This window comes from Lolium rigidum, chromosome 7 (assembly GCF_022539505.1).
Source record: "Lolium rigidum isolate FL_2022 chromosome 7, APGP_CSIRO_Lrig_0.1, whole genome shotgun sequence".
NCBI classification, from domain to species: domain Eukaryota; kingdom Viridiplantae; phylum Streptophyta; class Magnoliopsida; order Poales; family Poaceae; genus Lolium; species Lolium rigidum.
In genome coordinates, this window is record NC_061514.1 from 263,751,741 (window position 1) to 263,823,829 (window position 72,089).

A 72,089-nucleotide genomic window follows, 5' to 3' on the forward strand; every position below is an offset into this window, starting at 1 on the left:
ATGCCTGGACCTAAGGGACCAATCACAATCAAAGGAAGCTTCGCCCTAGCCGATAAATGTGACAAGGATTTCATCGACTGTCAGAAACTTTCGGGATGCAAGCTGAGTATTTGGCATCAAGGCTCATGACTGACTATGACGTGCTGCCAGACGTTGGAAGGCCAAATAAAGAATCAACTTTCAACACTGAGAAAAATTCTAAGGAGGTGCGAGATTCACCCGACGGATCCAAAAAGACGACATCCATCGCAAATGACATGGACCTCGCATAGGAAAGCGCGCTCGTCGAGTTCCTCCGTGAGAACTGAAAAATCTTCGCATGGTGTCCAGCTGACATGCCAGGAGTACCCAGGGAACTTGCCGAGCACCACCTAAACTTGGATCCACTAGCGAGACCAATCAAACAACCTTTGCGATGTTTTTCGGAACCAAACCGCAAAGCTATGCTCGTCGAAATTGATCGACCGAGAGAAGCTGGTTTTATCAAAGAACCGCATACGAGAGGCCACATGGGTAGCAAATCCAGTGTTGGTGCCGAAGAAAAACACTAAAGTCCTTCGCATGTGCGTCGATTTTACGTGTCTCAATCAACATTGTCCAAAGGATCACTTCCCCTCCCGAGGATCGACCAAATTATCGACTCCACGGCAGGATGTGAACGTCTTTCCTTCCTGGACGCATATTCTGGTTATAACCAGATTAGATTAAAAGAAGAAGATGAAGTAAAAACAGCGTTCATCACACCTTACAGAGTGTTTTGCTACAAAACAATGCCTTTTGGTTTGAAAAACGCGGGAGCAACATATCAGAGGATGATGCAGAAGTGTTTGGCAACACAGATTGGAAAAAATGTGCAAGTATACATCGATGATGTAGTCATAACGTCAAAAAAGGGACGACGCCGATCGAAGATCTCAAGGAAACTTTTGATAACCTCGACAGATTCTGCCTCAAGCTGAACCCGACGAAGTGCTCTTTCGGCGTCCCAGCAGGAGAACTTCTTGGGTTCCTAGTTTCAGCAAGAGGGATTGAAGCAAATCTCGACAAAATACAAGCCATCGTAACAATGAGGAAGCCAACCAAGTTAAAAGAAATACAGCAATTAACTGGGCGAGTCGCAGCTTTGAGCAGATTCGTCGCCAGGCTGTGAGAAAAAGCACTACCGTTCTACGCCTTGATAAAGCAAGGGTAGAAATTCCAGTGGAACGAAGAAGCCGATAGAGCTTTCGAGGATCTGAAACGCACAATCTCGACACCACCAGTCCTGGTGGCGCCGAAGGAAAAGGAACCTCTCATGTTGTACATCGCAGCCACACCCCAGGTGGTTAGCACGGTGCTAGTTGTCGAAAGAGAAGAAGAAGGAAAACTCCATGGAGTGCAAAGGCCGGTATATTTCATTAGTGAAGTTTTATCGCCTTCCAAACAGCGGTACCCGCGGTACCGTAAACTAGCATATGGAGTGATTACAACAGCAAGAAAGTTGCGCCACTATTTTTCGGCACACCCGATAATAGTAGTCAATGAAGCACATCTCTCAAATATACTGAACAATCCAGAAGCTACATGGCGTGTCTCCCTTTGGGGAATAGAACTTTCCCCTCGGGACATCACATATGAAAAAATAAAGGCAATCAAGTCGAAAGTTTTGCCAGAATTCATCGCAGAATGGATGGAGCTGCAAAACACGGGACCCCCAGATTTATCGAGAACTTGGACCATGAACTTCGACGGATCCAAGAGAGTAGAAGGAGCTGGCGCAGGAGTGATACTTATATCACCTGAAGGCGACAAGTTAAAATATGTCCTACGGATGACGTTCCCAAACGCATCCAACAATGAAGCGAGAATACGAAGCCCTCATACACGGGATGAAGATGGCGAAAGCTTGCGGTGCAACTCGACTAAAAATCTTTGGCGACTCACAATTGGTGGCTCAGCAAGTTATGAACCAATGTGATGCAGTCAATAATAGCATGATAGCATACAAGGAGGTGTACAATGAGCTTGAGAAGCTGTTTGATGGATGCGAGGTAAATCACATCAGTAGGTTGAGCAATGATGAAGCCGACATTCTCGCAAACATCGGGTCGCAGTGCCTTCCAATACCTCCAGGCGTATTTTGGGAAGAAATAGCGGAGAGATCCACAAAGCCGAAGAAGGCACAGAAAAGATCAAAGGAAGAAAAAACCTCGGCGCCCCTCAAAGAAGCCGTGGAGGACGAAGAGGACCGAGAGCTTGTAATGATGGTAGAAGTTCCTTGGATGCAAGCGTACATATCGTATATCCTCAGGAAAGAAATACCCGACGATCCAGTTGTGGCAAGGCGAATTATTCGACGATCCAAAGCTTTCATAGTGGTCAAAGGGGAGTTATACAAGCGAAGTATTTCAGGCGTCCTGCAAACGTGCGTCACACCCGCAGAAGGAAGGGTAATCCTAAAGGATGTGCACGAAGGAATATGTGGTCACCACGCGAGCAGTCGAGCTATCGCAGCCAAGGTTTTTCGAGCAGGATTTTACTGGTTGACAGCAATCGAGGATGCAAAAGAGATAGTACGAACCTGCGACGCATGCCAGAGATTCGCCGCAAAACCCCACTCTCCGGCGGCAGAGCTGATGCCAATACCATTGTCGTGGCCCTTTGCCCAATGGGGACTCGATATGGTGGGCAAGTTGCACAAAGCTTCGCCAGGAGGATATGAGTACCTATTGGTTGTTGTCGACAAATTCACCAAGTGGGTAGAAGCGAAGCCAATAAATTCACCAGATGCAGCATCAGCAATAGAGTTCGTGAAGGGCATCGTTTTTCGATTCGGAGTACCTCACAGCATCGTCACAGATAATGGCAGCAACTTTACGTCGAAGGAGTTCAAGGCGTACTGCGCAGAAGTAGGCATCAAATTGCACTTCGCGTCAGTTGCACATCCCCAAACTAATGGTCAAGTCGAGAAAGCCAATGGTATCATCTGCAATGGCATTAAAAAACGCCTGCTAAGACCGCTTGAAAAGGCTCGACACACCTGGCCATAAGAATTGCCAAGTGTTTTGTGGAGCATCCGGACAACACCAAATACGGCGACACAAGAAACCCCGTTCTTCCTCGTCCACGGAGCTGAAGCAGTACTACCAATTGAAATAGAGCACGATTCTCCAAGAGTAACAGAGTATGACGAAGAAACATCACGAAAAGTTCGGGAGGATGATATGGATGCACTCGATGAAGCTCGAGATGAAGTACTATCACGAGTTACCAAGTACCAGCAAGACCTGAAGAACTACCACAGTCGACGATTGCGGCCCAGATCTTTCCAGGTCGGCGATTTGGTCCTATGGCTCAACCAGCAAAGTACAGAAAAGCTCGAGTCACCATGGTTGGGACCTTACGTCGTCACGGAAGTCATTGACGGAGGAGCGTACAGGATCAAGGACAAGAAGACAGGGGTTCCCGAGAAAAACCCCTGGAACGTGGCGCAGCTCAGGCGGTTCTACGCTTAGAGTCGAAATATAGTCCTCCTCTCGTAAAAATACAATGTACTGAAACGCCCGCGAGTTTTCAGACGCACTCTTTTCCTTTTCGGGGCACCGAGTGGGGCCGGAAAGGTTTTTAATGAGGCGGGCTCGCGGTGCTGCAATATAATAAAGATAGTGGAGATATACTTCTCATTTTTCGACGCGCTCGGGGGCTCAATGCCTTCAAGTTACAAAATATATACAATATAGATAAACTAGACTTACCAAAATATTTCGCCTTGGTACAAGAATACCTCGCCAAATAGAACATCGGAAGCTAACAACTATAAATATAGTGCACTCGTCAAAATGTTATTGCTTTGGTCTGAAAACCTCGCAACAAAAATATAGAACGTCACCACCAAGACACTCGGGGGCTCGTGCCCATTGATAGCAAAATATATACACCTTCTCGCAATAAGAGAAAAATCTTCGGGATAACAAAACAGTATACGCTCCAGCCAAAGGCTCGGGGGCTCGACGATCAAAAATAGAAACAATACATACTTACAGAGTTGACAGCTTTACAAGATAGATCATGTTCACAAAGACGTATCAATGGTGAAACTACAGCAAAAAAAAAGGGGAAATAACCCTCAATGGATACCTAGCACATGGTCGATGGTTATTCGTTCATTGGAAGGACGAGTACTATGCTCGGCATAGCTACCCTTCAGGAAGAATTCAGCATCCATCCGAAGAAGTTCATCCATCATATCTTCGGCTACAGGAGTCACCAGATCATCAATCTTTCCCATGTTTCTCTTTTTCTTCGACATTTTAGCCAGGCACGTGGGAACAATTTGATCCAAGGGCAATTTTGGGTGGCAAATTTTTATCATCATCATAGCAAATCTTGCGCCAGCAGAAAGTTGAGCCCGCACAAAGCCATGGATTCGAGGAGCATCTCGAAACTTTTCCATTAATGCAGGAAGAAATTCTGGCATTTTGTTGCGAGGGAACATGGTTCCATAAACTAAAAACAAAGTCTTCGTACAGAAGTCAAGGAAATCACGGACCTGACCCGCGCGATCTTGGAATCTGACAATTTGGCCGGTACGCTCAGGAGTGACCCAAAAGTTAGAACCATGTTGTGCAGCCGGTCCGAGCAAAACATTGGTTCGAGTTTCAACACGTTGATCTTCGGCAGCGAGTATCCAAAAATGAGCACGGTACAGACAAACAAAGCTGTCAAGGAAGGAAGAATAGCGGCAATAATATCCAGCATGGTTATGAATAGGAAATATACCTGTCATGTCCAGGTCGGCGTCGATCATTAGCTGAAGCATATAATTTTCTCGAGAGGAAGCTTCGGTAGCCTCGAGCAATAGCAAGCATCCTTTGCGGCAATGGCTTCTCTTGCCTATTGAAGAGCAATGTTCTCTCTCTCGGATGCTCGTCGAGATTATTCCATCATCACAAGAGTTTGTTTTTTCATAGATTGGAGTTGTTGGCGCAATTCTTGCAAATCTTGCGACAAATGTTGTCCCAAAGAATCGTCGACAAAGTTATCATTGACTAGTGTTTTCTTCGAGAAGGAAGAAGCGGGAGAAGTATCGGCGAGAATGAGGATCGGCGGAGTAGTTATCAAATATCAACTGGAAAAGAAAATTCAAATATCAAAGGACTGCACAAGACAGAATTCCATTGCTCTTCAAGAAATTTACATGGATATTACAGAAGGAGTTCTTCAAAAGTACTAAGATAATTGTCGCCAAAACTCATATGGCGACAACACCTAAAGAAACAGGAAAAATAAAAAGAAGGGGCATTCAACTAGACCTCCGACTTTGATGAGCTAGGAGTCGAAGATGGCTTGATCCCAAGATAGGACAGGATTCTCTTCGTGTTGGGTTTTGCCGCCTTGATCAATGATCGCCACTTTGTCTGTTCTATCTGTTCTGTGTCGCCTACTTTTGCCCGGTCGATAGTTTGTTGGCTATCGGCGACCAAGGCAACAGGTGCTTTCAACGAGCAACCTTCATGTTCTCCTGGCGCATCTTCAGTCCAAGATCTTCTGGTGGATTAAAACACTTGGCAAGAGCAAGGAAAGTCGCGGGTTCCTCTTTCTTCGGGAAGAAATAGGGGAAGAGTCGCGACAACCCGGATTCAGCTTGATCAATGCCCTCGTGTGCTTCTGTTCCATGAAACTCAAGGAATGAAATGGCGTCAAGAAGAGGATCGTTGTCGGGATCTTCAAGTTCAAATTCTTGAGATGTTTTACCTGTCAAGATAAAAACTTATTGATCAACAAACGAGTGAAAGAAAGAAAGTCGAAAGGATGTGAAGTGGTTCGGATACTTATCGACAAAGCGACGGTTTTGCGACCTTACGCGCTTAATGATCGCTTCCTCGCGAGCAGATTGTCCGGCTATATGCTCGCTCAGCGAAGTCTCGGCATCGTGAAGTCTCTTCCTAAGATCTTCGACACCGGCAGCATCGGCCTTGGCCTTGTCAGCCTCTCGCTCTAGCTTGGATAGCATCCGATTCGGCCTTCTTACAAGCCTCTTCACTTTGCTCTAATTTTTGAGCAAGTATATTGGCACGTTCGTTGACCTCCGTCGGTTTTCTGCCAAGAAAGTTAATTTTAGTTAAAAACATCGACAACAAAGGAATAAGAAGGCAAGGGCAAAAAGAAGCAGCAAGGCATTATCTTCAGTCTTACTCGCATATTCGCGATACCCAATGAATTGGGCACCGATACGAATAAGCTCTTTGATCATAGGCTATCAAAGAAGGATAAAGAAAGAAAATGTCGGTATAGGAAAAATATGATGGCATAAGGAAGCAAACAGAGGAAATATAGACAGTGACAAGAAAATTAAGAACTCACATCATCCAAGAGAGGGTTAGCGGAGTTACTCAATTGGAGAGTAGGCTCCGGGATTGTTTCAACCCTTGCCCTTTTCGGTGAAGGGACAAGGGGGCTCGAAGGAGGAGTAGAAGCGCCGACGTTTTGTTGAGGAGGCGAGGATTCTTCTCCTTCAACCGGCGTCTCCGAAACAACTAGAGTATGTGACGTACTCGTTCGAGCAGCCACATCAAAAGCTGGTACTTCTTCTTCATCATCACAGCGATTAAATGCTGGCAGCATAAAAAGCAAGATAGAGAAAAATCTTCGAGTACAAAAATAAAAATAAAAAAGAGGTGACTTACGAACTGATGAGGGCCTCAAGGTAGGGATCATAAGATGCCTTCTGATGTGAAGGAACAGGTTCTTCGGCTTTGGAGGTGCCGGAGTCTTCGACATCATTCCTTTTCCTTTTGTTCTTTGGAGAAACAGCAGGAGGAGGAGATTGTGCTGACGCAGTACATTCAGAGGCAGCTTCCTTTTCAACAGATCCCGCAGATTTTCGAGAATCACGGGTTCATTCACAAAAGAGGGGGCATCTTGGTTGTCGTCGTTGACAACGGCCCTTTCCTCGACTTCTCCACCCTCAGGAAGGGGAGGAAGCGAGATAAGATTTGGATGGTTCTATATAAAAACAGGGGAAGATGTTAAAAAAAGGGAGTTATAAAAAAATAGCAAGGCAATAACAAGTCAATCGACAAAGTTTACCTTGGGAAGCGCATTGCTAGCGCTGTACGGTTTTACACGACAAGAAGAAGGGACAGAATCTTTTTTGCTGAGAGAAGAGATTTTTCGGACAAGCTTTTCTAAATCCTTGACCTCCAAATCCACCGACAACCGATCCGCGTCTTCGTCGCCGACATACTTCCGAGAGAGGGTTTTTGCGAGCTCGAAGAGGCTGCACCCCGGTCCTAAGAAAATACGTTGTAATTTGGATACCCGACAACTCTTTGCCGCGAGTATTTTGCAACTCATGGATGCGAGTCATCGGGGCCTCTGTCGAAGTTTTTCTTCCTCGGTAGCCTCTCGCATCCCGGGAACGACGGCGAAGGATTTTCTCGGCACCATCGAAAGGAGGGATGTTGTCTTCGGCACATCCATGGTTCTCCTCCCGAATATACAACCACTTCTTGCGCCACCCTTGAACTGAGTCGGGGAGTTTGACGTCGAAGTAATCGACCGTGGGGCGAACGTAAATAACAACGCCGCCTATATTATAGGCGATGTTGGGAGAGCCATTGCGGCGACAAAAGAAAATGTGCTTCCATAGCGCCCAGTTAGGCTGAACGCCAAGGAAGGCCTCGCAGAGGGTGATGAAAATGGAGATATGGAGGATAGAGTTGGGCGTGAGGTGGTGAAGTTCAAGACCATAAACAAAAAGCAATCCACGAAGGAAAGGATGAATAGGGGCGGAAAGACCGCGAATGAGATGGTCGACGAAGCTTACCCGATACCCCATTGGAGGAGTTGGGTAGCTTTCTTCACTAGGGAAGCACAGGGCCTTGGGTTTCTTGTTAATCCCCAGCTTCTTCAAGAGATTGATGTCCTGGGTGGAAATTTTGGACCTTTCCCACTCCGCGCTTCCCAGATCCGCGGCGGCCATTGATGATTCAGGCGTGTTGTGCCTGGTCAACCGACGCGGTGGCATCAACAATGGCGCAGGAATGCAGTTTGGAGAAGATAAGCTTAAGGAATTGAGGGGCGCAGGAGGAGGTTTTGCAGAGGAGAGCAGGAGAATGGCGCGAGCGGAAGTGCTCGAGGAAGAAGAAGGAGATCTTATATAGAGGTGCGGCGAAGCGGCGGACCGTAGGATGAAAAAAGTGTGCGGCAGATGATAACCACGTGGAAACAAGGGTAAAAAAGTATTTTAACATTGGAGAAGTTATGGTACGTGCGCCAGGAAAAGCGGAGAACGTGTGTCCCCCACTTATACGACGTGTCAAGATAATGGATAATTTGGGCCCGCAGGGCAGCGGGAGAAAACTTCTCGCGATTTCTGGACTTACAATCGTGGCTATCGTCAGCAATAATGTCACCTTGGCAGAAAGAAAAATTCGACTCAACAGATTGTATCAAAAGGCGACATGCAAAAATATTGAAGAGCCTTTGATCAAATACAAGTTTTTGGTCAAATGCTCGGGGGCTACTTTGGAAAAATGAAAATATCAAGAAAGACAAAATAGAAATGGCGTGAGCCTATGATCAAATACAAATATTTGTTCATAGCCTCGGGGGCTACTCCCATCGGGAGCGCTGTTCGCGCACCCGAGAAATTATAAAACTTCGGGAGAGAAAGAAAATATAGCGGCATAAAGCGTGGAGCCTACAACCAAGTACAAGTCCTTGGCTGTAGCCTCGGGGGCTACTCCCATCGGGAATGCTGTTCGCGTGCCCGATGAAATTATAAAAAAGAAAGACAGAATGAAAAGAAGAAAGATAGAAGAGCAAAAGAGTATATTTCGAGTTATAAATAACTCTGCATATACTCCCATCGGGAGAGCAATATAAGTCATCTTTGACTCAATAAAATGTGCCATTCCATCAGCCGAATAAGCACTCGACAATATATTCTCAGAACGCCGAAGTTGCGATCAATTTCTCGAATGCCGCAAAACTTTGCGAAGGTAAGACCCCAGATCCATTCCGTGAGGCGTGGCGCCGTCTCTGACGTCGGTTTGCTACTTTTATCCGTATCAACAGATACGAAGAAAAATCCTAACGGACGCGTTAGGTACCCGATAAATATGACTGGGACTCGACAGAATGGTAAGACCTTAAGCGGCACTCGTCGAAGTTTACACCGAGTATCCCGAAATCATGTCCAGGGACGTGATTTTGAAGTAGGTTTTTGCGGATTGCCACTAGAGCGGTTAACTAGTACCCGATCCGTCGGATGAACTAGCCCCAACTACCATTATCCCTGTACAATATAGAAATTTATATGAAGAAATATAGAAAAGTTTAAGTTGTCGAGTAAAAATAAACAGTGGAGATTTTCCCCGATTCTACGATTCAAGCAAAATCTCGGGGGCTACTGACATAGGCATCCCCAATGGGCCTGCCGAAGATAGTACCCGGGGTTTACTGAAGGCCCACTACTCGAAGAATAAGAAGATTCAGAAGCCCAAGATATTTTTAAGGAAAGCTAGAGTTGTAATAGGAAGTAATATTTGTAATCTTGCGGGAGAAGTTAGAAACCTACCCGGACTCTGTAACCTGTACAATACGAATCCCTCAGCACTACCTCCTATATAAGGGGGGGTCGAGGGACAAAGAGATCATCGAATCATTGTTTCTCAAACCCTAGTTTCATAATCGTCGAGTACTTTTCGGCTGAAACCTTCGAGATCTACTTGCCCTCTACTTCCAACTAAACCCTAGTCTACAACTCGTAGGCATTGATAAGTTAATACCTTGTCACATATCTACTTAAAACGACATCAAACCTTAAGTGTGTCACCCTACGGTTCGTGAACTATGTAGACATGGTTGATACTCCTCTCCGACCAATAACCAATAGCGGGATCTGGAGATCCACAATGGCTCCCACATATTCAACGGTAACTTAGTGATCGATTGAACCATTTACATACGATACCGATTCCCTTTGTCACGCGATACTCTACTTGCCCGTTTCGATCATCGGTATCTCCATACCTTGTTCAACCTCGTCACCGATAAGTACTCTTTACTCGTACTGTGGTATGTCATCTCTTGTGACCTAGTCACATGCTTGCAAGCTAATCAGACGACATTCCACCGAGAGGGCCTAGAGTATATCTATCCGTCATCGGGATGGACAAATCCCACTGTTGATCCATATGCCTCAACTCACACTTTCCGAATACTTAATCCCTTCTTTATAACCACCCATTTACGCAGTGGCGTTTGATGTAATCAAAGTACCCTTCCGGTATAAGTGATTTACATGATCTCATGGTCGAAGGACTAGGTAACTATGTATCGGAAGCTTATAGCAAGTTGAAGTTAATGACGTGATCTTATGCTACGCTTATTTGGGTGTGTGTCCATTATATCATTCATATAATGACATAACCTTGTTATTAATAACATCCAATGTTCATGATCACGAAACCATGATCATCTATTAATCAACAAGTTAGTTATACAAAAGGCTTACTAGGGACTCCTTGTTGTTTACATAACACACATGTATTAATGTTTCGGTTAATACAATTATAGCATGGTATGCAAACATTTATCATAAACACAAAGATATATTATAATAACCACTTTATTATTGCCTCTTGGGCATATCTCCAACACTCTTGTCCTAGGACAATTGGTGATCTATTATGAGGTATATATTTATTGATCATATTTACATTGGCTCTTGTGTTTAAGTGCCTAATTTATTTCCATTGATTTTTTGTGTTTTGACTCTCATGTGTCTTCCTTGCATCTTATGGATCTAATTTGTCTATTTGAACTTTCTCAGCATTTTTAGTAGTTATAGGTAGCGTGATGATCCTAGTTTGTGCGTTTTGTATTCATATGCAAAATCCTAGATAATGCGCTAATCTTGGGAAAGCTCTCCTATATTTGTTAGAATGCTTATCATCACTTGATCATTATCAAGAATTTGGTTTTGAGAGACAAAACTTTCATTTTTTGTACTTTGGGTTATCATAAAAAGTGTTGAGGGTTTGGTATATTTGTTGGAACCTTGCTCTCTTGGGAGTTGGTTATCTCATTCCTTTGTTTTTGGGTTTAATTAGCTTCTTATAATGAGATAAGTCTTTGGAGTCAATCTTGTGTTGATTTGATTCTTTGATATAATTTGGACAACCATTGTCTTGATTTAGTTGGTGATTTGTCCAAATTGTATCTTCCTTTGGTTCTTGAAAGTCTTGTGCATGCATATTTAATATTTTTATATCTTATGGCATGTGTTAGATTTTTTGATCTAATATATATGGTAAACGTCATCAAATCCTAATTTGGTTAAGATGTGCATGAAATTTAATTTCATATCTATGTGCACATAATTTTGTGGAGTTTTTCCTATATGTTGTAGTGTGTCTAACTACTTTGAACCCAACTAGTTTGGAGACCATATTGTATTTACCTTTGTTTTAGGTACAATGGAGATGCATTGGATGCTTGTCTCACTCTTAGGAAGAAGTGGCGACTCAACTGTAATTTGAGGCAATCTAGGATGATCAATGAACTCGTATCTACTACATCCACACCAATTCTATCTCGGTAACAAGTATCTTCTCATGCATACTCTTCTAGCATCCAATCTTGTGGTTGCATTTTGGCATGCATCTCTTGTTTTGCAAATATTATGCTTCTTGCAAAGATTTCAATGAAACCTCTTTATTGCAAATGTGAGTAAATTGAGATGAGCACATATGTTGGGAAGCATATAAACTCATGCTCATGATTCATCTATCCCGACTATGCCTATCTAGGAATTTTATTGCATATCAATTCCTCAAGCCTCTCACATGTGCAATATCGATGAAATTACAAATTGAGTTATTTCTTTTGGTATCCTCGTTTGTGATATTTGTTGCCTTTCTCAAAGCATCCCAACTATCTTCTATCCCTTGTTGATATTTGTGATGTATCTGATGTGTTTATGGTTGAATTTCATGAATGTACAATATGATAAAATCGAGCCTTTGGCCATGCCATTAAGCAAAAAAAAATATTGGTATATGGCATGACTCCGTCTTGGATACCATGTTATATTTTTTGTGTATTTTTTAGTGTGTACATGTTTCTTTGTGGATAAACATCTTCGTGATTTTGTCCACTTAGAGAAACTTATATACATAAGAGATGATACATCTCCATTTGATATATTATTTATTTGTTATGTGTTGATTGGTCATGCTAAGCAATACAATTCATTGAAGACTATGATGATGCTATTTTCTCATCCTTATAATAGTCTTATAATATGCATTATCATGCCTTTCACATATCCTCTTGGTTGAGACCTTTATTATGGTGCCTCTTACTTGTTGCTCAACCATTTGTTTATTGCAAGTGTTAAGCTTAAGTTTCTACCTATGATCTGTTGCAAATGTTTGTGTTTTAAATGATAATGAGGGAGTGAGGATTCCATGTTATGCATATTGTATTCAAATTCAACATTTTAATTTATGCATGTACCTTGGGGAGCTTCCTCATTTTATTTAAAGCACTATTTTGTGGTGATAATGAGATATTAATTCACTTGATATCTTTTGTTTTGAATGATATTATGGGAGTGATGATTTCATATTTGTGCACTTTATACTCCAATGCAAATTGTCTAGTTTTGAGGACAAACCTTAGGGAGCTTCCTCATATTATTTAGAGCAATCTTCTTGATCTTATCATAATGTCTATCTTTCTTTTGGTATCTTCTTTGTGGTTCATTTGGTTGCTTGCTACATTTGTTGAAGCTTCTTGACTTTGTTATCTTTTTGCAATCTTTGATTCTCTATATAGTGTGATTCCTTCCGAATATTCGTCATTGGATACATGCATTTGATTCCACTCAGATTATGAGAAATGCACATGGTATGGAGAAACTCTCACTATATTGGCCTTCTAAATTTTTCACCCATTTCGGCAATTTTTGCCAATGGGGAAGAAGTTTGGAGGGTTTAAGGGAATTTGGTTATGTCTTTGCTTTGTGATTAAGCATGTGCCTTTTTTTTGGATTACATCGTGTTGCTTTGCATAGTTGAATATGCCAGGGGAGCTCTCGGTCGCGCACGGGCACGACAAGAGCTAGGGTTTTATTTCTCCGCCTTCCGCTTCCGGGTGCATATGATCCTTCTAACAAAGAATTATATTTTGAAATATCAATATTTTTTCATAAAATATTATATATGTACATCTCCACAATATATGTGTATTCGTTAAGTTTCGCGAGTAACCAATATTTTGTGTCGTAAATGTAAAAAGGAGAAAACTTATCTTCTAAAAATCCATAATTTTAGCATTGATTTTATCTTTTTTATACATGCCACACGACAAGTTGATTTTCCATGAAACGATTTTGTGTGCGCATAGCACGTGAAGATGTACGCGAGAATTTTCTATTTCAATTTTTTAAATTTCAAAATATGTATAACATGAATTTCAAAAATAGAGGAAGCATATGCTCCCATGTGCCAAAACACCACTCTCTTTATTATCTTTATCTGGGCCTCTCAAACAAACATCGACAACAACGCTGACACGGTGTTATTTGAGGCGTCAGCAGTATCCCCAAGGTAAACGGACGTTTAAACCAAGAAATTCTAAATTGGGCATCATAACACTACCTAGAATATCTCGGCAATATGGAAAGCATGCAATCTACCAAGGCACAAATTCTTTGCATGGCTCCTACTTAATGGCAGACTGAACACGAAAGATATGACGAGGCACAAAAATTTATTCGTTGAATTCTCTGAATGCATCCTTTGTGATAACTTCCCAGGAGAAAATGTTATGTATCACTTCTTTGAATGCACTTTTAGCCAGAACTTCCGGTGGGCTCTCGGATTTGAATGGAATGTGGATATGAACATTCACCAGATGATAGATGAAGCTAAAGAGAGATTTTCCATGGATTTCTTCATGGAGATTCTAGTTGTTGGATGCCGGAGCATATGGGACCAGGAAAGTGAAGCTATTTGCAATGAAAATGTACCTAATAACTAGAGATGTATTGGTAGATTCAAATCGTTCTTTACCCTTACCATGCATAGAGCTAAGCCTAGCCCGAAAGAAGGGATGCAATCCTGGATTGATACTCTATGAGCATGTAATAAGTACTTTCCATTCACCTGTAAATACTCCATTCACTATTAATAGAAAATAAGCCTTTCCCTGCTGTATTTGTGTAAAAAAAAGAAACTCCAAATTTCATGTTGTACAAAAATATTGATAAATTTAAACCTATATATTTATAAAAATTAAACTAATCGAAGACACGGTAGTTCATGATGTCCTCGCCATCCCGTCGGCGTCATCATCGGAGGCGAGCGATTCGCCAAGGCTATCGTACTCCTCCTCCTTTGGCGCTGGAACTGGCGCAGGAGTGGGCACCAGTGCATCATCCACGAAGTCGACGATATTACTGTTGTTCGTCGCCGACCACCACTCTGCGAACACCGCGCTGTCCATGCGGTCATTTAAAACATGACGCGACGTTTGTGTCGCTGACAGGAAGGCCCCCATACTGGAAATCCTACGTGGCACGAGGCGTCCTATTTTTCTCCTGCGATACTTCATACCAAAGGTCTAAAACCCTATTTTTCTCTCAACAATTTTCCTGGAACAATTCCATAAAATTCCCATAACTATTTCGATCACTCTAGAACATTCCTAAGATATCAGAAAACCAACAATGTTTCTCCCTCATATTTAGTGTTTTATCAATTTTGATGTGTCTCCGAAACTATTTTGATACCACCAGAGTGATTCCAATACTTCACCAAAACTATTTCAATGTCGCCAGAACTATCCCGAATAATATATCTTAACCACAAACCACATATATAACATTTACATACAACTCTCATGCACTAAGTACTATTCAGATCAGTGAAAGTTAAGCGTGTGACCCAAACAGGTTTGATTAGACACAAACATGACTCCAAAACTATTTTGGATCAATAACTAATAGCGGGACCATGATCATCAAACAACACATGAGGTAGTCCTAGAGGCGGGACTAAGAACACTTGTTCGTTCATTCTTGTACACGTACATGCTTATGAGTTTTCCTTTAAATCTCATATTCAAGACACACATCAGTTATAGTATAATAGAATAAAAATACATTGTAAAACTTGAAGTTGTATAATAACACTTTATTATAGTCTCTAAGCAATAACTCCTTCATATATGAGAGTAGTATCGCTCCTGGGAGGCGGTGATGTCTACGGGTGCTTCTATTCTTGTAGACAGTGTTGGACCTCCAAGAGCAGAGGTTTGTAGAACAGCAGCAAGTTTCCCTTAAGTGGATCACCCAAGGTTTATCGAACTCAGGGAGGAAGAGGTTAAAGATATCCCTCTCAAGCAACCCTGCAATCACGATACAAGAAGTCTCTTGTGTCCCCAACACACCTAATACACTTGTCGGATGTATAGGTGCACTAGTTCGGCGAAGAGATAGTGAAATACAAGTAGTATGGATGTATATGAGTGGTAATAGCAATCTGAATAAAATATGGCAGCGAGTAAACATGCAACAGAACAGTAAATAAACGGAGTTTCGATGCTTAGAAACAAGGCCTAGGGATCATACTTTCACTAGTGGACACTCTCAACATTGATCACATAATAAAACCACTCTACACTCTCTTGTTGGATGATGAACACCACTAATTGTGTAGGGCTACAAGAGCACCTCAATGCCGGAGTTAACAAGCTCCACAACATTCGATGTTCATATTTATATAACCTTAGAGTGCATGATAGATCATTGCAATTACACCAAGTACTAACATAGCATGCACACTGTCACCATCACACTATGAAGGAGGAATAGATCGCATCAATACTGTCATAGCAATAATTAACTTCATAATCTACAAGAGATTACAATCATAACCTACGCCAAGTACTACATGATGCACACACTGTCACCGTTACATCATGAAGGGGGAATAGAGTACTTTAATAACATCACTAGAGTAACACATAGATGAATAGTGATACAAAACTCATATGAATCTCAATCATGTAAGGCAGCTTATGAGATCATTGTATTGAAGTACATAGGAGAGAGATTAACCACATAGCTACCGGTACAGCCCTTAGCCTCGATGGAGAACTACTCCCTCCTCATGGGAGACAGCAGCGGTGATGAAGATGGCGGTGGTGTCGATGGAGATGCCTTCCGGGGGCACTTCCCCGTCCCGCGGCGTGCCGGAACGGAGACTCCTGTCCCCGCGATCTTGGCTTCGCGATGGCGGCGGCTCCGGAAGGTTTCTCGTATCGTGGCTTATCTGTATCGAAGATTTAGGTCAGGGAGCTTTAAATAGGCGAAGAGGCAGAGTCGGAAGGGTTACGGGGGCGCCACACAATAGGGGGGCGCGCCCCCCCCTTGGGCCGCGCCGCCCTACTGTCTGGTGGCCCTGTGGCTCTCCTCTAGTCCCTCTCGGGTGTTCTGGAAGCTTCGTGGAATTATAAGATGCTGGGCGTTGATTTCGTCCAATTCCGAGAATATTTCCTTACTAGGATTTCTGAAACCAAAAACAGCGAGAAAACGAGAACCGACACTTCGGCATCTCGTCAATAGGTTAGTTCCGGAAAACGCATAATAATGACATATAATGTGTATAAAACATGTGAGTATCATCATAAAAGTAGCATGGAACATAAGAAATTATAGCTACGTTTGGGACGTATCAACAAGCATCCCCAAGCTTAGTTCCTACTCGCCCTCGAGTAGGTAAACGATAACAAGAATAATTTTTAAGTGACATGCTATCATAATCTTGATCAATACTATTGTAAAGCATATGAGATGAATGCAGCGATTCGAAGCAATGATGAAGATAATGAGTAAACAAATGAATCATATAGCAAAGACTTTTCATGAATAGTACTTTTGTCGAGGGTGTTCCTCGGCAATGCCCTCTGATAGGGGCTTAGGGTTGATGGAATCCTGCAAGCTGACACGAGACATCGGTTCACAGACAAGCGGGGAGAGCGATTTACCCAGGTTCGGGGCCCTCGACGAGGTAAAACCCTTACGTCCTGCTCGTCTCGTTCTTGATTATGATGATAATGGGTTACAATGGGGTGCCGAATAGTTCGGCTGTGATCTCGTCGAGATGGCTAAGTACTAGGGTAACCTAGTTCTAAACTTATGTTGGCTAAGATCGCTCAGATTGATTGTATCCCTCGACAGCCCCTCTCCTGGCCTTTATATAGGAGGCCAGGTCTCAAGAGGTCTAATCGAGTACGACTAGGTTTACAGTAGATCTATCTCCAGACTTTCCTTGTTCGGCTCCTTCCGTGTCTTGTACTTCAAGGAATCTTCTGCCGCACCGTCCTAGCGGCCCACCTCGCCATTGAGTGCCTTCATGGGCCTCCAATTAGGAAATATAGGATAGGGCAACATTGGTTAGCCGAAGGGTAATGCCCACGTCGCAGCTCCCGAGTGTCTAGCCGAAGATAGTTCGGGTAGAGACTAAAGCATGCCTCCACCCAATGCTCTTCTCCTCGATTGTTCTTGTTCTTCTTGAATCCGCATCATCTTCTTCCGTCGGGTGCGCGTCGGCCGCTCCCGATGGGAGTAGCCCCGAGTCTAGGTGCGGATGCTTGCAATCCGTGCGTAGACTCAAGTTGTACCACTCGAACATTTTTCTCTGCTGAAGTTTTTCCGCAAGTCTTCGTAGATCATTCGATATATTTTTCTCATGCAAGGGATAATGAGTAACGTGCCCAACTTTTGCTGGTTAATCGCCGATGGCAAAACAACGTTACCCTACACGGAATCAAGTCCCCGGGCATAATCTCGGAGTGCGAAAAAGTTCCGTCGGGTGCGCGTCCAGCCGCTCCCGATGGGAGTAGCCCCGAGTCCGGGCACGGGTGCCGGCAACCGGTGCGTGACTCGAGTCGAACAATTTTCTCTTCTTGCAAGGCCTTCTTTCCACTTTCTTTGAGTCCTCATTTTGTCGGGTGCGCGTCGGCGCTCCCGATGGGAGTAGCCCCGAGTCCGAGTGCGGATGCCGGCAATCCGTGCGTGGACTCAAAGTTGTTCATCCGATACCTTTTCATTCCTTCGAATGCTTTGAGCATGACGTCATCGATGACGCTTTACTAATATCTTGATTTTGACTGACAGGACATGACCTGTTGGGCCTACTCTTTCTTTGTCTGGCCCTTTTCGCACAGTCACCAAGGCGTCTCCTCGATTTCTGCAATCTTTAATTGAAAAGATCCACTGAATGAACCGGTGGCAACGACACGTGCCTACACAGCTCTCAATTTCTCCTTAAAATCTTCAAAGGGCGAGAAATCCCTAATCTTCTCCCACGTTTTCCGTAGCATCTTCTCATTCTTCCTCCCTTCGCTGCTGCTGCGCCGCCACCACTGCTTTTCCAATCTTCCCCAAATTGCACAATGGTGAAGAAGAAGAATCCTGCTGCCGCCGCCAGTTCCACTAGCGGAGGCGCCGCCGCCAAGTCCTCCTCTTCTCTTCCGAAGGGGAGCGCTCCGAACGCTCCTCCCCCAGCTCCGGCGCCGCCAGCGCCACCAAGTTCGGTGGCCAAGCCCGGAGATTGGATAGCATCCACCGTCACCAAGCGTGATGAGAAGAGATCCCGAAGCCTGGGATTAATCTCCTCTGACGAGGGGAATGTGATCTTTCCAGGTGCGATTTCTCGGCCTAATCCCCATGCTGGCTTTACCGTGATGTTCTCGTCATTCCTTTATCGAGGTATTTCGCTCCCCGCTCATGAATTCCTCCTCCATCTCTTGCAAACTTATGAGATCCAATTATGGCAACTCACTCCCAACTCAATCCTCCACGTTGCAGTGTTCATCACCCTTTGCGAGGCATTTCTGGGCATCAAACCTCATTTTGGGCTGTGGAAAAAGATCTTCTATATGAAGAGATACAACAGTAGTAATGGATCCTTTGTCACCGGAGGGGTAGGGTTCGTAGCTCGTTCGGATGTTAATTACTTCAATTTCCCAATGAGAGAATCTGTGCAAGGGTGGAGACTGAAATGGTTTTACGTCAAGGACTCCTTGTCACCCGAATCCCAGCTTCCTCGCTTTGACGACGTTCTTGAAGCCAAGCCTAAGAATTCCTGAAAGAACATTCTCTCACCCGAAGAAAGAGTAGCAGCCGATGAATTATTTGCCAGATTTCTTCGAATCAAAGAGGCCGATGGCCAAACCATGGTCGGCACAGAGGTGGCAGCAGTGTTTCTGAAACGTCGAGTCCAACCAGTCATGGCCAGAGTTCGTCCGATGTGGTTGTACTCAGGCCCAAAGGATGAGACCAGGATTAATGCTGCCGAACTATCGGAAAAGGAACTGCTCGATGAAGTCCGACGCCTTACTTTCTTTAGTCAAGAAGACTCGATCCCATTGACATCTTCTTACACTCCCCTTGATGCCGATCATCCGCCACCAGAGGTAACTTTCCTTTTTCAAATTCTTATCACGTTACTTTTACTTAGTCATCATAATTACCACTGTTCTTATTCGTTTTTCTTTTCGACAGATCCCCATAATCCCTAGAGATTTGCACGATTCGCCAAACGATACTTCTGAGGGGAGAGGTTCTTCAGTACCCGTTGACCTTCACACTGTCGAGCATACAGGCCCAGAGAGCAATCACGATGATCCAATAGATTCCGAAACTGTTCACACCGAACTTCCTCCTTCAGCCGATGACGCTTGCGACACAGAGGGATCAATGCGTGATGATAACGCTAATCATGATGCCTTTGTTAATGCAGCTGTGGAGGCGACCAGGGCTTCGCCTGCGAAGAGATCGGCCGGCGGTTTTGCCGACGAAGATGATCTCTTCGACATGTAAGCACCCTCTTCCATGATACCACAGTTTGTCCTCTTACTTCTTGCATTCTCCTTATAAATTCTGTCGATCATTTCTTTTTGCAGTGACGAAGGTATCATTGAGCCTCCGTCTAAAAAGGCCAAGTCTGGTGCTGCTCCGCCGGATGTTGCTGCTTCCGAGGCTTCGGCCCCTAAGTCAGCTCCCACTGCCCAGGCATCAACAGCTTCCTCCCTTTCTAAGGGAAAAAATGTTCCTTCAGCTGCCACCGCCGTGACTCCTCCATCTGTAAGTCCCTTTTTGATTTCGACTTAAATTTTCCTGGTGCGTTCTTTGCTTAATGATTCTTTGTTTACACATCTTTCTTCTCTAAGGACCTGCGAGGTGTCATATCTTCGTTGGAGGCCTTTGCCTCTCAATTTACCTCTCTGGAAGCGGACAATGTTCGACTGCAGGAGGAAGTTAAATCTTCCTCTTCGAAGTTGGACGGCGCCATCAAAAAGGCTGCCACGGCTCGCCAGGAGGTCGACTCCCGAAAGAGGAGCCGGGCAAACCGAAGGAGAGGCTAAGAGAGGAAGAAGCTCGGGCAGCTGAAAAGGATGAGCTCCTTCGTCAATCTTCTTTGGCTTTACTTGGTAAGTTGTTTCATATATCTCTGTCGATTATTATTCTTATGAATTCATTTCTTTAACAATGATCTTTTCCAATTCATTTTCTTGCAGAAGCCGCCAACATTCCTGCTGCTGCCTTGGACAAAGTTCCAAACAACTCTCCGGCAAATGGTGTGTCGATGGCTCTCGCCTCCCACCGGCTTACGCGGGAGCTTCTTGAGAAGGGAAAAGGTGCCTCGGCGCGGATGCACTTGATGATTTTCCCCAAGATCAAGCAGGACAAAACCCTGGGGCAGCTGATCGATGCCTTCGCGGTTGACACCAAGGAGGTTATCGAGGTATTCAAGCGTACTTCGCGCACCTATGGTGCCCTCCTTGCCTTCCAGCTTATGATGGGTTACGGCTTTAAGGGTGACATCGAAGAAATGACTAAGGAGCTGCCGAAAGAGCAAGACGGGCAATTTGTTGACTTAAGCGCCTTTAAATCGTCTGCCCTTACTTGCGCTCGCTAGCTCCTTGAGCTGGTTTCGTCAAGGAAGTCATCGGCTGGTCCTAGTTTATCGACTCAGACCCAAGCCCCTTGATTTTTGTAATAAATTTACCTTCGAGCTGATGTGAAACATTGTTCTGCTGCAGAACTTATGCTTGTAATAAACTCCGTGCTAGCAATGTTGCTAGCACACCTTTATTATGATATTTTTACTTGCACTTCTCCCGATGGGAGTTTCTTCGGGTGCTCATCTTGACCATATCCGTCATTCCTTTTAACGCTGTTTCCTGCAGGTTTTCCCAGTGCCCTCATTTGTCGACGACTCTTCGGGTACTCTTCCTGAAGGTGATCGGATCCAGCGTATGAAGGATCGGATCACTCAGATGGAAAAGGACCTGCGCAGCACTTATGCCTTAGCTGCTATTGTTAATAAGAAGAACGAGATTGCAGCCGAAGTGGAGCGGTACGCTCTTACTGAGCTGCATAAAGCTACCGAGAGTTTGAACTGTAAGTTTGCTGATCCCTGCGCCCTTTTGTCAACAACTCCTTGTCTGATCCTCTATTTATTCCTTTGTCAGTCATAGCTCTGAACCGTGCGGAAGAGAACAAACGAATTCACGAGCGTGTGCACGCTTTGACCCAGCTGTCCTCAGCCGAAGAGATTTTCTGGCGGGAACACTCGAAGGCTTCGGCTGTCGCGCTATTTCAGGATCGTGTTCAGCAAGTCCACCATTTCTTCGACAAGTGCTATAAAGCTATGAGGGTGGTTTGGAAGACGATGTTCCCTTTAAACGCAATTCCTCCTACGCTGCTGACTTTGATGTCTGAGTTCGGAAATGCCAAGAAGATTCGAGACTTGGTGCGGGCGCAAGTTTTCGCAGGGGCCAGGTTTGCCCTTGCCCTTGTGCTTGCACGTTATCCCTCGGCAAATCTGCCGGCCATTGCCAACGCAGCTTGGAGACTTTGATACTCCGTATCCGAAGGTGTTGCCGCCCGCCAATATAATTGTCGACAAGCTCGAGGAGTATTCGAAGGTTCCTGAAGAAAGAGAAAATCCGCAAGGGTAACTTCAAGGATTAGGATCATTTTGTAAATAGGTTATTTTGGCTACTTGATCCAAGTGTTAAGCCAAAACTTTTTGTTCGGTAGATACATGTGTATGTACTTTTACCGTGTTGTTGCCGTTGACAATTTTTGAAGGAACAAGTCTTAATTGTCCGTTTGAGTGTTTTTTCGTATTCGTTGGTCAGCAAACGTTTGAGTGATCAGCTCGTGTTGCAGTTCTTGCTAAGACCCGTTGTATGTGCAACTTTGCTTTCAACCGATGTATGTTTCGACAGTCATTCCCGAATTTTTCGGGTGCAATGATTCTGCCGATGAGCCCGTTGTTCTTTGATACCTCCATAAGTAAAATATCGAACGTGGGTTGTGTGTATTTCCAGAACTCTTGCTATTTTCGGCACTCGTAGAGGCATCTATAGCAGAGGGAAAGATTAACATCCTTGTTTGCTTTGTGTCTTTTAGCACTCGTAGAGGCTTTTCTCTTTGGAACACGATCTTCTGCCACGTACTAAGTTGCATAGTGATGCGGCTTTAGACGTTTTGGATTACTGCAATGCTGAACAAAGGATCGAAGCTTTAAGTTCTCATTAATAAGGTAAGCACGAGACTAGAGGGCGTAAAAAGGAAGGCCCTGTTTAAAATGAAAGGAAAACAATGAAATGCTAGTAAATTGCTTAAGCAAGGAAGGGGTTCTTCTCATCTTCTGGCTTTTTCACCACGTTAGAGGTTGGTGCAGCGCTGTTGATTTCGCCACGGGTCTGGGCAATTGTTGCCAGCGCCTTGCTGTCTCCTATGCCTTCTGTGCCATCAACTGCCGGACCTTGTGCTGCCGAAGCTTTTTCTGCCGAAGCTTCTGCTGTCGAAGCTTTAAGGGCAAGGTCAGCTGGCTTCTTCTTCGTTTCCCTGACATCTTTTTCTTCCTTGATTTCTCGTAACGTCAACTTGGGCAGGGGGTCGACGATTTCTTGCTGTGACCCAAACTTCGCAGCAATCCTCTGAAAGTCGCGATCACAATTGTCCGAGCGTGAGAAACTTCCATAGACTCGTGATGTTTGTTCCGTTGTTCTCGTGCATTTTCAGCTTGAGATATGCATAGTGCGGCACAGCCATGAACTTGGCATAAGCTGGTCTCCCGAGTATAGCGTGATACTGTGACTCCCAGTTCACTACTTCAAACTCGATCTTCTCCTTCCTGAAATTGTCGATTTTGCCAAAGACGACGTTCAGGTAAACTTTGCCAAGAGAGTAACCCGATGCAGTTGGAAGGATCCCATGGAAGCAAGTGTCTGTTTCTTCTAGCATCCTCATGGTTATCCCCATACTTTTGATTGTGTCGACGAATATCAGATTTAACCCGCTTCCACCATCCATGAAGACTTTGCTCATCTTGAATCCCCCGATTTGTGCCTCGACTACCAAGGCAGCGTGTCCTCGGTTTTGGTATGGTCATCGGGTGATCCGCTTCGACCGAACGTAATGTTCCGAGAGGACCACTCGACATACTCGAGGATGTTTGCCATGATGCTTTCTCGCCGGGTTGATCTCTCGGGTGAGCTTCTTCATCTCTCTTCGCGAGACGCCTGTCCTATGGATCATGCTCATCTGCCCCCGTGGAGGTGGAAACGCCTCGTTGGGTTGGTGAGGTTGAGCCTGCTGGACTTGATGCTGTGGTGGAGGTGGGGGTGGTGGTGGTAGCTACTGCTGACCTGACTGCTGGATGAGTTTGTGCATGTCAAGGAACTGCCGACAGTCCTTGAGCAGGTGACTCGACGTCGTTTTGCCGTCCTTAGAATCGACATACGAGTGCAGGTAACATGGGGCGTTGATCTGCTCAGCGTAGGGCAGTTCGGGAGTCCTCTGCTGTCGTGGTTTATAATTGCCGCAGTTCCCCGAGTTGTTCCGATTGCCGTCCTGCCGATCGTCTCTTCTATCGTCATATCAATCATCCTGCCGATCGCGAGTACCTGCGGCTACCGAGTTGTTGTCATCATAGTTGCGGTTCTTCCTTCTCTTGTGTCGATCCCTTCGGCCGCCTGAGTCGTGCTTCGGCTAGTCATCGTCTTCGTCGTCACTGCGCTGCCGTGGCCTTCGCATGTTGTCCTCACCATCATCCCAACTGTTGGCGATTTCCATTAACTTGGTTATGGTTTTTGGCTTTTTGCGTCCGAGTTCTTCTATGTAACTTTCACGCTGGACGCCATCGCTGAAAGCGTCGATTGCTCTGTCGACAGATACATCTTCGGCAGCGTTTAGGAGTTTGGTGAATCTCCCGATGTATGAACGCATCGACTCTTTCTGCTTTTGCTGGCAGTTTCGTAATTCTTCAATTCCGACGGGTCTCTTGTATGTTGCTTGGAAATTGGCAACGAAGGCGTCTACTAGGTCGTCCCATGATTTAATGGAACCCTTCGGCAGCCCCCTTAGCCAGGCGCGCGCTGAATCCTTTAGGTAAAGCTGCAAGTACTGCATTGCTGCTATCTGGTTCCCCTTATGCAGAATCACGGTCTGCAGGTAGTCGTCTATCCAAGATCTTGGTTCCTGCTGCCCATCGTATTTGGCAGCATCGGTAGGAGTGGGCTTGAAATTTTTGGGCGGTATCGTCTCGCGGATTTTGTAGCTTAAACAGTCGGCTCCCCTGAGTTTGCCGTCGTACTCCTGATCCTCATCCGAAGAATCACTATCGTTGTCCTTCCTAGCGGCGCGTCATCGCCTTGCTTTGTCGATCCTGCTGTGAGTGATTTCATCCCGAGCATCTCTCGCATGATGTTTTGAACCACTGGCCTGCACCGTGGTTTTTTCCTTTTGTGGCACTAAATTATTTCCCAATATCGCGAGACTTTCCAGGGCGCCTCGATGAGCTTGAGCCATGGATCCTTCAGGGCGCTGGTTGATGAGGTACGCGGCGAGGTTGGCTGTTGCTCCTGGAACGGTTTTCGGCCGTGGCATGCCTGTGGTGTCTATAGTTATAAAGGACTTGGTCAGGTTTGACGTGATTTCTCTAGCGTCATCTTCCGAAAGCCTGGATAGCCTCGAGCGGTGTTTGCCTGCCCCTTGGGTGTTTCGAGAGGCGCTCCCTTGCAAGCCCCTTCGTCGTTCGCTGGATCGATCTGCCGCAGATAGACGTCTCTCGAGGGTGGCTTGCTCTTTCGACAGGTGCTCCCGGTTTTTCTCTAGTATAGAGCGATACGCATTGAGTGTTCCAACCGAGGTTCCTGCGGGGAGCAGTGTGTTGTTGAGTACTGCTGCCCTGGCAGCTGCCCACTCCTCGTCCGTGATCGTGTAGTCGCTGTCGTGGTTGCTGGTGCTGTTTTCGAAACTCGCCCGCCTACTGGAACGAGGAGTATGGTCTCCGTCTCCTCTGTGCCTTGTGTTTCCCGTGTTATTGGCGACATAAACTTGATGGTGTGCCGTTCTTCGGGTGGATCCTTGGACGATGCTGTCGATATTGTCCTCTCCCGATGAATACTGGGCATTGCAGATGAACGGCGTGTCGCTCGATCCCAGCCCGTGCCTGGTGTCGCAGTTCATGCAATAGTATGAAGTTAACTCTGAAGATGTGGGATCGTCGGATCCTACCGACATGGAGGACACGGAACGGGGAGTCGAGGGCGCGGGTGAACTCGTCGAGCCTGTCAGGCCAGCCGAAAGGTCGAGTGATGATGACGCGCTTGGACTTGACGATCTGGAGGTGGGTGATTCCAGCAGGATTCCTTCCGCGTTGACGTTGTAGTGGACGCCGCCGAAGGTCATCTCCGTGTTTCCTTGTAGATCTGAGAAGTTTGAGCGGGAGGAATCGCTGTGCGGGGTGAACTCATAGGAGCCGAACCGAATTGGGCTTCCCAGGTTTGGCGATGATGGTGTCGATGAAGTTGCTGATGAAGTTGCCGGTGAAGTCGCCGGTGTCATGATTAGATCTGCCGATGACCGATCTTGTGCCGACAGGGTTCCCACAGACAGCGCCAATTGTCGAGGGTGTTCCTCGGCAATTCCCTCTGATAGGGGCTTAGGGTTGATGGAATCCTGCAAGCTGACACGAGACATCGGTTCACGCACAAGCGGGGAGAGCGATTTACCCAGGTTCGGGGCCCTCGACGAGGTAAAACCCTTACGTCCTGCCTGTCTGTTCATGATTATGATGATAATGGGTTACAATGGGGTGCCGAATAGTTCGGCTGTGATCTCGTCGAGATGGCTAAGTACTAGGGTAACCTAGTTCTAAACTTATGTTGGCTAAGATCGCTCAGATTGATTGTATCCCTCGACAGCCCCTCTCCTGGCCTTTATATAGGAGGCCAGGTCTCAAGAGGTCTAATCGAGTACGACTAGGTTTACAGTAGATCTATCTCCAGACTTTCCTTGTTCGGCTCCTTCCGTGTCTTGTACTTCAAGGAATCTTCCGCCGCACCGTCCTAGCGGCCCACCTCGCCACTGAGTGCCTTCATGGGCCTCCAATTAGGAAATATAGGATAGGGAACCATTGGTTAGCCGAAGGGTAATGCCCACGTCAACTTTCAAGACAAGCATCAATAAGACTTGCATAAGAGTTACTCATAAGCAATAAATTCTTAGTAGAAAGCTTTGAAGCAACACAAAGGAAGATATAGTTTCAGCAATTTCTTTCAACTTGTAACATGTATATCTCATGGATAGTTGTCAACACAAAGCAATATAACAAGTGCAATAGGTAGATATGTAAGAATCAATGCACACAGTTTACACAAGTGTTTGCTTCTAAGATAGAAAGAATAGGTAAACCGACTCAACAATAAAGTAAAAGAATGGCCCTTCGCAGAGGGAAGCAGGGATTAAATCATGTGCTAGAGCTTTTTAAGTTTTGAAATCATACAGAGAGTATAAAAGTAAAGTTTTGAGAGGTGTTTGTTGTTGTCAACGAATGATAGTGGGTACTCTAACTACCTTATCAACCAGACTTTCAAGAGCGGCTCCCATGAAGGACGTTATCTCTACCAGCAAGGTAGATCATCCCTCTTCTCTTTTGTTTACACATGTATTTTAGTTTCATTATTGATGGGTGACACTCCTCCCAACCTTTTGCTTACACAAGCCATGGCTAACCGAATCCTCGGGTGCCTTCCAACATTCACATACCATGGAGGAGTGTCTATTTGCAAAATTAAGTTGCTTACTGATAGATCAGGGCAAAGCATGTGAAGAGAATTATTAATGCAAGTTAATTAATTGGGACTGGGAACCCCATTGCCAGCTCTTTTTGCAAAATTATTGGATAAGCGGATGAAACCACTAGTCCATTGTGAAAGTCTGTCAAAAGTAAATGACAAGATCGAAAGATAAAACACCACATACTTCCTCATGAGCTATAAAACATTGACACGAATAAGAGATAATAGCTTTTGAATTGTTTAAAGGTAGCACATGAAGTATTTGCTTGGAATGGCAGAGAAATACCATGTGGTAGGTAGGTATGGTGGACACAAATGGCATGGTTTTTGGCTCAAGGATTTGGATGCACGAGAAGAATTCCTCTCAATACAAGGCTTAGGCTAGCAAGGTTGTTTGAAGCAAACTCAAGTATAAAACGGTGCAGCAAAACTCACATATGAACATATTGCAAGCATTATAAGACTTTACATCGTCTCCTTGTTGTTCAAACACCTTAACCAGAAAATATCTAGACTCAGAGAAACTAATCATGCAAACCAAATTTTAACAAGCTCTATGTAGTTCTTCATTAATAGGTGCAAAGTACATGATGCAAGAGCTTAAACATGATCTATATGAGCACAACAATTGCCAAGTATCACATTATTCAAGACATTATACCATTTACCACATGCAGCATTTTCTGTTTCCAACCATATAACAATGAACGAAGCAGTTTCAACCTTCGCCATGAACATTAAGGATAAAGCTAAGAACACATGTGTTCATATGCAACAGCGGAGCGTGTCTCTCTCCCACACAAGCATGATGGATCAGATCTTATTCAAACACAAAACAAAAATAAAAGCACACAGACGCTCCAAGTAAAGCACATAAGATGTGACCGAATAAAAATATAGTTTCAAGAGAAGTGACCTGATAAGTTGTCGATGAGAAGGGGATGCCTTGGGCATCCCCAAGCTTAGATGCTTGAGTCTCCTTGAAATATGCAGGGATGAACCACGGGGGCATCCCCAAGATTAGACTTTTCACTCTTCTTGATCATAGTATATCATCCTCCTCTCTTGACCCTTGAAAACTTCCCCCACACCAAACTCAAAACAAACTCATTAGAGGGTTAGTGAATAATCAAAAATTCACATGTTCAGAGGTAACACAATCATTCTTAACACTTCTGGACATTGCCCAAAGCTACTGGAAGTCAATGGAGCAAAGAAATCCATCCAACACAGCAAAAGAGGCAATGCGAAATAAAAAGGCAGAATCTGTCAAAACAGAACAGTCCGTAAAGACGAATTTTTTTGAGGCACCAGACTTGCTCAGATGAAAATGCTCAAATTGAATGAAAGTTGCGTACATATCTGAGGATCACGCATGTAAATTGGCAGATTTTTATGAGTTACCTACAGAGAATCCTACCCAAATTCGTGACAGCAAGAAATCTGTTTCTGCGCAGTAATCCAAATCTAGTTTGAACCTTACTATCAAAGACTTCACTTGGCACAACAATGCAATAAAATAAAGATAAGGAGAGGTTGCTACAGTAGTAACAACTTCCAAGACTCAAATATAAAACAAAAGTACTGTAGCAAAATAAAACATGGGTTATCTCCCAAGAAGTGCTTTCTTTATAGCCATTAAGATGGGCTCAGCAGTTTTAATGATGCACTCTCAAGAAATAAGAGTTGAAGCAAAAGAGAGCATCAAGAAGCAAATTCAAAACATATTTAAGTCTAACCCACTTCCTATGCATAGGAATCTTGTACACAAATAAATTCATGAAGAACCAAGTGACAAGCATAAGAAGATAAAACACGAGCAACTTCAAAATTTTCAGCATATAGAGAGCTGTTTTAGTAACATGCAAACTTCTACAACCATATTTTTCTCTCTCATAATAACTTTCAGTAGCATCATGAACAAATTCAACAATATAACTATCACATAAAGCATTCTTATCATGAGTCTCATGCATAAAATTATTACTCTCCACATAAGCATAATCAATTTTATTAGTTGTAGTGGGAGCAAATTCAACAAAGTAGCTATCATTATTATTCTCATCATCAAATATAGGAGGTATAGTATCATCATAATAAACTTTACTTTCCATAGTAGGCGGCACCAAAAGACCACTATCATTATAATCATCATAAATAGGAGGCAAAGTATCATCAAAGAAAATTTTCTCCTCAATGCTTGGGGGACTAAAAATGTCATGCTCATCAAAACCAGCTTCCCCAAGCTTAGAATTTTCCATATCATTAGCAACAATGGTGTTCAAAGCGTTCATACTAATATCATTGCTACTAGCATGCAAATAAGGTTCCATAGGTTTTTTAATTTTCGCATTAAACCATTCATGTCTTGACTCAGGAAATAGTATAAAAAGCTCACAGATGTTTTCCATTATGCCTTATTAGTGTTTAACAAGAAACAAAAAGATGCAATTGCAGGATCTAAAGGAAATAGCTTCGAGCACACACACAACGGCAACAGTAAAAGTACTTAGTTACCCGGGACCGGAGTATGAGTGCCTTTTACCTTTCCTCCCCGGCAACGGCGCCTTAAAAGTGCTTGATGTCTACGGGTGCTTCTATTCTTGTAGACAAGTGTTGGGCCTCCAAGAGCAGAGGTTTGTAGAACAGCAGCAAGTTTCCCTTAAGTGGATCACCCAAGGTTTATCGAACTCAGTGGAGGAAGAGGTCAAAGATATCCCTCTCGAGCAACCCTGCAATCACGATACAAGAAGTCTCTTGTGTCCCCAACACACCTAATACACTTGTCAGATGTATAGGTGCACTAGTTCGGCGAAGAGATAGTGAAATACAAGTAATATGGATGTATATGAGTGGTAATAGAAATCTGAATAAAATATGGCAGCGAGTAAACATGCAACAGAACAGTAAATAAACGGAGTTTTGATGCTTAGAAACAAGGCCTAGGGATCATACTTTCACTAGTGGACACTCTCAACATTGATCACATAATAAAACCACTCTACACTCTCTTGTTGGATGATGAACACCACTAATTGTGTAGGGCTACAAGAGCACCTCAATGCCGGAGTTAACAAGCTCCACAACATTCGATGTTCATATTTAAATAACCTTAGAGTGCATGATAGATCATTGCAATTACACCAAGTACTAACATAGCATGCACACTGTCACCATCACACTATGAAGGAGGAATAGATCGCATCAATACTGTCATAGCAATAATTAACTTCATAATCTACAAGAGATTACAATCATAACCTACGCCAAGTACTACATGATGCACACACTGTCACCGTTACATCATGAAGGAGGAATAGAGTACTTTAATAACATCACTAGAGTAACACATAGAAGAATAGTGATACAAAACTCATATGAATCTCAATCATGTAAGGCAGCTTATGAGATCATTGTATTGAAGTACATAGGAGAGAGATTAACCATATAGCTACCGGTACAGCCCTTAGCCTCGATGGAGAACTACTCCCTCCTCATGGGAGACAGCAGCGGTGATGAAGATGGCGGTGGTGTCGATGGAGATGCCTTCCGGGGGCACTTCCCCGTCCCGGCGGCGTGCCGGAACAGAGACTCCTGTCCCCCAGATCTTGGCTTCGCGATGGCGGCGGCTCTGGAAGGTTTCTCGTACCGTGGCTTATCTGTATCGAAGATTTAGGTCAGGGAGCTTTAAATAGGCGAAGAGGCAGAGTCGGAAGGGTTACGGGGGCGCCACACAATAGGGGGGCGCGCCCCCCCCTTGGGCCGCGCCGCCCTACTGTCTGGTGGCCCCGTGGCTCTCCTCTCGGTCCCTCTCGGGTGTTCCGGAAGCTTCGTGGAATTATAAGATGCCGGGCGTTGATTTCGTCCAATTCCAAGAATATTTCCTTACTAGGATTTCTGAAACCAAAAACAGCAGAAAACAGGAACTGGCACTTCGGCATCTCGTCAATAGGTTAGTTCCGGAAAACGCATAATAATGACATATAATGTGTATAAAACATATGAGTATCATCATAAACGAAGCATGGAACATAAGAAATTATAGATACGTTTGGGACGTATCAGGCGGCAGTAGTGGGAGTAGTACTTGCGCTCCTAGATATTTTGGGCGGCTTCCGGGCAGTGCCTAATGACCATGACCGATAGTACCGGTGGTGGGTTAATAGTACCGGGATAGGGATACTTCAACTTTTATTCCTTCATATCTTCCATGCTTATGTGATGTTGGACTTCTCGTGTCTCTTGTTACTAACGCACATGATATGGTGACGATCGTAGGTCAGGACGTACCAGGAATACTTGCAAATGTGGTAAATCTATTATCTCGGTTGCTATTGGGACTTCATGTTATCATGGACTTTGTGATCTTGGAGCAAGTATCAGTGCTATTCCATACTCACTATATCTTGAAAGCGAGAGTGCTTGATCCTATTCATATGGAAGAAACATGTATATCTATCCAACTTTCTAATAAATAATGTATTTCTCCTCTAGGTATGTTTAGAAATGTAGAGGTACATACAGGAATATCTTGCAGAGTTTGTGATACTTACTTCTCCTCAAGATGCATTTTATCGTATCATATTTGGTAGAAATTTCTTGCATAATGTAGGTATTGGAATTAATTTACCTAAAAAAGTTGTTCATTAATTATACCGAAGAGAGGTTAAAAAATTAACTTTAATTAATTTAATGATAAGCATATGGTTAAGGAACCTTTGTAAAAGATCAAGTTGAAACTCGTGTTTAATAAATAATATATTTCTCCTCTAGATTTGTTCACAAATGCAAGGTACTTGTAGGAAAGATAAAATATCCTGCAGACTTTGTGATACTTGCTTCCCCTCAATATGCATTTTGCCGTATCATATTTGGTAACATTTCTTGCATAACGTAGGTAGTGTAATTAATTCACCTAAAAAAGTGCTCACTAATTATGCCGGAGAGAGGTTGCAATTTAATTTTTATTAGTTAATGATAAATATATGGTTATGGAACCATCATAAAAGATCAAGCTGAATCTCCTGAAACTCTTGCGTATGTAATTGTCGCTTCAGCATTCACGTTGGAGAGATATATACTTAACCAAGAAAAATCATTTACTAGAGAAGAAATAAAAGCGCACCAGAACAAGAACTAGCACATCGACCTCCTATTTTGTAACTTATTATTCCACTTGGTGATTTAGGAGAACCGCTTCCGTCTAAGTAAAAGCTTAGATTTGAGTTAAAACCATTACCTGATCACTTGAAATATACTTTTCTAGATGAAAAGAAAAAATTGATATTATTTCAAGTTCTAACCTTCTAGGTGGAGAGGAAAAGGGTTTAATTAATGTTCCGAGGGACCATAGAGCAGCAATTGGACACTCTATTGATGACTGGGAAGGTATAGGCCCGGCTTTGTGTATGCGTACAATTAATCTAGATTTTAGATGCAAAACATGTTGTTGATCATCATCGTCGTATTAATTCCAAGATAAAATAAGTGGCAAGGAAAGAGGTAATAAAGTTAATTGAAGGACGTATTATTTATAATATATATAGGTGATAGTAAATGGGATACTCTTATTCATTTTGTTTCTGAAAAGGAGCATATGGCCGTCATTCCTAATGAAGAGAATGAATTAATCCCTTAAAGAACTATTACTGGTTATAGGATGTGCATTGATTATATAAAATTAAGTAAAACTACAAACAAGGAAAATTACTATTTTCTTTTTAATGATCAAATGTTAGAAAGATTGTCTTGCTACTAACATGGTTATTTAAGTTTTTCTCAAATTTATGTGCACTAAGATGATCAAGAAAAGACCACTTTGACTTTTTTTTCCTTTGGTACTTTTGCATATAGGAGAATGTCATTTGGTTTATGCAAGGCTCCTGCTAGATTTCAAAGATGTATGAATGCTAAATTCACTGATTACATCAAAAAAATTATGGAAGGATGATTTTTTTAGTTTATGACACCTCTTTCGATAATTGTTTATTCAATCTTAACAAATTATTGTAGAGGTTAGGAGATTAACATAATCTTGAACTGGTAAAATTGTATCTTCATGGTAAAAGAAGGAGCTGTCCTCGCGCATAGAAATTGAAAAGTTGATAGAGCCAAAGTTGAAGCAATTGAGAAATTACCCTATCCTAGGGACACAAGAGGGATATAAAAAGTTTTCTTGGTCACACATGTTTTTCTAGGAGGTTTATTAAGGATTTCTCTAAAGTATTGATGCGTGCAGTTAACACACGTCCGTTGGGAACCCCAAGAGGAAGGTGTGATGCGTACAGTAGCAAGTTTTCCCTCAGAAAGAAACCAAGGTTTATCGAACCAGTAGGAGCCAAGAAGCACGTTGAAAGTTGATGGCGGCGGAGTGTAGTGCGGCGCAACACCAGGGATTCCGGCACCAACGTGGAACCTGCACAACACAATCAAAGTACTTTGCCCCAACGTAACGGTGAGGTTGTCAATCTCACCGACTTGTCGTAAACAAAGGATTAGATGTATAGTGTGGATGATGATGATTGTTTGCGAAGAACAGTAATGAACAATTGCAGTAGATTGTATTTCAGATGTAAAGAATAGGACCGGGGTCCACAATTCACTAGTGGTGTCTCTCCCATAAGATAAACAGATGTTGGGTGAACAAATTACAGTTGGGCAATTGATAAATAAAGAAGGGATAACAATGCACATACATATATCATGATGAGTACTATGAGATTTAATCGTGGCATTACGACAAAGTACATAGACCGCTATCCAAAGCATGCATCTATGCCTAAAAAGTCCACCTTCAGGTTATCATCCGAACCCCCTCCAGTATTAAGTTGCAAACAACAGACAATTGCATTAACTATGGTGCGTAATGTAATCAACACAAATATCCTTAGACAAAGCATCGATGTTTTATCCCTAGTGGCAACAACACATCCACAACCTTAGAACTTTCTCATCACCGTCCCGCATTTAATGGAGGCATGAACCCACTATCGAGCATAAATACTCCCTCTTGGAGTCATAAGTATCAACTTGGCCAGAGCCTCTACTAGCAACGGAGAGCATGCAATCACATAAATAACATATATGATAGATTGATAATCAACTTGACATAGTATTCAATATTCATCGGATCCCAACAAACACAACATGTAACATTACAAATAGATGATCTTGATCATGATAGGCAGCTCACAAGATCTAACATGTGTTGACTGCCAAAACCCACCGGCGGGCAGCGGCCTTGTCAACACTGTAGAGCCGGGAAGAGCCTAGAGCTGCGGCTGGCTGAGACCCCTCCGAGCAACGGCCCGCAATGCTCTTCTGGTCACACGCGGCGCTGCGAAGTGCAAGGGCGTGCCACCTGACCTATACCCGGTCGTGAAGGTGATGACGATGCCTCGCTTAGTTTCCCGCAGGGCATACATGTAAACGTTAAATACGAGCCTCGATCGGCTCTCAGTGTTATCCCGTGAATCGGCTCAAAGAGCCGATCCACCCACGATCCGTACGGGGTGCACGAATACTTGGTGGTCCTCGCTTGATCAAGATGAAGCTAATGAGATCTACGACGATTTAGGGTTTTCACCGCATAATCGGATCATCCTACTCCAGGTTGGGCCTTGCGGCCACGCACGGTGCTCGTAAGCCGATCCTAAACAAGGCCAAAAACCAACATGAGGTTGATCCTAGGAACATCCCGTTTAGGACTTGCGAACGCCACCCTACGTGCCACCGGATCCTCCCCCCTTTGTAAGGCCTAACTATTGCGGATATTAAACTAATCCTTGTAGAACAAGGAGCAATCGTAACGGATCGGATCTACTAAATAATGATCAAGCGGGTGCCGCCCCCACACCTGAGATAGGCGTGAGGGCGGCTAGATATGCAAGGGTTGCACTACGTAAGCATGCTTAAACGAAGAACAATGCTAACCCTAACACATCTAATGATAACTACGTTGCTCGCCATCAAAAACGCTTCAAGTACGAGCAACGCATGAACAACGTGCTTGTAGGCTGCCTAGATCGCAAGATGCGATCTAGGCAGCATGTCGCTTACCTGATAGAAACCCTCGAGACGAAGGAGTTGGCGATGCGCCGAGATTGGTTTGTTTTTGGGGTTGAACGTGAGTTGTTGTTTATTCCATAAACCCTAGGTACATATTTATAGTCCAGTGGACTTTCTAATGAGGGCGTGCACTAAACCGTGCACGAGTAAGATTCTATCTCTTAACTAGAATAGATCTAATAAGTTACGTATACACTGGCAATTAAGCCCAACTTGGTATAACAGCCGATTCATGTAATTCTCCACGTATATTTCCTTAAACCCATCTCGATCGCGGCCCACCTCCGACTCGGTCAAATCTTGGTGATAACACATGCCCCCCTGGTTTTGGAATTGGTAATTCCAAAATCACTCGCTTTCCTTCGTCGGGTCATGTCGTGGCAGTAACCGTCGCAGTTGTCCCTCATGATGATGCCTTGCCTTCTCAACTTCTCCGCGTGACCCGGCAGTTTTTTTTTCTTTTTAGGCACCACTTCCTCGGAAACCGCCGTGGCATTGAATTTCCACTATATCCTCCTTCGATTTAACCGCTCCGAACAGCTTCTTCTTTGTATCTCCTCCGCACTAGCACTCCAAAAACCCTCCCAGCCACCATGTCTTCCTCCTCCTCTCGCCCCATCGGATCTTGCCAGCCAATCCTCCACGTCCCGTGAGCCGACGCCGGAGTACAACGCGGCGGCGGTCCACGCGGCCAACACCCGCCGCGCCATTGCGGCCGGGGAGGAGTCGACCACGACTTCTCTATCTCGGTCCGAGGACGACCAGTCCTCGACGGGACGGGGAGAGCGACCTCCGCTTCCTCGCCGTTGGGGAAACGAAGGAGGAGAGTGACGACGACAGCCTTCTCCGCGACTTCACCTCTTCCGAGGAGGAGGAGGAGCAGGAAGAGGAGGAGGAGGACGATGACGAGAGCTCCTCCGACGAGCCGCCGGCCAAGCGGTTCTGCCCTTGGCCGGGCAATCTTAGCGACTTCGAGCAGCCGACGAGGACGACGCTGATGAAGAAGATGAAGACAACGAGGGCCCGGTCGGCGGCCATTGGAGCGACGACGAGCCCGCCGGGAGCAGCGCCGATAGTGGCGACGACGGCGGCGACGAGGGCAGCGATGGCCCATAGATAGGACCTCTAGAATAGGGCCAGTAGTAGTAGATGGGGCAATGGATCCCCTAGTATTTCCCTTTTGAGAGCAATTAGCTCTTTATGTAAGAAATCCCATCTTAATCAATGAAGAACTTTTCCCCAATCTTGATTTTGCCGATTCCTTTTAATTGAGCCGATTCTCTCTTCTACCGACCTTGCCGATTCGTCCCCTTTGCCAATGCGCAATGAACCGATAACAACGCATCGGTCCTTCAATAGAGCAATCTACCATGCCTCGTTGCCCCCGAGTCTCAGCCCAATGCAAAACAGAGACGAGGATACGCGAATGAACCGCGTAGACCCGGGCCTCGATCGTGTGTGGGGAAGTTCCTTATACAGCGTCAGCCGATTTGAACACAAATCGGCTTCTCTGAGCGGAAAGCCTTCAAGGTGAGCTGCCCCCCGAGCTCTTACTCGAGGCGAGAATGTCGGAGAGAATGTGCCACAGCCGATCCTCTTTCTTCCTCCGACAGACTCGATAATCTTCCGTTTCAGCCGCACTAGCCCCACAGCATTGGAAATCCTGGATTTGGTGAAGGCTTGATAAACATCGCACAACTAGAGTCGATGGCTACGCATCGGCTGTTTCTTGATTCTGAAGTCGATGTCTCGCCGCATCGGCCGTGCTCGAAAATTTTCGAATTTTCACTTTTTATTTTTACGGCCGACCCGTGCATCGGCCCCCATATTCCAATACCCATCAACAAAAGATGAGATGCTTCGTTGCATATCCTCGTATTTTCATATACTCGGTGGCCCCCCGAGCCGATTCTCGTCAAGAAAATTGATGGTATCGGCTCGTTGGATAACATGTTGAACCCAGTGCGTAAAGGTAGGTGAGGATAATTTTGGCCGATTGCTGGAATCGGCCTCCACGTTGCTTGCTCGTTGAAGGTTTTGTAAGTTCCCTTCATAAGTTTTTTGGGGCCGATCACAAGGATCAGCCTCTCCTGGTTTGCTTAATGGTTTAGCCTTGCTATTTGGTTAGGCTGGATAAAACCAACCCAACCTCTGACTTGATGCGCTTGCTGTCGTCCACCTTGAGTGCTCCGTAGAGTCGTGGAGCGCTAAGCTCTGTCGGCAAGACGAGTACCATGTTTGTGCCAGCCGATGTCTCATCATCGGCTTTCCTCCGTTTAGGGCGCCACTCCATTTTCCGTGGACGACCCTCTTCATCCAGGGTTCGCCGAACCTTTGCAGCCGCATCAGGCCGTGCCTTCCTTAGCGTATGCAGGTACAACCTTTCGGCTTCCTCCGTGCCGCGCAATCGCTGAACCCTCGCGCTTTCGGGAACGGCTGAGTCCGTCGGGCACCACCTTGGCCGGTGGTACCTATCTTCTTCCACTTCTCCCTCGTCTTCTCGAATCTTCAAGATCTGCCCAACGAGGTGACTCAGCCGCGTTTGCTTTGTGGCGGGAGAGGCCCTAGGCGCTCGAACACGGACACGTTGGCTGCCTCCTTCTTTTCTCGATTGCATTCTCGGGCAATTGCCGATTGTGGGCAATCGGCTCATTCCTCGAATCCCAGCAGTAGTCCGAAGAAGGGACAGTCCCAATGCCTGGCGTTGTCGTCTTGCTCCCTTGATGCTTCCGTGGCATAGCGCTCGTGCTCCTCCTCATCGCGATTCTGCCGACGATGTCTTCTGGCTTCTCTAGCCAAACGATCTTCTCTATCATCGTAATTAGACCGTCGGCGTTGGTCATACTGACTAACATATTTGTTGAGGAGGTGGTCAGAGAGAGGTCGCTGATATCTTATATTCTTCACCTCTCCCTCTGTGACATAGCGCTTGCCATCATGACGGAGCCGATCGCGTGGAGCGGCCTCCTCTGTGTCCTTGCTATGAGAGCAGCTGCCCTCATCTCCATCTTTGCCGCAGTGGTTTCCAGTGTCCTACCATGTTGATGCTGAACGAGGGACCTAGCCGGCAACCTTCGTGGTAGGTGATTTCCACCATGTTAACGGCGGGGAAGGGTTGGGTGTCGACCTTCATGGCGTACCGGTTGAAAATTAGCCGCCCCTTCTCTATCGCCGCTTGGATGTGCTGACGCCACACCCGGCAGTCGTTGGTGGCATGGGAAAGCGAGTTGTGGAACTTGCAGGACGGCTTTCCGTTTAGCTCCTTCGCCGTGGGGAACTTGAGACCTTCAGGAATCGTCAACTGTTTCTCCTTGAGAAGGAGGTCGAAGATTTGTTCGGCCTTGGTTACGTCAAAATCAAATCCCCCGGGCGGCCCCGGTGGCTTTACCCATTTGCAGTGCCACAGGGGTTCCCCCCGAATCCACTCACCCATCGCTATCTCTTGGCCTCCCGCAGCACTTCATCTTCCTCTCGTATCGACCATAACTACCGCACGCTTGAACTTGTCTTGGTACAGGTCGGGGTGGCGCTGTTCATATGCCGATAGTTTCTGAACCATGTGCGCCGCCGAGGGATAATCTGCTTGGGAGGCCATGTCCTTGAGCCGTGTCGCAAGGCCTGCTACCGCCAACTCGATCGCTTCCTTTTCAGCTTATACGAACCGAATAACATCGGTTCCTAAGATTCCTCGAAGCGCCGGATGTATTCTCGTCACCGTTTCCCCGCGCTTCCGACGTAGTTGTGCTAGATCGGCAATGCCGCACTTCGAAGCTTCTGAATGGTATTGCATATGGAACTCGTTCTTCCAATTGCTTCCAAGACTCGGATGGAGTTTGCCGGCAAAGAGGTGTACCATCCAAAAGCCGATCCCGTGAGGGACCGTGAAAAGAGCCTCACGCGTAGCTGATCCGACACCGAAGCCGGTCCTAGTTGAGCCAAATATCGGCCGACGTGCTCGATGGAACCGGAGCCATCCGATCCACCGAATTTGGAGAAGTCGTGGAGCCGATATTTAGGTGGCAGCGGGATCATCTCGTAATCGTCGTGGTACGGCTTGGAATAGCCGATCGCCTCTTCTTTTCGGCATCATGCCGAACCGGTCTCTCGCATGGTACCGATCCGATCCGCCGTGCTGGCCGTAGGAGTTGCACTCGAAGATTCGCCGGGGTGGCGTACTTGGCCTGCCATGTTTGCTTTTCCAGCTCCGAGCCGCCCGCAGGAGCCGGGCTCGGGAGTTTCGTCGGTGTGGCGTATTTAGTTAGCCACGTCTCGCTCCGTCGCCAACGTTCCTCCGGCCTTCGCCGGAGTCCCCGATGCCGTGGCCTGGTTTGTGAGTGCCCGGTCACCACAATCCGGCACATACATGCACGCGTATCCATGAGGGATCTCCTTAGGCGCCTCCATTAAGAACTCGGTAGTCACTAGGGTCGCCACCAATCCTCGTAGACGAGGAATGCCGGTGTAGTCGGCACTTCAGCAGGTGCTGCCAACGCAAATGGCAGCGGTGGTCGGGACCGGAATGGTAACTCTCCTTGATGAGTCCCGAGAGCTGGTCCCGACGGCGAGCACCGGTGGCTCATGATCTCCCGGATCACGCGCAGAGCGACACGCTCCAACACGTTGACCAAGTTCTCGCAGTGGCGGTGTAGCGAGTGAGCCACCGTGTAGTTGATCTCCTCGCCGCGCACCCTCGGTGCGTTCCTCCGACGGGGTAGAGAGGTCTATTCCATCGAGCGCACCTTGCGGTGAGAACCCCTTCCATCCGATGCCACCGGAACGGGTTCTCCGAAAAGAGCCGATGAGGTCGGCTTCGAGGGTAGCCTTGATCTCGTTGTATTGCTTCTTGAGGTCGTCGGCGGATCCCCGTAGGTGATCGGCGTGCCGTCCGCCATCTCGGATGTAGATGGCGATGTGGTTGATGTAGACGATTGTCCCACCGGGCGTGCCGTAATGTGTTGACCGCCAAAACCCACCGGCGGGCAGCGGCCTTGTCAACACCGTAGAGCCGGGAAGAGCCTAGAGCTGCGGCTGGCCGAGACCCCTCCGAGCAACGGCCCGCAATGCTCTTCTCGGTCACACGCGGCGTTGCGAAGTGCAAGGGCGTGCCACCCGACCTATACCCGGTCGTGAAGGTGATGACGATGCCTCGCTTAGTTTCCCCGCAGGCATACATGTAAACGTTAAATACGAGCCTCGATCGGCTCTCGGGTTATCTCCGTGAATCGGCTCAAAGAGCCGATCCACCCACGATCCGTACGGGGTGCACGAATACTTGGTGGTCCTGCTTGATCAAGATGAAGCTAATGAGATCTACGACGATTTAGGGTTTTCACCGCATAATCGGATCATCCTACTCCAGTGTCAGGCCTTGCGGCCACGCACGGTGCTCGTAAGCCGATCCTAAACAAGGCCAAAAACCAACATGAGGTTGATCCTAGGAACATCCCGTTTAGGACTTGCGAACGCCACCCTACGTGCCACCGGATCCTCCCCCTTTGTAAGGCCTAACTATTGCGAGATATTAAACTAATCCTTGTAGAACAAGGAGCAATCGTAACGGATCAGATCTACTAAATAATGATCAAGCGGGTGCCGCCCCCACACCCGAGATAGGCGTGAGGGCGGCTAGATATGCAAGGGTTGCACTACGTAAGCATGCTTAAACGAAGAACAATGCTAACCCTAACACATCTAATGATAACTACGTTGCTCGCCATCAAAAACGCTTCAAGACGAGCAACGCATGAACAACGTAGCTTGTGGCTGCCTAGATCGCAAGATGCGATCTAGGCAGCATGTCGCTTACCTGATAGAAACCCTCGAGACGAAGGAGTTGGCGATGCGCCGAGATTGGTTTGTTTTTGGGGTTGAACGTGAGTTGTTGTTTATTCCATAAACCCTAGGTACATATTTATAGTCCAGGGGACTTTCTAATGAGGTCGTGCACTAAACCGTGCACGAGTAAGATTCTACCTCTAAACTAGAATAGATCTAATAAGTTACAGATACACGGGCAATTAAGCCCAACTTGGTATAACAGGCCGATTCATGTAATTCTCCACGTATATTTCCTTAAACCCATCTCGACTGCGGCCCACCTCCGACTCGGTCAAATCTTGGTGATAACAACATGATAGCACAATGAGGAGAAGACAACCATCTAGCTACTGCTATGGACCCATAGTCCAGGGGTGGACTACTCACACATCGATCCGGAGGCGATCATGGCGATGAAGAGACCTCCGGGAGATGATTCCCCTCTCCGGCAGGGTGCCGGAGGCGATATCCTGAATCCCCCGAGATGGGATTGGCGGCGGCGGCGTCTCAGTAAGGTTTTCCGTATCGTGGCTCTCGGTACTGGGGGTTTCGCGACGAAGGCTATATGTAGGCTGTCGTCGTGGTGAACAGACAGATGCCATAGGATGGCTTAAGTTGGGGCCGAATGGACGCAAGAGGATTCGGGGGAGGGTTTGTGATTAGACGGGATGAACTTCCGGATGGTTTCCTCAAGAACTTAGCCAAGGCTAGAGGTTGAAGAAGAAAGACATAAGGAAGAACTCGCTCTAGATCATCTTCTTTATTGATCTCAACGGGTTACAAGTTTCTCAGTACAAGTGTCCTTCTAAACCTAGCTCTCTTCGTGCGTGTCCGTGAGAAGGGCTGCCCCCTCTCCTTATATAGGGGAGAGGGTGGCTTACAGGGCAAGAAACCCTAATGGCATCTTTGACTAGACAAACTACTTTACAAAGCTACTTTAATCATAGATGACACCGAGTCCTCTTTAATCAGGGATGCTGACGTCCTCCGGCTTCTTTGACCGTCATCCTTCCCTTTATCGTCAGCCCTTCGTTTAAAGCTACTTTGCTTAGCTCATCTTTGTCTTCTAGCTCTGGAGTGAATCTTTGACCAGTCCTGCCGACATGCTCTTCTTTCCGGTAGCCCGGTATCTTCTTACCCGGTTCCGGCATACCCCTCTTGGGGATACCGGCTCAGCCTCACTTAGCCAACTTCTTATCTCTATGTTCCGGTATGAACATTAAACCGGTATCTTGATGGCTCAAACCATCCGGTTTGGCATGCCTTTGGCATACCGGGGGTCATCCCCCCAACATTAGTCCCCGAAGCTGGTATAGTCTGGCGGATCCTATCCTACAGACCATGCCAGGTTCTTTTACCTTAGGATACCGGTTTAATCTATCCGACATTGGGCTTGGATCCGACACTTTGCCCGGATTATCGCTATCTCTTTTTGCAAGACATTATCTGGTGTCTTACCCTCCGGCATCTTAGTCATTAAACACTTCCTCGGCGAAGTCGAGAATATCTCGGGCCCCGCGCCTGTCAGTGACATGCGCACTGTGACTGACGCGCCAGTGTTAGGGGTCACTTCCCTTCGGCTTCTGCGCGCGCATTAACTGCCTCACAGCAAATCCTGGCCTCCGTTCTAGATCCGTATGCGCTTCCCTGTGGCCTTCTATTTTCTCGCGTGTATTACCATGCCATGTGGCGGCCCGTGGAGTGAACCGTCGCGGCCCACGATCAAAATCACCGAGGCCCAGCGGTTTTCGGCCCACGTCTCCCTCTTCCTTTATAAGGGGGAACCGCTCCTCCTTCTTCCTCTTCTCGCATTCTCCACTTCCTTGCGCATAGTGCTCTTGCCCTCTGCGCCTCCGCCGCTCCGTTTCGTCGTTCGAGCTCCGCCGCCCGACGAACTTCCGCTGTTGCTCCGCCGGACGTCGCCGAACTTCACCGCGTGAAGAACTCCTGCGGCGCTTCTGTCCCAGTCGCGGCATTGGTGTTTCCTCGAGCTCTTCCTCACCTCGCCGTCGACGGACCTCCTCGCCGGCCTTAGGCTCGTCATTCCTCCGGCGAACTTCTCCTTCTGCAACTCCGCTGCCTCAGGTTAGGCCCGATACTTCTTTACTTCTTCTCTCTTCGATTTCCAGATCTTGGGTCGGTAGAGTATTTATTCCCTCTTTATTTTGCTTTTTCTCTTACTCGTAGATCTTCGCGCGAGGGTCTTTCTGGGAAAACTGTTTTTGGGTAGACACCGGTGTTGCCCAGATCTACATGTCTAGCGAAGAGTCTCTCCTTGCCCCCTCCTCTAGTAGTCAAGGCAGTAGTACCTCCGACGGGCTAACCGAAGACCTCGCCCGGATGGAGTTAGAATCCAACAAGGATCAAGAGGCCGGCACCTCCAGCCGAGCCCCCGGAAAGGATCTTTCCGGTATCACACGCGGAGCCTGGAGAGGTTCCGACGTGTCCCAACACGAGATTGATCGGCTCTACCGGTCTAGGAGGATACCGGAAGGGGTTTCTCGCCGGATTCTCGGCGACGAGATCGAGCCGGTACTCAACCCCGGTGAGGTCGTCGTCTTCCTTGCTCACTTCGAGCGCGGCTTCAGCCTCCCCGCCTCCGACTTCTTCCGCCAATTTCTCGATTTCTATCGACTTCAGCCTCACCACCTTCCCGGCAACGCCGTTTTTTACCTTTCTTGCTTTGTGGCCTTCATGGAAGGATACATCGGCATCCGTCCCGCTCGTGAGACGTTTGCACGCTTTTTCTCTCTTCGGATCAATTCGGTCCAGGGCAAGGATATTCCCAAGCCCAAACCCCCCGTACAATGCGGGTCTTGCATCATCGGCTCCCGCCAAGGGAGCCCCTTTTTTAAGTTCAACGGCCTTGAGTCTTGCCGCTTGTGGCAGACAACGTTCTTCTATGTGAAGAACGAGAGAGCCACCGATCTCATCAACTTGCCGCCCTTCAACCCGGCGCCGCCCGCCAAGACCAACTGGAACTACAACCCTGGTACGGATCATATTGAGACGAACCGGGTGGTACGCTTCGTGTTGAAGCTGATGAAAGAAACCAACATCTGCTCCGACGATATCATCCGCACTTTCATCAGCCGCCGGGTGCTTCCCCTCAAGCGTCGCGTTCACAAGATGAGCGAGATGTATGGCCCCGGTGATCCCACCAAGATCACCGGCCTGCCCTTGAGCAAGGCAGACGTGGTCCTGAAGGCTAACCAGATATGCCAAACGGACATGCCGGTTGATTGGGAATGGGGTCTCCGGCCTCTTAGTTCCACCAATCCTCCAACCCAAGAAGTAAGAGATTTGCGCAACTCAGGTTGGTTTACCGGTAGCTTTTATATTATGGCTAACCGTTTATCTTGCTTGTTTTCAGGCCAATGACCGCTTCCCCCGCATCGACTCGGACCGGCGAGGCCCTTGCCGGAAGCGTGCCCTTGACAAGTTCGACCCGGACCCTTTCATCAATTGGCTAGACTTGAAGATGGGCCGGACTCCAGCTTCGCGCCTCGGCAAGTCTCCGCCGGAGCCAACTGGTTCGTCCGACGACCTGAGCTCAGTCGAGGTAGCCCTTCTTTTTGATCTCTCATATTCCTCTATTATCTATCTCTTTCTGTAGACGCTCCCTCAGCTAGCCCCAAACCACAGGTTCTCGAGCATGTTGCTCCTCTGGGGGCCGAGGCGGGCGACGAGTTTGTGGATAAACTCATGGCCCAAGGCCAGAAGAAGAAGGCCCCAGCTGCTGACGCCGGCCCTAACCAAGCTCCTCCTGCCAAACGCCCTCGGACTGAAGTCCTTGGGGGAAAAGAGGTTGGCACTAAGCGCTACAAGCATAAGCGGATGCCGGTTTCTTCCGGGTAAGTTCCTTGTTTCTCTTTTTGCTTATTTCATTCTTACTAAACTCTTTTCCGGTTGCTTTTTTCCAACCCTTTCTTTTTCTTTCTCTCAGCCCCGCGCTTCAGCTTGGCTCCAAGCCGGAGGGCTCTGCCGGCTCGGCAAGGACCTCAACTCCTCCTCCTCGTTCAAGCCCGACACCATCTGGTGCCGGCAACACCTCTGCCTCCCCTCCGGGAGGCATTACAAGTTCGGGGGGCGCGGCCCCTACACCGCCAGATCACCGCGCGGAGGAGGATCTTATCTCCCCTCCTGAGACCCAAGATATCGGCGCCAGCAACACCGGCGCTGACGACGAAACTGCCGGGCGGGCGGAACCTCTGGTTCCCCCCCCCCGAAGAAGAAAAAGAAGAAGCAGCCAAGCTCTTCCCCCACCAAGGCCGCGCCGGATACTTCCGCGCCGGCCTCCTCTGCGTCACGCCCGGAAGCTCCTATCCTCGAGCCAGCCGGGACTACTCCAACTTCGCCGCCAAGCCAAGGACTTCCCGCGGCCAAGCCAAAGCCGCCGCCGCCGACGCCCAAGATCACCTAGTTCCTCAAGCCGGGGGCGTCCCGCGGAAAGGCCGTGGACGGCAGCGCGTCAACCGGCTCGCAGTCTCTAGTGCTGCATGTCGGGCCCGCCGCTGCTACGGTCCCAGAGAAACCTTCCGGCCTCCTGGGCCGGATCGTTGAGCTAAGGCGCGAGGGCAAGGAGCTGGGGCACTGATACGTCTCCGACGTATCGATAATTTCTTGTGTTCCATGCCACATTATTGATGATATCTACATGTTTTATACATACTTTATGTCATATTTATGCGTTTTCCGGAACTAACCTATTGACGAGATGCCGAAGGGCCAGTTCTCGTTTTCTGCTGTTTTTGGTTTCGTAAATCCTAGTAAGGAAATATTCTCGGAATTGGACGAAATCAACGCCCGGGTTCCTATTTTGCCCGGAAGCATCCGGAACACCCGAGAGTCGCCGCAGGGGGGCCACACATGCCCCAGATGATAGGCCGGCGCGGCCCAGGCCCTGGCCGCGCCGCCTTATGGTGTCGTCGCCCCGTTGACCTTCTGACGCCGCCTCTTCGCCTATATAAAGGTCCCAGACCTAAAACACGAGACGGAAAAGCCACGGTACGAGAAACCTTCCAGAGCCGCCGCCATCGCGAAGCCAAGATCTGGGGGACAGGAGTCTCCGTTCCGGCACGCCGCCGGGACGGGGAAGTGCCCCGGAAGGCTTCTCCATCGACACCACCGCCATCTTCATCAACGCTGCTCGTCTCCCATGAGGAGGGAGTAGTTCTCCATCGAGGCTCGGGGCTGTACCGGTAGCTATGTGGTTAATCTCTCTCCTATGTGCTTCAATACAATAATCTCATGAGCTGCCTTACATGATTGAGATTCATATGATGATGCTTGTAATCTAGATGTCGTTATGCTAGTCAAGTGAATTTTACTTATGTGATCTCCGGAGACTCCTTGTCCCACATGTGTAAAGGTGACAGAGTGTGTGCACCGTGTGGGTCTCTTAGGCTATATTTCACGAATACTTATTCACCGTTATGAATGGCGTAGTGAAGTGCTTATTTATATCCCTTTATGATTGCAATGTGTTTTGTATCACAATTTATCCATGTGCTACTCTAGTGATGTTATTAAAGTAGTTTATTCCTCCCGCACGGTGTAATGGTGACGAGTGTGTGCATCCGTGTTAGTACTTGGCGTAGGCTATGATTGTGATCTCTTGTAGATTATGAAGTTAACTATTGCTATGATGGTATTGATGTGATCTATTCCTCCTACATGGTGTGAAGGTGACAGAGTGTGCATGCTATGTTAGTACTTGGTTTAGTCGTGTTGATCTTTCATGCACTCTAAGGTTATTTAAATATGAACATTGAATTGTGGAGCTTGTTAACTCCAAGCATTGAGGGTTCGTGTAATCCTACGCAATGTGTTCATCATCCAACAAAAGAGTGTAGAGTATGCATTTATCTATTCTGTTATGTGATCAAAGTTGAGAGTGTCCACTAGTGAAAGTCTAATCCCTAGGCCTTGTTCCTAAATATCGCTATCGCTGCTTGTTTACTTGTTTTATCGCGTTACTACTCGCTGCGTTACTATCGCTTGTTTACCGTCCCGGGCAAAGCACTTTTCTCGGTGCCGTTACTACTTGCTCATATTCATTCATACCACTTGTATTTCACTATCTCTTCGCCGAACTAGTGCACCTATTAGGTGTGTTGGGGACACAAGAGACTTCTTGCTTTGTGGTTGCAGGGTTGCATGAGAGGGATATCTTTGACCTCTTCCTCCCCGAGTTCGATAAACCTTGGGTGATCCACTTAAGGGAAACTTGCTGCTGTTCTACAAACCTCTGCTCTTGGAGGCCCAACACTGTCTACAAGAATAGAAGCTCCCGTAGACATCAAGCTATTTTCTGGCGCCGTTGCCGGGGAGGAAAGGTAAAAAGGCACTCATACTCCGGTCCCAGGTAAAGTACTTTTCTGGCGCCGTTGTGTGTGTGCTCGAAGCTATTTCCTTTAGATCCTGCAATTGCATATTTTTGTTTCTTGTTTACACTAGTTTGGCATAATGGACAACAGTGAGCTTCTTATTCTATTTCCCGATTTAAGACATGGATGGTTTGATGCGAAAATTAAAAAACCTATGGAATCTTATTTGCATGCTCGGTAGTAATATTAGTATGAACGCTTTGAACACCATTGTTGATAATGATATAGAAAGTTCTAAGCTTGGGGAAGCTGGTTTTCATGATCTTTTTAGTCCCCCAAGCATTGAGGAGAAAATTTACTTTGATGATACTTTGCCTCCTATTTATGATGATTATAATGATAGTAGTCTTTTGTTACCGCCTGTTATGGAGGATAAATTTGATTATGATTACAATATGCCTCCTATATTTGATGATGAGAATAATAATGATAGCTACTTTGTTGAATTTGCTCCTACTACAATTAATAAGAATAACTATGCTTATGTTGGGAGTAGTAATAATTTTATGCATGAGACTCATGATAAGAATGTTTCATTTGATAGTTATATTGTTGAGTTTGCTCATGTTGCTACTGAAAGTTATTATGAGAGAGGAAAATATGGTTGTAGAAATTTTCATGTTACTAAAACACCTCTCTTTGTGCTGAAATTTTTGAAGCTACACTTGTTTTATCTTCCTATGCTTGTCACTTTGCTCTTCATGAACTTGTTTATTTACAAGACTCCTATGCATAGGAAGCATGTTAGACTTAAATGTGTTTTGAATTTGCCTCTTGATGCTCTCTTTTGCTTCAAATACTATTTCTTGCGAGTGCATCATTAAAACTGCTGAACCCATCTTAATGGCTATAAAGAAAGAACTTCTTGGGAGATAACCCATGTGTTTATTTTGCTACAGTACTTTTATTTTGTATTTGAGTCTTGGAAGTTGTTACTACTGTAGCAACCTCTCCTTATCTTATTTTATTGCATTGTTGTGCAAAGTAAAGTCTTTGATAGAAAGGTTGATACTAGATTTGGATTGCTGCGCAAGAATCGCATTTCTTTGCTGTCACGAATTTCGACCTGCCTCTCTGTAGGTACCTCAGAAAAATATGCCAATTTACGTGCGTGATCCTCAGATATGTACGCAACTTTCATTCAATTTGGGCTTTTTCATTTGAGCAAGTCTGGTGCCTCGATAAAATCCATCTTTACGGATCGTTCGTTTTGACAGATTCTGCCTTTTATTTCGCATTGCCTCTTTTGCTATGTTGGATGAATTTCTTTGATCCATTAATGTCCAAGTAGCTTTATGCAATGTCCAGAAGTGTTAAGAATGATTGTGTCACCTCTGAACATGTTAATTTTTATTGTGCACTAACCCTCTAATGAGTTGTTTCGAGTTTGGTGTGGAGGAAGTTTTCAAGGGTCAAGAGAGGAGGATGATATACTATGATCAAGAAGAGTGAAGAGTCTAAGCTTGGGGATGACCCGGTGGTTCATCCCTGCATATTTCAAGAAGACTCAAGCATCTAAGCTTGGGGATGCCCAAGGCATCCCCTTCTTCATCGACAAATTATCAGGTTCCTTCTCTTGAAACTATATTTTTATTCGGTCACATCTTATGTACTTTACTTGGAGCGTCTGTTTGTTTTTGTTTTTGTTTGAATAAATGCTTGTGTGGGAGAGAGACACGCTACGCTGGTTCATATGAACACATGTGTTCTTAGCTTTTAATGTTCATGGCGAAGGTTGAAACTGCTTCGTTAATTGTTATATGGTTGGAATCGGAAAATGATACATGTAGTAATTGCTAAAATGTCTTGGATAATTTGATACTTGGAAATTGTTGTGCTCATGTTTAAGCTCTTGCATCATATACTTTGCACCCATTAATGAAGAAATACGAAGAGCTTGCTAAAATTTGGTTTGCATATTTGGTCTCTCTAAAGTCTAGATAATTTCTAGTATTGAGTTTTGAACAACAAGGAAGACGGTGTAGAGTCTTATAATGTTTACAATATGTCTTTTATGTGAGTTTTGCTGCACCGGTTCATCCTTGTGTTTGTTTCAAATAACCTTGCTAGCCTAAACCTTGTATCGAGAGGGAATACTTCTCATGCATCCAAAATCCTTGAGCCAACCACTATGCCATTTGTGTCCACCATACCTACCTACTACATGGTATTTCTCCGCCATTCCAAAGTAAATTGCTTGAGTGCTACCTTTAAAATTTCCATTCTTTACCTTTGCAATATATAGCTCATGGGACAAATAGCTTAAAAACTATTGTGGTACTGAATATGTACTTATGCACTTTATCTCTTATTAAGTTGCTTGTTGTGCGATAACCATGCTTCGGGGACGCCATCAACTACTCTTTGTTGAATATCATGTGAGTTGCTATGCATGTCCGTCTTGTCCGAAGTAAGAGAGATCTACCACTTTAATGGTTAGAGCATGCATATTGTTAGAGAAGAACATTGGGCCGCTAACTAAAGCCATGAATCATGGTGGAAGTTTCAGTTTTGGACATATATCCTCAATCTCATATGAGAACACTAATTGTTGCTACATGCTTATGCATTAAAGAGGAGTCCATTATCTGTTGTCCATGTTGTCCCGGTATGGATGTCTAAGTTGAGAATAATCAAAAGCGAGAAATCCAAAATGCGAGCTTTCTCCTTAGACCTTTGTACAGGTGGCATGGAGGTACCCCTTTGTGACACTTGGTTAAAACATGTGTATTGCGATGATCCCGGTAGTCCAAGCTAATTAGGACAAGGTGCGGGCACTATTAGTATACTACGCATGAGGCTTGTAACTTGTAAGATATAATTTACATGATACATATGCTTTATTACTACCGTTGACAAAATTGTTTCTTGTTTTCAAAATAAAAGCTCTAGCACAAATATAGCAATCGATGCTTTCCTCTGCGAAGGACAATTCTTTTACCTTTTATGTTGAGTCAGTTCACCTATTTCTCTCCATCTCAAGAAGCAAACACTTCTGTGAACTGTGCATTGATTCCTACATACTTGCATATTGCACTTGTTATATTACTTTACATTGACAATATCCATGAGATATACATGTTATAAGTTGAAAGCAACCGCTGAAACTTAATCTTCCTTTGTGTTGCTTCAATACCTTTACTTTTATTTACTGCTTTATGAGTTAACTCTTATGCAAAACTTATTGATGCTTGCCTTTAAGTACTATTCATGAAAAGTCTTTGCTTTATGATTCATTTGTTTACTCATGTCATTACCATTGTTTTGATCGCTGCATTCATTACATATGTTTACAATATGATCAAGTTTATGATGGCATGTCACTCCAGAAATTATCTTTGTTTATCGTTTACCTGCTCGGGGCGAGCAGGAACTAAGCTTGGGGATGCTGATACGTCTCCGACGTATCGATAATTTCTTGTGTTGCATGCCACATTATTGATGATATCTACATGTTTTATACATACTTTATGTCATATTTATGCGTTTTCCGGAACTAACCTATTGACGAGATGCCGAAGGGCCAGTTCCTGTTTTCTGCTGTTTTTGGTTTCGAAATCCTAGTAAGGAAATATTCTCGGAATTGGACGAAATCAACGCCCGGGTTCCTATTTTGCCCGGAAGCATCCAGAACACCCGAGAGTCGCCAGAGGGGGGCCACACAGGCCCCAGATGATAGGCCGGCGCGGCCCAGGCCCAGGCCCTGGCCGCGCCGCCTTATGGTGTCATCGCCCTGTTGACCTTCTGACGCCGCCTCTTCGCCTATATAAAGGTCCCAGACCTAAAACACGAGACGGAAAAGCCACGGTACGAGAAACCTTCCAGAGCCGCCGCCATCGCGAAGCCAAGATCCGGGGGACAGGAGTCTCGTTCCGGCACGCCGCCGGGACGGGGAAGTGCCCCGGAAGGCTTCTCCATCGACACCACCGCCATCTTCATCAACGCTGCTGTCTCCCATGAGGAGGGAGTAGTTCTCCATCGAGGCTCGGGGCTGTACCGGTAGCTATGTGGTTAATCTCTCTCCTATGTGCTTCAATACAATAATCTCATGAGCTGCCTTACATGATTCAGATTCATATGATGATGCTTGTAATCTAGATGTCGTTATGCTAGTCAAGTGAATTTTACTTATGTGATCTCCGGAGACTCCTTGTCCCACGTGTGTAAAGGTGACGAGTGTGTGCACCGTGTGGGTCTCTTAGGCTATATTTCACGAGAATACTTATTCACTGTTATGAATGGCGTAGTGAAGTGCTTATTTATATCCCTTTATGATTGCAATGTGTTTTGTATCACAATTTATCCATGTGCTACTCTAGTGATGTTATTAAAGTAGTTTATTCCTCCTGCACGGTGTAATGGTGACGGTGTGTGCATCCGTGTTAGTACTTGGCGTAGGCTATGATTGTGATCTCTTGTAGATTATGAAGTTAACTATTGCTATGATGGTATTGATGTGATCTATTCCTCCTACATGGTGTGAAGGTGACAGTGTGCATGCTATGTTAGTACTTGGTTTAGTCGTGTTGATCTTTCATGCACTCTAAGGTTATTTAAATATGAACATTGAATTGTGGAGCTTGTTAACTCCGGCATTGAGGGTTCGTGTAATCCTACGCAATGTGTTCATCATCCAACAAAAGAGTGTAGAGTATGCATTTATCTATTCTCGTTATGTGATCAAAGTTGAGAGTGTCCACTAGTGAAAGTCTAATCCCTAGGCCTTGTTCCTAAATATTGCTATCGCTGCTTGTTTACTGTTTTACTGCGTTACTACTGCTGCGTTACTACTGCTTGTTTACTGTCCTGGGCAAAGCACTTTTCTGTTGCCGTTACTACTGCTCATATTCATTCATACCACTTGTATTTCACTATCTCTTCGCCGAACTAGTGCACCTATTAGGTGTGTTGGGGACACAAGAGACTTCTTGCTTTGTGGTTGCAGGGTTGCATGAGAGGGATATCTTTGACCTCTTCCTCCCTGAGTTCGATAAACCTTGGGTGATCCACTTAAGGGAAACTTGCTGCTGTTCTACAAACCTCTGCTCTTGGAGGCCCAACACTGTCTACAAGAATAGAAGCTCCCGTAGACATCAGGCACCTTCTCCCCTACGCCCAGAAATGGAACTATGCGGACACCTCCGCATCCACGAAGGGCTTGGGGAAGGATCGCCTTCCTGCGCCGGATCCCGCTGGGCCGCGGTCTACTGAAGAACACTTCATGCGGCTCAAGCGTGCCGTGAAGGAGTTCGACAGTGCATGGTACGACGCCACCAGCAACGTGGTGGTAAGTTTCGCCAACCTTCTTGTACTTTTTGTTGATGCCAGTTTCTTTCTTTCCGGATCTTGTCTATCCTCCCAGTCCCCGAGTTTCGTGTTGAGAGCGCAGTTCTTAGCGCGAAACTTAATTAAAAACGCGCGAAACCGGCATAGCCAGTCCCCGAGTTTCGGGTTAAGATCTTTGCTCTTAGCGCGAAGCTTAACTAGAAACGCGTGAAACCGGCATAGCCAGTCCCCGAGTTTCGGGTTAAGACCGTTGTTCTTTCTTTTTCACACTTATCTTCTCTTGAACAGAGCACCGCGGACGCCCGGAAGCAGCTCTTTGAGGAGCTTCTGTGGGAGCATCGGGATCTTGCCGAGGCCCACAGCCACTGCCAAGGTTTGCTTCCTTCCTTCTCTTCCGGCATATTTTTACCGGAAACTTTTCTTCTTTAACACTTACGCGTCTTTTGTTCAACAGCCGCTCCGGAAGCTACCATCGAGGCCCTCAAGGTCCAGATTGCCACTCTTCAAGGTGTTACTTTCTCTTTCCCTGTTGAGTCGTTCTTTTTTCATTTTACCAGTTGCTACTTGCTGACACCTCTCTTTCCGGTGCCTAGGCGAAAAAGAGCAGCTCATCAAGGAGCATCATGAGGCACTGGACGCCCAGAAGACCGCCTCGAGGGAGCTGAAGGAACAAGCTATGCAAACTGCGCTCCAGCATGACCAAGCTCTGAAGGATTCCCAGGCTGCAGCCGAGGCCAGGCTGGCGGAGGTCGTGGAAGATTCCACGAACTCCAACACGGTCTCGAGGACGGAGCTGGAGGAGGAACGGAAGGCGCGGAAGGCAGCGGAGCACCATATTGAAGTCATGACCACTGATCACAAAGAATATGATCGGTTGGTTATGCAGATCGATGCGCTGGCTCTCCGTAAGTCCTTGTCTTGTCCCTTCTTTTGCTTATAAGCTTTCTCTTCTTGAAAATGCATCCGCGTTCCTTTTCCTTCCGGCAGACTTTTTCCGGTGTCTCGTGCTTATGCTCTTTCCTTCTTTCTGTAGAACACTTCCCGGACTCCCAGGCACACGCCGTGAAGAAGGTGATGGAGGACCGGGTGGCGCGGGAATTTCCCAATATGGACGCGCACTGGGACGGGTACGACTATCTGGTCGCCCTCTCTGCTCGAGTCCAACACATGCGCTCAGTGGACCGCACCCTTGTCGATCTACCGGATGCTGCCATCCAGATCTTCAAGGTGCTGTGGCCTGGGGAAGCCAGGCCGGCCAACGTCACCCTCACCGCCAACCGGCTGAAGGAAGCAGGGCGCCGGATTCGCGAGTGGCAGTGCTCCGCGGCTCATGCTGGGGCTGACACCGCGCTTCGCTCCGCGTGCTCCTGGTATCCGGATCTGAATCTGGACGCACTCCAAGGCGTACGCGAAGATGCTCCTACCGATGTGGATCCGGTTCTTACCGCCAAGCGGCAGGATCGGGCCTACCGGCTTGCTGAGTATGCCGAAGTTCGCACCTTCATCCCTCCCCCTCCTGATGTTAAGGACTACCTCAGCGATGAGGAAGACGAAGAGGGAGATGATGATAAAGATGCCGAGGACGTGCCGCCGGAGGCTCCCGAGGCCAGCGCTGCCCCCCCTGAAGCCCCTGAGACCGGTGCTGCTCCACCTGACGCTCCCGTTGCCTGAACAACTTGTTTGCCCCTGCTTGCTTGATAACAGACTTGTTAAATTTGACCCCGGTATGCCGGGGTTTATGATGTAAGATAAAACTTATGCTTGTGGTTTGTGGTGCTACAATTTATGCCGGTGTCTTGCACACCGGTAACTTATTAAGTTATGTTGGTTTGCTACTTAGCACTTTGCTTATCGTTTTGATTTTTGTCTTGCACTGCAATGATTCCGAAATTGTTTCTGCATCCAATTCGATGCACACTTGGCTCTTTTGCTTTGGCTCTGCCTACCTTCTCTGGGCGTTTTTGGCGTATGAGCACAAAGTTCTTTCACCAAGCAAGCACTTTCTTGAACTTAGAAATAATTTGATTTTTTTTGCAAAAAACCGGTATAACCGGGGTTAGTTAAACTTTTCCGGATTGTTCTTTCCCGCTCTCCCTCTTCGCAGTTCATGTGCTTATCCCCTACCGGTTTATCTTGCTTGCCATGAAGCCGGGTTGCGGACAGCGACGAGTCGAAGACTCCGGTAGGGTTTAGCACACTACTAAACCGGAAAGAAAAAACGTTCAATAAGCAACCGGTAAACTGAAAAAATAGACAAGTTACATGCATCCTTAGTAGGGTAGTCCCCGAGATTCATTCGAGGTTCCGACATCTTTTATTCATAGCAAATAAGGTACAAAAAGGAACTTCTTACACCACAACTTCAAGAGTAGAAAGGACGCAACAAAGCTACATTCCATGGACGCTTGGTCTCCTCTCCGGACCTGTCCGCCTTTCCTTTCTTCCATTCCTGTGCATCAATCAGGTAGTAGGCATCATTGTGGAGAGCCTTGCTCACAATGAAAGGCCCTTCCCACGGAGGGGAAAGCTTGTGCCGGCCTTCAGTGTGTTGCACCAGGCGTAGCACTAGGTCTCCTTCTCGGAACACCCTCGGGTTAACCTTCCGGCTGTGATAGCGTCTGAGGTTTCTGTCGGTAAATGGCTGTTCTTGCCAAGGCTAGCTCTCTTGCTTCTTCTAGCAAGTCCACATCGTTTTCTCGATCCTTCTTTACCTCTTCTTCGGTATAGAGTTGCACCCTTGGTGAATCATGGAGAATGTCGGTTGGTATGACCGCTTCTGCTCCATAAACCATAAAAAATGGAGTGTATCCGGTAGACCGGTTTGGAGTTGTTCTTATACTCCACAGCACTGATGGTAACTCATCGAGCCAACATCCCGACGATTTTTTCCACCGCATCGATGAGTCTTGGTTTGATACCGGAAAGTACCAAAGCGTTTGTCCTTTCAACTTGGCCATTGCCTTGTGGGTGTGCGACTGAGCACAAATCCAACCGGATGTTGTTGTCTTCACAAAATCTTTTGAACTCACCTTGAGCAAAGTTTGTGCCATTGTCAGTGATAATGCTATGTGGGTATCCATACCGCAAAATGACATCCTTTAAGAACTTGACCGCTGTGCGCCCATCACACTTTGCGATGGGTTTCACTTCTAGCCACTTGGTGAATTTGTCCACCATAACCAAGATGTGGGTCATGTTTCCCCTTGCTGTTTTGAATGGGCCAACCATGTCTAGGCACCAAACGGCAAACGGCCAAGTTAATGGTATTGTCTTTAAGCCGGAGGCTGGGGTATGATTCTGCTTGGCGTACCTCTGGCACCCATTGCATTTTCTTACCAGATCCTCTGCGTTCTCCAAAGCCGTTGGCCAATAGAACCCATGCCGGAACACCTTTGCCACCAGCGCCCTTGACGAAGCGTGATGCCCACACTCTCCTCGGTGAATCTCCTCGAGCATTTCTTTTCCTTCTTCCGGTTCCACACATCTTTGGAGGACACCGGTAACACTTCTCTTGTACATCTCGCCATTAATGATGGTGTAAGCTTTGGACCTCCTTTGGATCCTTCTTGATTCATTTTCGTCAACCGGCAGGATGCCGTTGACCAGGAATTCCTTAATAGGTTTAACCCATGATGGTGTCTCCCGAACCAAGAACACTTGTACGTCTATGTCCATGCTGTCCACCAGCATCGTTTCTTCTGGTACCGGCGCATCAGTCCCTGATTTTGCCGGAACAGTCCCCGAGTTTACCGGAACAGTCCCCGGGTTTCCTTCGTCGATATCCATTGGTACAATGTGTGATTCCGGTACAAAAATCGATTCCGACTCCGGACTCGGCTTGATTGATGGTGCTCTTAAGTGTGCCAAGGCTATTCCGGGAGGAATTTCTTGCCTGGACGAGCCCAGTTTGGACAAAGCATCCGCGGCTTCATTTTCCGCACGCGGTACATGGTGAAACTCACACCCTTCGAAGAAACCGGCAATCTTTTGCACGTGAAACCGGTACGAGGCCATGTTGGCGTCTTTTGCGTCCCAATCTCCGGAACATTGTTGTACCACAAGATCTGAGTCTCCATAGCAAATGATCCGGTGTGCACCGATTTCTTTTGCGACCTTAAGCCCATGGATCAACGCCTCGTATTCAGCGACATTGTTTGATGCCCTGAAATGCACTTGTAAAACATACCGGAGATGATCTCCTTTTGGTGAGGTTAGCACCACACCGGCACCTAGACCCTCTTTGAGCTTGGATCCGTCAAAGTGCATCTTCCAGTATTCCATTCTTTGATCCGGGGGCTTGTACTGCATTTCCGCCCAATCGACCAAGAAATCAGCTAAAGCTTGCGATTTGATGGCGTCTCTTCTTTCATACACCGGTACATAGGATGATATGTGTATTGCCCATTTCGCAATCCTACCGCTAGCATCTTTGTTGCACATGATATCGGAGATGGGTGCTTCACTTACCACCTTCATAGGATGTTCCTCAAAGTAGTGTTTGAGCTTTGTGGCGGCCATGAACACGCCATAGGTCATTTTCTGGAAGTGCGGGTAGTTTTGCTTTGAGAGGGAGAGCACCTCGCTCAGGTAGTATACCGGCCTCTGGACAGTTTTTCCTTCCTCTTCTCTTTCTACCACCACAACAACACTCACGACCCGGTTGGTTGCTGCTATGTATAGCAACATGGGCTTTCTTTCCAACGGCGAAGCCAATATCGGCGCGGTGGCTAGCATTGTTTTCAGTTCTTTAAACGCCGCGTCCGCACTGAGGGGTCCAGACGAACTTATCGGATTTTTTCATCAAAGCATAAAGCGGTAAGGCCTTTTCTCCTAACCTGCTTATGAACCGGCTTAGCGATGCTAAGCTTCCGGTAAACTTTTGCACGTCCTTAAGATCTTGCGGTATCGTCATTCTCTCAATTGCCCGGATCTTTACCGGATTGACCTCAATGCCCCGACTTGAGACGAGGAAACCCAGCAGCTTGCCGGCAGGGACACCGAAGGTACATTTTGCCGGATTGAGTTTCATCCGGAACCTTCTCAAATTATCAAACGTTTGCCGGATATCGTCAATTAGAGTATCTTTTATCTTAGTTTTTACCACAATGTCATCCACATACACCTGCACATTCTTTCCAATTTGATCAAACAAGCATTTTTGCATACAGCGCTGATACGTTGCACCAGCGTTGCGCAAACCAAAAGGCATAGTGATATAGCAATAAGCCCCGTGCGGGGTAATGAACGCAGTTTTTATTTGATCTTCCTTTTTCAAGGGGATTTGGTGGAAACCGGAATAAACATCCAGGAAAGACAACAACTCACACCCAGCAGTAGAATCAATCACTTGATCGATCCGTGGTAGAGGAAAAGGATCTCTTGGGCAAGCCTTGTTGAGGTTGGTGTAGTCGATGCACATGCGCCACACCTTTGGAGCTTTTGCCTCCAGTGTTCTCATCTTTCTTCTTTTCGACCATCACCGGATTGGCCAGCCACTCAGTATGCGTGACTTCCACAATGAAACCGGCAACTAACAGCTTCGTTACCTCTTCTCCAATAATCTTCCTCCTATCTTCAGCGAACCGGCGCAATGGTTAACGCACCGGCTTGGCATCCTTCCGGACGTTCAGAGAGTGCTCAACCAGCTCCCTCGGAACACCTACCAAGTCATCAGTAGACCAGGCAAAGATATTCCGATTCTCACGGAGGAAGCTGACGAGCGTGCTTTCCTATGCCTCACTGAGGCCGGCACCGGTACGAACGGTACGCTCAGGGAAAGCCGGGTCCAGCACTATGTCCTTTGTTTCCTTTCTCGGCTTGAACGCTGGAGCGCTCAGACTTGCACTCATTGCCGCTAAGCTCAATTGTGAAGACTGAGCCAGCGCAACTGCGGTTTGCATCCTCCTTTTTTCCTCCGCGGTCACCAGCGATTCCGCTAGGTTCGATCCGGCAGATAGTGTTTCCAGCGAGACTCTGTAATTCCCCACCACAGTTAAGGGTCCACGAGGTGCCGGCATCTTCATCTTGAGATACGCTGTGTGGGTCGAGGCCATGAAGGCCGCCAGTGCCGGCCTCCCCAGCAGTGCGTGGTACGGACTGTCTAAGTCCACTACCTCAAACTCAACGTTTTCAACCCGGCAATTGTCACGTCCTCCAAACGACACATCCACCCGGACTTTTTCAACCGGTGCGCAGGACAAACCCGGAACGATTCCGTGGAACGTCGTATGAGTTGGCTGAAGCATGTTCTCTGTTATGCCCAGCGTATGCATGGTGTGCCGATAAATTATGTTTATGCTGCTCCCATTGTCTATCAGCACCTTGCTGAACTTGACGCGAGTCGTTGGCCCTTTCATGATTGGGTCCACCACGAGAGCGTAGCCACCCGGATTCGGCATGATTTTGGGGTGGTCCCGGTATGACCATGTGAGTTCCTGATCCGACCACAGCATGTATTTTGGCACTGCCGGCATCACCGCGTTCACCTCCATGGAACGACGGCGCAGGCTTTGCTTGTCTGTCGGCTCGGTGACGAACACGACACAGCACACATCTGGATCCTCATAAACATTCTGGCCCAAAGGTGCCGGTGGAGGTGGTTGGCCGTGGCCCTCTCCCACCTGATTGACTTGTTGATACTGCTGCTGCCTGTTTTGTTGAGGGAGTACCGGCAAGGCATTTGCCCCGGTAAGCGGTGGTGGTGGTGGTAGTTGCTGCTGACGCGACATATCTTGTGGTGGTGGCATCATTGCATTGCCCCCTTGTCCTTGGGTGTCTTTTACCGCTCCCTTTTGCATCAGGTACTTGGTCCAGGTGCAATCTTTTGTCAAGTGGTTTGACGGGTGAGCCGGATTCGGCGTGTGCCACTGATACGTCTCCGACGTATCGATAATTTCTTATGTTCCATGCCACATTATTGATGTTATCTACATGTTTTATGCACACTTTATGTCATATTCGTGCATTTTCTGGAACTAACCTATTAACAAGATGCCGAAGTGCCAGTTCCGTTTTACGTTGTTTTTGGTTTCAGAAATCCTAGTAACGAAATATTCTCGGAATCGGACGAAATCAACGCCCAGGTTCCTATTTTTCCCGGAACCATCCAGAACACCCGAGAGCCGCCAGAGGGAAGCCCTGGGGGCCCCACACCACACCCTGGCGCGGCCAGAGGGGGGCCGCGCCGCCCTATGGTGTGGTGGCCCCAGGCCCTCTCCAAGGCTACCCTTCCACCTATTTAAAGCCTCCGTCGCGAAAACCCTAGGACGTTGGACGAAACCCACAGAAACCTTCCAGAGCCGCCGCCATCGCGAAGCCAAGATCTGGGGGACAGGAGTCTCTATTCCGGCACGCCGCCGAAACGGGGAAGTGCCCCCGGAAGGCTTCTCCATCGACACCGCTGCCATCTCCACCGCCATCTTCATCACCGCTCGTTGCTCCCATGAGGAGGAGTAGTTCTCCATCGAGGCTCGGGGCTGTACCGGTAGCTATGTGGTTCATCTCTCTCCAATGTACTTCAATACAATAATCTCATGAGCTGCCCTACATGATTGAGATTCATATGATGATGCTTGTAATCTAGATGTCGCTATGCTAGTCAAGTGAATTTTACTTATGTGATCTCCGGAGACTCCTTGTCCCACGTGTGTAAAGGTGACGAGTGTGTGCACCGTGTGGGTCTCTTAGGCTATATTTCACAGAATACTTATTCACCGTTATGAATGGCGTAGTGAAGTGCTTATTTATATCCCTTTATGATTGCAATGTGTTTTGTATCACAATTTATCCATGTGCTACTCTAGTGATGTTATTAAAGTAGTTTATTCCTCCCGCACGGTGTAATGGTGACGAGTGTGTGCATTCGTGTTAGTACTTGGCGTAGGCTATGATTGTGATCTCTTGTAGATTATGAAGTTAACTATTGCTATGATGGTATTGATGTGATCTATTCCTCCTACATAGTGTGAAGGTGACAAGTGTGCATGCCTGTGTTAGTACTTGGTTTAGTCGTGTTGATCTTTCATGCACTCTAAGGTTATTTAAATATGAACATTGAATTGTGGAGCTTGTTAACTCCGGCATTGAGGGTTCGTGTAATCCTACGCAATGTGTTCATCATCCAACAAGAGAGTGTAGAGTATGCATTTATCTATTCCGTTATGTGATCAATGTTGAGAGTGTCCACTAGTGAAAGTGTAATCCCTAGGCCTTGTTCCTAAATATCGCTATCGTTGCTTGTTTACTTGTTTTACTTGCGTTACTACTACTACCATATTACCACCATCAACTACACGCCGACAAGCTATTTTCATGGCGCCGTTACTACTGCTCATATTCATTCATACCACCTGTATTTCACTATCTCTTCGCCGAACTAGTGCACCTATTAGGTGTGTTGGGGACACAAGAGACTTCTTGCTTTGTGGTTGCAGGGTTGCATGAGAGGGAAATCTTTGACCTCTTCCTCCCTGAGTTCGATAAACCTTGGGTGATCCACTTAAGGGAAACTTGCTCGCTGTTCTACAAACCTCTGCTCTTGGAGGCCCAACACTGTCTACAAGAATAGAAGCTCCCGTAGACATCAAGCTATTTTCCGGCGCCGTTGCCGGGAGGAAAGGTAAAAGGTACTCACACTCCGGATCTCGGCTACTAAGCTATTTTCGCCGTTGTAAGTACTCGAAGCTATTTCCTTTAGATCCTGCAATTGCATCTTTTTGTTTCTTGTTTACACTAGTTTGGCATAATGGACAAGAATGAGCTTCTTATTCTATTTCCTGATTTAAGACATGGATGGTTCGATGCAAAAATTAAAAAACCCATGGAACATATTAGCATGAATACTTTGAATACCATTGTTGCTAATGATATGGAAAATTCTAAGCTTGGGGAAGTTAGTTTTGATGAGCATGATATTTTCAGTCCCCCAAGCATTGAGGAGAAAATTTACTTTGATGATACTTTGCCTCCTATTTATGATGATTATAATGATAGTGGTCTTTTGGTGCCACCTACTATGGAGGATAAAGCTTGTTATGATTATACTATGCCTCCTATATTTGATGATGAGAATAATAATGATAGCTACTTTGTTGAATTTGCTCCCACTACAATTAATAAGAATGACTATGCTTATGTTGGGAGTAGTACTTATTTTATGCATGAGACTCATGATAAGAATTCTTTATGTGATAGTTATATTGTTGAGTTTGCTCATGATACTACTGAAAGTTATTATGAGAGAGGAAAATATGGTTGTAGAAATTTTCATGTTACTAAAATGTCTCTCTATGTGCTGAAATTTTTGAAGCTACACTTGTTTTATCTTCCTATGCTTGTTACTTTGCTCTTCATGAACTTGTTTATTTACAAGATTCCTTTTCATAGGAAGCATGTTAGGATTAAATGTGTTTTGAATTTGCTTCTTGATGCTCTCTTTTACTTCAACTACTATTTCTTGCGAGTGCATCATTAAAACTGCTGAGCCCATCTTAATGGCTATAAAGAAAGAACTTCTTGGGAGATAACCCATGTGTTATTTTGCTACAGTACTTTGTTTTATATTTGTGTCTTGGAAGTTGTTTACTACTGTAGCAACCTCTCCTTATCTTATTTTATTACATTGTTGTGCCAAGTAAAGTCTTTGATAGTAAAGTGAATACTAGATTTGGATTACTGCGCAGTTACAGATTTCTTTGCTGTCACGAATTTCGACCTGCCCCTCTGTAGGTAGCTCAGAAAAATATGCCAATTTACGTGCGTGATCCTCAGATATGTACGCAACTTTCATTCAATTTGGGCATTTTCATTTGATCAAGTCTGGTGCCCTAATAAAATCCATCTTTACGGACTGTTCTGTTTTGACAGATTCTGCCTTTTATTTTGCATTGCCTCTTTTGCTATGTTGGATGAATTTCTTTGATCCATTAATGTCCAAGTAGCTTTATGCAATGTCCAGAAGTGTTAAGAATGATTGTGTCACCTCTGAACATGTTAATTTTTATTGTGCACTAACCCTCTAATGAGTTATTTCGAGTTTGGTGTGGAGGAAGTTTTCAAGGATCAAGAGAGGAGTATGATACAATATGATCAAGGAGAGTGAAAGCTCTAAGCTTGGGGATGCCCCGGTGGTTCACCCCTGCATATTCTAAGAAGACTCAAGCGTCTAAGCTTGGGGATGCCCAAGGCATCCCCTTCTTCATCGACAACATTATCGTAGTTCCTCCCCTGAAACTATATTTTTATTCCGTCACATCTTATGCACTTTGCTTGGAGCGTAGGTTTGTTTTTGTTTTTGTTTTGTTTGAATAAAATTGATCCTAGCATTCACTTTGTGGGAGAGACACACGCTCCGCTGTAGCATATGGACAAGTATGTCCTTAGGCTCTACTCATAGTATTCATGGCGAAGTTTCTTCTTCGTTAAATTGTTATATGGTTGGAATTGGAAAATACTACATGTAGTAATTCTAAAATGTCTTGGATAATTTGATACTTGGCAATTGTTGTGCTCATGTTTAAGCTCTTGCATCATATACTTTGCACCCATTAATGAAGAAACACTTAGAGCTTGCTAATTTGGTTTGCATATTTGGTTTCTCTAGAGTCTAGATAACATCTAGTATTGAGTTTTGAACAACAAGGAAGACGGTGTAGAATCTTATAATGTTTACAATATATCTTTTATGTGAGTTTTGCTGCACCGTTCATCCTTGTGTTTGTTTCAAATAACCTTGCTAGCCTAAACCTTGTATCGAGAGGGAATACTTCTCATGCATCCAAAATCCTTGAGCCAACCACTATGCCATTTGTGTCCACCATACCTACCTACTACATGGTATTTATCCGCCATTCCAAAGTAAATTGCTTGAGTGCTACCTTTAAAATTCCATCATTCACCTTTACAATATATAGCTCATGGGACAAATAGCCTAAGAACTATTGTGGTATTGAATATGTACTTATGCACTTTATCTCTTATTAAGTTGCTTGTTGTGCGATAACCATGTTTCTGGGGACGCCATCAACTATTCTTTGTTGAATATCATGTGAGTTGCTATGCATGTCCGTCTTGTCTGAAGTAAGAGAGATCTACCACCTTTATGGTTGGAGCATGCATATTGTTAGAGAAGAACATTGGGCCGCTAACTAAAGCCATGATTCATGGTGGAAGTTTTAGTTTTGGACATATATCCTCAATCTCATATGAGAATAATAATTGTTGCCACATGCTTATGCATTAAAGAGGAGTCCATTATCTGTTGTCCATGTTGTCCCGGTATGGATGTCTAAGTTGAGAATAATCAAAAGCGAGAAATCCAAAATGCGAGCTTTCTCCTTAGACCTTTGTACAGGCGGCATGGAGGTACCCCATTGTGACACTTGGTTAAAACATGTGTATGTGATGATCCGGTAGTCCAAGCTAATTAGGACAAGGTGCGGGCACTATTAGTATACTATGCATGAGGCTTGCAACTTGTAAGATATAATTTACATGATACATATGCTTTATTACTACCGTTGACAATATTGTTTCATGTTTTCAAAATCAAAGCTCTAGCACAAATATAGCAATCGATGCTTTTCCTCTTTGAAGGACCTTTCTTCTACTTTTATTGTTGAGTCAGTTCACCTATTTCTCTCCACCCCAAGAAGCAAACACTTGTGTGAACTGTGCATTGATTCCTACATACTTGCATATTGCACTTGTTATATTACTCTATGTTGACAATTATCAATGAGATATACATGTTATAAGTTGAAAGCAACCGCTGAAACTTCATCTTCCTTTGTGTTGCTTCAATACCTCTACTTTGAATTATTGCTTTATGAGTTAACTCTTATGCAAGACTTATTGATGCTTGTCTTTAAGTACTATTCATGAAAAGTCTTTGCTTTATGATTCAGCTTGTTTACTCATGTCATTACCATTGTTTTGATCGCTGCATTCATTACATATGTTTACAATATGATCAAGTTTATGATGGCATGTCACTCTAGAAATTATCTTTGTTATCGTTTTACCTCGCTCGGGACGAGCAGTAACTAAGCTTGGGGATGCTGATACGTCTCCGACGTATCGATAATTTCTTATGTTCCATGCCACATTATTGATGTTATCTACATGTTTTATGCACACTTTATGTCATATTCGTGCATTTTCTCGGAACTAACCTATTAACAAGATGCTGAAGTGCCAGTTCTCGTTTTCTGCTGTTTTTGGTTTCGTAAATCCTAGTAACGAAATATTCTCGAATCGGACGAAATCAACGCCCGTGTTCCTATTTTTCCCGGAACCATCCGAACACCCGAGAGCCGCCAGAGGGAAGCCCTGGGGGCCCCACACCACACCCTGGCGCGGCCAGAGGGGGGGCCGCGCCGCCCTATGGTGTGGTGGCCCCAGGCCCTCTCCGAGGCTGCCCTTCCGCGTATTTAAAGCCTCCGTCGCGAAAACCCTAGGACGTTGGACGAAACCCACAGAAACCTTCCAGAGCCGCCGCCATCGCGAAGCCAAGATCTGGGGGACAGGAGTCTCTGTTCCGGCACGCCGCCGGAACGGGGAAGTGCCCCTGAAGGCTTCTCCATCGACACCGCTGCCATCTCCACCGCCATCTTCATCACCACCGCTGCTCCCATGAGGAGGGAGTAGTTCTCCATCGAGGCTCGGGGTCGTACCGGTAGCTATGTGGTTCATCTCTCTCTTATGTACTTCAATACAATAATCTCATGAGCTGCCCTACATGATTGAGATTCATATGATGATGCTTGTAATCTAGATGTCGTTATGCTAGTCAAGTGAATTTTACTTATGTGATCTCCGGAGACTCCTTGTCCCACGTGTGTAAAGGTGACAGAGGTGTGCACCGTGTGGGTCTCTTAGGCTATATTTCACGAATACTTATTCACTCGTTATGAATGGCGTAGTGAAGTGCTTATTTATATCCCTTTATGATTGCAATGTGTTTTGTATCACAATTTATCCATGTGCTACTCTAGTGATGTTATTAAAGTAGTTTATTCCTCCCGCACGGTGTAATGGTGACAAGTGTGTGCATCCGTGTTAGTACTTGGCGTAGGCTATGATTGTGATCTCTTGTAGATTATGAAGTTAACTATTGCTATGATGGTATTGATGTGATCTATTCCTCCTACATAGTGTGAAGGTGACAGGTGTGCATGCTCGTGTTAGTACTTGGTTTAGTCGTGTTGATCTTTCATGCACTCTAAGGTTATTTAAATATGAACATTGAATTGTGGAGCCTCGTTAACTCCGGCATTGAGGGTTCGTGTAATCCTACGCAATGTGTTCATCATCCAACAAGAGAGTGTAGAGTATGCATTTATCTATTCTCGTTATGTGATCAATGTTGAGAGTGTCCACTAGTGAAAGTGTAATCCCTAGGCCTTGTTCCTAAATATCGCTATCGCCGCTTGTTTACTGCTTTTATCGCGTTACTACTGCTACCATATTACCACCATCAACTACACGCCGCCAAGCTATTTTCCGGCGCCGTTACTATCGCTCATATTCATTCATACCACCCGTATTTCACTATCTCTTCGCCGAACTAGTGCACCTATTAGGTGTGTTGGGGACACAAGAGACTTCTTGCTTTGTGGTTGCAGTGGTTGCATGAGAGGGATATCTTTGACCTCTTCCTCCCTGAGTTCGATAAACCTTGGGTGATCCACTTAAGGGAAACTTGCTGCTGTTCTACAAACCTCTGCTCTTGGAGGCCCAACACTGTCTACAAGAATAGAAGCTCCCGTAGACATCAGCCACCGGCAAGGTTGATCCATGGTGGCTTCCATGGTGTATTTTGCGGGTTCTTGCCAATTCTTTTTCTGGCCCCAGGGTTTCTTTTCGACCCATTGTTTCTTAGGACCTGCCCATGGCTGCGATCCGGTTCTTTGCCTCCGGCCGCCGCCGGCATCCGAGTTTTCTTGTACAAGCAGCAACTTGCTGCGAGCCATACCTTCGATCCGGGAAATCTTCCCTTCTTTTGTTGTTCCGGTTATCCCGGTATTGCTGCTGAGGCGGGTTTGATTGTTCCGGCTCAGCTTGTATCGCCGGTTGCATTGGGTCTCCCAACGCATTGTTCTCCGCCACACGCATCATTTCCGCCAACGTTGTTGGCATGTTCCTCTGCAGCCTCTGCCACAAAGGCGAACCTCGCCGGCATCCTTGGCTAAACCAAGCAATGGCCTGTGCTTCTATCACTCCTTCACAAGAGTTTCTAGTGGAGTTCCACCGGGTCAGGTAATCCCGGTCTGTTTCTTGCGGGCGTTGCACACACAAAGCGAGCTGCCGAGGCCTCGTTTGGCCTTCTGTAGGTGCTGCTGAAGTTGCTCACAAAAGCTTCCTCAAAGTCCAACCAGCCATTTATGCTTCCTTCCGGCAAGTTGTTCAGCCAGATTCTTGCCGGTCCTACCAGGAACATTGGCACGATTCTTACGGCCCAACGCCGGTTTCCTCCTCCGGCTATACAACCTCCGCCACCAGCAACGTATACTGCGGTCACATAATCCGCGAGCCAGTCTTTCGGCTTAGTGGTGCCATCGTATGTTTTAGTGTCACGGGGCAACTGAAAGTTGCGAACCGGCGGTTGCTCTTTCATGATTCTTGGGCCAAAGCACTTTGGACCCGGAGGACCCTCTGCCTCAATCATTTCAGACAAGTACACTCTGTCCAGACGGTGCCTCGCATCCCGTTCCGGCAAGTTCCTTTCCCCCAAGCGTTCTCCCAAATGGTTTCGGTAAGAGGTGAGTCTTGTCGAATCAGCTTCATCGTAACGTTCCGGTACCGCGGCCCTCGCCTGCCGGTACCTTGGTGGAGGCATCTCCTCATCATCATACGCTGCCCTTGCAGCCGGATAGTTTTGCCCGGTTTCGTGTCTACCGGCATAGCCTCCTTTGGCGTAGCCTCGATCTGCCCCTTGGTTTTTTCTACCGGCATCGTGTTACCCGGCTTGTTGTTTACCGGCAAGGACCGGATCGTACACAGTCATCTGCTGTACGTTCACCTCTTTTTCTCTTCTTCTGTCCGGATGGGGGGACGAGGCCTGCCCATGGGACTTGCTTCCGGCATTCTTTGTTGAACGCGCGGATTTTGAGGCCACAGCCTTGTTCAGCTTAGCCGTACCGCTCGGCCGTTCTCGCTGCTCGATAGCGTCTAGCAGCCTCTCTAACACGCTCTTGTTGTTTTGCCGTAGCATCTCCGGTAAGCGAATCACACAGTGTCTACGAGCAGCCTTAGCAACTTTTATGGTTTTATCCGGGCTACCGTATTTAGGTTTCTCTACGATGCTAGCGGATGCAGAGGTACTCTTGCCTGGTAAGAACTTCCTTACGCAAATCCCGATCTAGATTGCGAGCCTTAAGCCGGTTCTCCGGTATCCTAGCAAGCATGAGCGCTACCGTAGCAAAGCCATGGGCAGCATTGTACTCACGTAGGGTTAGGTTCAGCTCGCGCTACGCCCGGACGATGTCGGCGCCGTTCGCGAGCAGCTTCTGGCGTTGCGCCTCCAGCTCCGCCTGAGCCGCTGCCGGGTCGATGTTCTGCGCGATGGGCGTTGCCATCACGTTCATCGCCGCTTGGAGAGGTGTTGCCGGTGGTGTGGAAGACGCTCCCGGTGCGCCGGTGTCGCGCTCCAGCGGTGGCTTGGCCGCACGGGTCGAAGCCGCACGACCAGCACCTTCATCCGCAACCTCCTTGCCTGCACCGGCCACGCCAGCCATCATCACCTCGACGCCGCCGACGGCGCGGCCAAGCACGAGCCACCTTGGCGGGTCCGGTGCCACCAAGCACCGGCGAGAGGCGCCGGCGCACGGGGACGGTGCCGGCGTAGACGCGGTGGCTGCCGAACTCGATGATGCGACCGTTCTTGGGGAAGATGCCGCCGTTGGCGAAGCAGCCCGCGTTGTCGTTGATGAAGTCGATGGAGTAGAAGCGTTGGACGAGCGCAGACACTGTCCGCTCGCCGGCGACCTCGAGGATGCCTGCCCGAATGTGTACTCCAGCAAGCGCCACTTCGTCAAGGATTAGAAGCGTGGTGAACCGACAGATGCCATAGGATGGCTTAAGTTGGGGCCGAATGGACGCAAGAGGATTCGGGGGAGGGTTTGTGATTAGACGGGATGAACTTCCGGATGGTTTCCTCAAGAACTTAGCCAAGGCTAGAGGTTGAAGAAGAAAGACATAAGGAAGAACTCGCTCTAGATCATCTTCTTTATTGATCTCAACAGGTTACAATTTTATCAGTACAAGTGTCCTTCTAAACCTAGCTCTCTTCGTGCGTGTCCGTGAGAAGGGCTGCCCCCTCTCCTTATATAGGGGAGAGGGTGGCTTACAGGGCAAGAAACCCTAATGGCATCTTTGACTAGACAAACTACTTTACAAAGCTACTTTAATCATAGATGACACCGGAGTCCTCTTTAATCAGGGATGCTGACGTCCTCCGGCTTCTTTGACCGTCATCCTTCCCTTTATCGTCAGCCCTTCGTTTAAAGCTACTTTGCTTAGCTCATCTTTGTCTTCTAGCTCTGGAGAGAATCTTTGACCAGTCCTGCCGACATGCTCTTCTTTCCGGTAGCCCGGTATCTTCTTACCCGGTTCCGGCATACCCCTCTTGGGGATACCGGCTCAGCCTCACTTAGCCAACTTCTTATCTCTATGTTCCGGTATGAACATTAAACCGGTATCTTGATGGCTCAAACCATCCGGTTTGGCATGCCTTTGGCATACCGGGGGTCATCCCCCAACATAGGCGGAGGGGTAGGTCAGGAGCGTCACGAGGGGCCCACACAACAGGGCCGCGCGGCCAGCACCTGGGCCGCGCCGCCCTAGTGTGTGGCCGCCTCGTGGCCCCACTTCGTTTCCTCTTCGGACTTCTGGAAGCTTCGTGGAAAAATAGGACCCTAGGCGTTGATTTCGTCCAATTCCGAGAATATTTCCTTTGTAGGATTTCTGAAACCAAAAACAGCAGAAAACAACAACTAGGCCTGTGATCATGCAGAAGGGCTTGGGGATGCAATGTCTAGGCCTGTGATCATGGTCACATCCAGCAGAGTGGGTGTCATAGGGCCATGGCCAAACATGAAACAGTTCGGTGCGTCGGACCGTAAATAGCCGATGGTTTTCAGAATGTTTTCATTCTTCTCAAGAGGAGACAATGATAAGGACAGGGCATCGGCTATCCCTATGGCTTCCCAGGTGGCATAATGGGCTTTGGATACTCTGTTGTACCATGTCACCCAACCCTCAGGGGGGTTAGGCCAGGCTCGCAGGCAGTCGGCCCAGGAGGTCAGATCTAAGTTCTGATTCACAAAGGGGATCCTGTTAGCTTCGCATGAAATTAAGAGGGCAGGGCTCTCGGAAGAACGAGGACCAAGGCACATAGAATTTGCGAGAGAAGGATGTGGCAGCAGGATGTCTGAAACCTAAAATTGGTAGTGGGAGAAAACATTAATTCAGGTGTTTGCTGTTTACTCTTGACATTGATGCATGTGGCGAGGGGGCCGTGAGGATTACCTTCAGACCGGAGATCATGGCGTTGGCATTGGATGATTCCGCCATTGGATGCGCTGAGGGATTGGGACGGCACGGCTGAGATCTGAGATCCGTAGAGCTGTCTGGATGGCGATTTGGGGATCTGAGTTTCTCAAACGAAGGGCGCAAGTTACCGTTTGGAGGGGCAGTTAGGTTGACCTTGCTCCCGTTTATCATAGAGGCTGATGTGATACCATCGGCTCTTTTGGGGGGCGCCTGACTCTGGCTATCGGCAGGGTTAAGTGAAGAGGTTCCTTCATTTTTTAGATTGGTGATAAAGTTAAGGAGGCAAGATGACATGACCCGATGAGATATAAGCATAATGATTTTGGAAATGGCATTTCCAAAACCAGGGGGGCATGTGTTATCACCAGAATTTGACCGAGTCAGGGGTGGGCCGCGATCAAGATGGACTTGAAGATATATATATATATAGGAGAAATACGTGAATCGGCTTTACGTGCAAAATATGGGCGAGTTGGCCCGTGTATCCGTAACATATTAGGATACCGTCGGTTAGTTAGAGTTTTACCCGTGCACGGTTAGGTGCACACCTAAATTAGAAAGTCCCTTGGACTATAAATATGTATCTAGGGTTTATGGAATAAACAACAACCAACGTTCAACACAAACAAATCTCGGCGCATCGCCAACTCCTTCGTCTCGAGGGTTTCTCCGGTAAGCACCATGTCGCCTAGATCGCATCTTGCGATCTAGGCAACGACAAGCCTGCCCACGTTGTTCATGCGTTGCTCGTGCTGAAGCCTTTTTGATGGCGAGCAACGTAGTTATCTTAGATGTGTTAGGGTTAGCATTGTTCTTCGAATTACATGCTTTCGTTATGCAACCCTTGCACATCTAGCCGCCCTTGAAAGAACATCTCTTGCATTTTGTTTTGTGTGTTTGATGTCAATATATGTGATACACTAATGTTTGATTAAGTGGTACAGGGATTACATAGTTTCATATTTGCGTGTGTTGGATTTGGTCGGTCTGTCAAAAGTTAACAGGAAAAGCTTGGCCAGGCCGGATAATCATATGTTGATATGTGAGCTTCAATGATGAGTAGTGGCTTGGACCCAAGATATATCTTCGCGGTGCCATGCCACAACACTCATATATGGTGGCCTAGGCCACCACACTCTTCTTTGTGAAGAGTTGGAGTTATTTGGATCTTATTGCCTCTTATTTGACAACTCCATGTTCTTATGGGAAATCACTCAAGTTTGGCCTTATTTGCTCATATCTTGCAAACTTGAGTGATCATGTACCATTAACAGTTTGAACCCTCTAAACCTAAGCCTACTCTCTCCAATAAGCCACTTCCATCTTGCTCATTTGTCATGTTTGGTAAAAACTTGGAGTTTGAGGTTTCTCGGTCGGATGATCTAGGTTGCCCCATCTTATTGGTAAATATGCATCTCATATGTGACGTGATAGTTCATTACATCACATATGGTTTCGCAAATATCCAACTAAAGATAGGCTGGATTTACGGTATTCTGGAATCCTCCGTAACACCGGATAATCCGCCCCCAGCACCCCGAATATCCGGCCGGGCCGGATTATCCGCCCTCACTTTGGGCCGGATTATCCGGCTCGGGCGTTTTGCGGGAAGACTAAGGGAGGCCGCGGGGTGAACGGTTGGCACACCAATCGGTTCCCCCACGCGCCCCCTTCCTCCTCCTCAAGCCGCCGGAGCTCCTCCTCCTCGCCGGAGCCACTCCGTCCGCCCCTCTCGGAGTTCTTGGGTGGATCGGGTGGATCTCCTCCCTAGCTACCTTCTCCTCCAAGCGGTTTCCACAATGGATGTGGGTATGATTC